This window comes from Erigeron canadensis, chromosome 6 (assembly GCF_010389155.1).
Source record: "Erigeron canadensis isolate Cc75 chromosome 6, C_canadensis_v1, whole genome shotgun sequence".
Taxonomy (NCBI): domain Eukaryota; kingdom Viridiplantae; phylum Streptophyta; class Magnoliopsida; order Asterales; family Asteraceae; genus Erigeron; species Erigeron canadensis.
The window spans coordinates 30,196,580-30,268,211 of NC_057766.1; the positions used below are offsets into that span (position 1 = coordinate 30,196,580).

The 71,632-nt window shown below is 32.6% G+C and overlaps 8 protein-coding genes and 1 pseudogene across 10 annotated transcripts; 5 read left to right on the plus strand and 4 right to left on the minus strand.

Annotated features, from left to right (window-relative positions):
- The first annotated feature begins 1,947 nt into the window (after positions 1-1,947).
- Positions 1,948-5,845, plus strand: LOC122605334 (plastidic glucose transporter 4). The gene is made up of 13 exons (XM_043778261.1): positions 1,948-2,247; positions 2,699-2,798; positions 2,890-2,957; positions 3,039-3,171; positions 3,258-3,357; positions 3,442-3,554; positions 3,645-3,738; positions 4,035-4,188; positions 4,297-4,443; positions 4,916-4,989; positions 5,077-5,165; positions 5,255-5,369; positions 5,472-5,845. Exons 1-13 carry the CDS (start codon positions 2,013-2,015, stop codon positions 5,652-5,654), a joined length of 1,605 nt encoding a protein of 534 aa, XP_043634196.1. The 5' UTR covers positions 1,948-2,012; the 3' UTR covers positions 5,655-5,845.
- An 86-nt stretch (positions 5,846-5,931) lies between these two features.
- On the minus strand, positions 5,932-7,686 carry LOC122605335. Of its 2 annotated transcripts, none has more exons than XM_043778262.1 (5): positions 7,607-7,686; positions 6,679-7,122; positions 6,530-6,593; positions 6,268-6,442; positions 5,932-6,153 (listed from the first exon to the last, which is right to left on the minus strand). In XM_043778262.1, exons 2-5 carry the CDS (start codon positions 6,808-6,810, stop codon positions 6,111-6,113), a joined length of 414 nt encoding a protein of 137 aa, XP_043634197.1. In that variant the 5' UTR covers positions 6,811-7,122; positions 7,607-7,686; the 3' UTR covers positions 5,932-6,110. The 2 variants fall into 2 exon arrangements, with proteins under 2 accessions (XP_043634197.1, XP_043634198.1); XM_043778263.1 differs by having other exon boundaries at positions 6,679-6,817; positions 7,607-7,681.
- A 42-nt stretch (positions 7,687-7,728) lies between these two features.
- LOC122605333 (chloroplastic group IIA intron splicing facilitator CRS1, chloroplastic) lies at positions 7,729-13,111 on the plus strand. Of its 2 annotated transcripts, XM_043778259.1 has the most exons (9): positions 7,729-8,601; positions 9,411-9,813; positions 10,106-10,236; positions 10,318-10,668; positions 10,745-10,901; positions 11,197-11,486; positions 11,588-11,647; positions 11,900-11,984; positions 12,493-13,111. In XM_043778259.1, the coding sequence occupies exons 1-8, from the start codon at positions 7,885-7,887 to the stop codon at positions 11,936-11,938; spliced, it is 2,148 nt and encodes a 715-aa protein (XP_043634194.1). In that variant the 5' UTR covers positions 7,729-7,884; the 3' UTR covers positions 11,939-11,984; positions 12,493-13,111. The 2 variants fall into 2 exon arrangements, with proteins under 2 accessions (XP_043634194.1, XP_043634195.1); XM_043778260.1 differs by lacking the exons at positions 11,588-11,647; positions 11,900-11,984; positions 12,493-13,111 and having other exon boundaries at positions 10,745-10,890; positions 11,197-11,249.
- Positions 13,112-19,963: 6,852 nt separating this feature from the next.
- On the minus strand, positions 19,964-20,900 carry LOC122605857. The gene has a single exon (XM_043778815.1). The coding sequence runs from the start codon at positions 20,650-20,652 to the stop codon at positions 20,200-20,202; it is 453 nt and encodes a 150-aa protein (XP_043634750.1). The 5' UTR covers positions 20,653-20,900; the 3' UTR covers positions 19,964-20,199.
- Positions 20,901-24,084: 3,184 nt separating this feature from the next.
- On the minus strand, positions 24,085-26,637 carry LOC122604676 (LEAF RUST 10 DISEASE-RESISTANCE LOCUS RECEPTOR-LIKE PROTEIN KINASE-like 1.3). Its single transcript, XM_043777547.1, has 2 exons — positions 25,860-26,637; positions 24,085-25,271 (listed from the first exon to the last, which is right to left on the minus strand). The coding sequence occupies exons 1-2, from the start codon at positions 26,635-26,637 to the stop codon at positions 24,085-24,087; spliced, it is 1,965 nt and encodes a 654-aa protein (XP_043633482.1).
- A 3,774-nt stretch (positions 26,638-30,411) lies between these two features.
- On the minus strand, positions 30,412-32,635 carry LOC122603973 (putative glutamine amidotransferase GAT1_2.1). The gene is made up of 4 exons (XM_043776846.1): positions 32,436-32,635; positions 31,282-32,009; positions 30,954-31,160; positions 30,412-30,852 (listed from the first exon to the last, which is right to left on the minus strand). The coding sequence occupies exons 1-4, from the start codon at positions 32,524-32,526 to the stop codon at positions 30,616-30,618; spliced, it is 1,263 nt and encodes a 420-aa protein (XP_043632781.1). The 5' UTR covers positions 32,527-32,635; the 3' UTR covers positions 30,412-30,615.
- A 24,898-nt stretch (positions 32,636-57,533) lies between these two features.
- LOC122604677 lies at positions 57,534-59,533 on the plus strand (annotated as a pseudogene).
- Positions 59,534-63,103: 3,570 nt separating this feature from the next.
- Positions 63,104-64,818, plus strand: LOC122604678 (lipid phosphate phosphatase 2-like). The gene is made up of 7 exons (XM_043777548.1): positions 63,104-63,316; positions 63,405-63,492; positions 63,574-63,683; positions 64,055-64,145; positions 64,233-64,421; positions 64,498-64,557; positions 64,628-64,818. Exons 1-7 carry the CDS (start codon positions 63,104-63,106, stop codon positions 64,816-64,818), a joined length of 942 nt encoding a protein of 313 aa, XP_043633483.1.
- A 1,229-nt stretch (positions 64,819-66,047) lies between these two features.
- Positions 66,048-66,748, plus strand: LOC122603819 (60S ribosomal protein L26-1-like). Its single transcript, XM_043776639.1, has one exon. The coding sequence runs from the start codon at positions 66,146-66,148 to the stop codon at positions 66,608-66,610; it is 465 nt and encodes a 154-aa protein (XP_043632574.1). The 5' UTR covers positions 66,048-66,145; the 3' UTR covers positions 66,611-66,748.
- The last annotated feature ends 4,884 nt before the right edge of the window (positions 66,749-71,632 follow it).

Sequence of the window (71,632 nt, forward strand, 5' to 3'; positions counted from 1 at the left end):
TTACGATAACATTTAAAAAATATTTGGATGCCATGTATTACACGAGCACACTTCTAATCTATGTAAAAACTCTAACATCTAGTTATTTTTGAATCTATGATTACAAAATTTTGCATGTAATGGGCTCCCTTTGGGGGTACCAGCGGTGTAAGGCGTTCGAACCCTAAACATACTGCCCGTTTGGATGTCATTGCTCAACTCGATGGAACGACCTTCCCATCCGCCGTTCAAAAAAAAAATCTATCATATTCTTTCTTATAGTATTTTTTTTCTTAGAAATTATAAATTTGGTGTGAAAATTTATAAGTTTACCATTTACCAAATTAACTAAAATAGAAAACTTCCATTAATTTGAAACTAATCGATCAAAAATGTGAAAATATCAAACATTATTCATCATATATAATTCAAAACTAATTAAATTCCCCCCCCCCCCCCATTGGGTATTTGAAATAGGCATTTCTACTTCGAGTGAGCTCTCTAGCGCGGACAAGGTTAAGACAACGTATGCTAGACCTCTCGCTGTCGAATCATGACACGAAATATTCAAGAGAAATTCACCTTTAAAAAAAAAAAATTATCTACTGTAGTGTAAGAATAACTAATTAAAGTATGTTGTTATACATAAACACTCTTATCATTGTCGTATGATTTGTTTTTTTTAGTGTACTATGTACTTAAATTTTTTAAAGCAATTAGTTAATATGTTTAATACAATTGAAAAGTTACCATGTTTATATCTTTTGACTTTTATAACTTTAGAAATTTGACTTTGAATTTTAAAGGCCAAGATTTAAAGGATTGTGAATTTTAATGGTTAGGATTAAAAGTTAGCTTTATTTTTTTCTCTATGCTATAGTAGCCATATATATATATAATTTTTAACTACAAAAACATAATATTCTATGAAATAATTAGTTTTAAAACTAAAAACTTGTTTTAGACTAAGGGATCCGCACAAACGGTGGAGCATGTGGTTTAATTCGATTCAAGGAGCATATGACCCAAAACCTAGAGACCGGACTTAAATCCCACTGAACCCCACCCGAAACAACCCCCCGATAGGGTACGAGCTGTGGGTCTTCGATTTTGCACTGCAGGGTTTCGGGTTGGATCGGGTAGAGTCGGGCATGGTTTTAACACGTGATGAACAAATGTCCTAACCCAAGAATTGAATCGAACCCGCTGAATCCAAATCGAACCGACTTGCTCGATAGGGTAACGGGTCGGGTCACAAGTTCGATTTTGTTGCACAATCAGGTGTTGATCCATGCTCATGCCTATTTTAGATCAATGCGCAGAGAAACAGCCATATGAATTGAAAGCCGCTTAAGTTATTAAAACAAGCGACTAAGAAAAAAAAGTTTCGCATTCTCCAAGCGATTGATTTTAACATCACTTTTACATCAATAGTAGACTATCCGATTATCTGTGTTTCTATGCTGAAAATGTCCATCTACATACATAAAAGGTACAGCTATAACGGCAACGAAATCCAATTTAGCAAAAGTCGGGTTTGGAAAAAGTATACAACATGAAATGTGTGTATACATGAAATGTATATAATTCTGATATATTACAAAATACAACTGGTAAAAGCACGTGTAAACTAGATAGTCATTTCAGATCACGATGAATGAAATCACAAGGATATGACTGTTGTACAACATTTACGTAAACTAAAATCTAATCCCCAAATCAAAACATTAAAAATATAAAATAAAATATCCTCTTTTTTACTAATATATTTTCATCCCAAAATATTTACACAATCGTTCGGTGCCACCAAAGCAAAACGGAAACAACAAGAACACTTCCTGGTCCCACACACAAACACATTTCAAATCCTATTCAGATCAACACTCCACGCTGTAAATCTCTTTTTTTTCTCGATATATATATAGAAATATACACATCTACTATATCTATACATTTACTTATATAATAAATTATTATTATTAAGCATTATATCCATTGTTGAATTTAGGAAAATATAAAAGTTTCAATCAAAGATGCAAGCTATAAATCTTGGTGTCAGCAGTTTCCATCTACACAACCACCGGAGCAGGGTTTTATCCGGTTCGGGTCATTTCAGTTACAAAAAACCCGCCGCGTGCGTGATTCGGGACGTTAAGGATTCTAGTCTCGGATTGCGACTCCGGTCCAGTGATATGGCCGGTTCCGGTGCCGGACGTGTGTTCCGGTCGTCTGTTAAGTCTAGATCAGTCAAAGCTCAAGCTTCATCTGGTTTGTTTATTTAATAATTTTTTGTTTTTATATTGTTTTTTAAAATTTATTCATAATATTTTATTAATCCAGTACAGTTACATAATAATGTTACTTTAATGACAAAGTTTTCAACGACAAAGTTTTAGTGTTTTAAAATGTATCCAATTTTACATATAGTGTTATAGTACTCCGTATGTATGTAGACCATATAAGTTGTCACGTTTATACAAGTTATAATAGGTGAGATACATAGAATAGTAGTAATAAATTGGAAGTTTGGGACCACAAAAAAAAAATGCGTTTTTGAAAGTTGGATACACAATAGCAACATGTTGACAAGTTGTATACATTGGTGGATGTACTTTCAGTTTTTCATGCACTTGCCTTTTGAAAATTTGAAGACTATGAATAACTTCTTGTGGTACAATCATAAGTTTTTTAACAAGGTGCATTATTCATTAAAATGTAGATGGAGACATCACTCATGTTAAATCTAAGTCATCTGGATCGGTATTGCCCTATGTTGGTGTTGCTAGTTTGGGGGCCATATTATTCGGATATCATCTAGGGTAAGAAGCTCTTCTGATTGTTATGTCTTATGAGAGTTTTAAGTGATGCAATGATGCATCTAATATCCAACTTGCTTTTTATTTGTTTCAGGGTGGTTAATGGTGCACTTGAGTATCTTGCGAAAGATCTAGGTATTGCTGAGAATGCGGTTCTTCAAGGTAAGGTTCACAAGATTTTTAGACGATAATGATATAAGGTCATAAGGATGGTATCTGATTGTTTTTATGGTATTCGTGCAGGATGGATTGTTAGTTCGCTTCTTGCAGGTGCCACTGTTGGTTCATTTACCGGGGGGTCTTTGGCTGACCAATTTGGAAGAACAAAAACTTTTCTTCTGGATGCAATTCCTCTTACAGTTGGAGCATTTCTTTGGTCTGTGGTCTTCCCGGTTTTATTATCACTAATGTTATTTCCTACGATTTCGTATTCACAGATGCTAAAATGATTTAATTTTGCAGTGCAACAGCAACAAATGTACAGACCATGATTATAGGCCGGTTGCTTGCTGGCATTGGAATTGGCATATCATCTGCAATTGTCCCCCTATACATATCTGAGGTCATCTATCACACCCTTTTTCCAGCTTCATAGTTATATATATACAACCACCTTATATCTCTCCGTTGAAAACATTTCTTTTAGATATCACCAACTGAAATTCGAGGCACACTCGGATCTATCAACCAGTTATTCATTTGCATTGGAATCCTAGCAGCTTTGGTGGCTGGACTACCCTTAGCGGCCAACCCTTTATGGTGAATGTTCCTCATTTTTCAAGGTTCTATGGTAAATGTTTGTAATGTAATTGTTTTATGTTTTTTTTAATCCCTGCATTTGTTTTCCAGGTGGAGAACTATGTTTGCTATTGGAGTTATTCCATCTGTCCTATTGGCATTAGGAATGGCATTTTCTCCAGAATCTCCTCGTTGGCTTGTTCAGGTTTTGCATAAACTGCCTTGCAGTGTGACCGCTTTTACATAAGTTATTGGGCAAATTAGAACATATATAATGTAGTATTTACTTTTTACAACATATGCAATGCACCTTTTTTAGTCATTTAATGCAATAATCTTACCATTTCTATACTTTGTAAGGCAACAATCTGTTTACTTCGGTACTAAAACCAAGTATGCTGCATTATATGATATGGGTAAAAGAAGTATGCTGCATATTCTTGCAGTTGCCCCTAAATTATTTTGTGTTAAGAAAATTGATCCAGGGGTATTTACTTGCAGCAAAAGAAAACTGCCCAAGCCGAGAAAGCAATAAAGACATTATATGGAGAGGGCAAAGTTACAGAGGTTATGGCTGACTTAAGTGTGTCTGGTCAAGGTTCTGAAGAACAAGATGCTGGTTGGTTTGATCTTTTCAGTGGTCGGTATCTGAAAGGTAACAGTAGTACATGTATACATGATATAGCACTTGATGTATTCTATTACTGTAGATATCAATCTGAAATTAATATCATGCAGTATTGACATGTATCTTGTATGGCAGTTGTGAGTGTGGGTGCAGCCCTTTTCTTGTTCCAACAGTTGGCTGGAATAAACGCTGTTGTATATTATTCGACCTCAGTCTTCCGCACTGCAGGAGTTGCATCCGATGTGGCAGCTAGCGCTCTCGTTGGGGCAGCAAATGTTTTTGGTCAGTTAATCGTATTTCTTTGAATCCAAAAAACAGAAATGACAATGATATTTGCAACTAGAGGTGGCAAAGATCAGCATCAGCCACTTGAATCCAAAAAACAGAAATGTCAGGACAGGTTGAAATGTGCAGCATGGGGTTGAGCCAACAACATTTATTTTGTCCCTCTATAAATCAGGATGTGCATTGATGTGTTAATTATGACTACAAAATAATATTATTACCATGGTAATCTAAATCTTAGAATAAAACAATTTAGGAGCTTGTTTTGCATCAAAAATAGCCATTATTTTGGTGACGGGTGTCTGTCAAGTAGTTTGACCCATTCCCTTTTAACGATTTATGGATTTGATCCGTTTGGAATAAAGCACAACCCAAATCGACCTACTGACAAGTTTATGGGTTTATATTGCCCCTCTACTTTCAATTATCACATAATATATCATAAATGATTCGCTGGATTCCATTGCAGGTACAATGATTGCGTCTTCTTTGATGGACAAAAAAGGAAGGAAAAGTCTTTTGATGACAAGCTTTTCTGGAATGGTATGCACAGTATTATCTTATAAACTCTTAAATATATACTACAGTTTGAAATTTTGTATACTATTCTTACTTGTTTTTTTTCATAAGGCTGTTTCAATGTTGCTGCTATCATTGTCCTTCACTTGGAAAGTTTTGGCACCGTATTCTGGACCACTTGCTGTTATCGGGACTGTTTTGTGAGTTAAATTAAGGATGCTTTTGCTAATTAGACTTGCTTTTTATTCAAGAGGCCTAATTTACTGATCACCTCACATGAATTCATCAGGTATGTGCTATCTTTCTCACTTGGTGCGGGCCCTGTTCCTGCTCTTTTGCTACCAGAGATTTTCGCTTCTCGAATTAGAGCAAAGGCAGTTGCCTTGTCTCTTGGAATGCATTGGGTAAGTTATCAATCATTGTTACCTTTGAATTGATTCTATTTATACCGGTAAATTATATATAGAAGCAATTTTACTCAAATGGTTACATTATGGTTTGAGCAGATATCAAACTTTGTTATCGGCTTGTATTTCTTGAGCGTTGTAACTAAATTTGGCATAAGCAAAGTGTACCTGGGATTTGCATCCATATGTCTTCTAGCTGTTATGTACATAGCTGGCAATGTTGTTGAAACAAAGGGGCGATCATTGGAGGATATTGAGCGTGAACTTAGCCCGGCTGTTTGAGGAATGCACAGTTTAGGTTGATATTAACGGGAATAATAAGGTAGCTTTTGCAGGCAAATGTTGTGCCTTACAAATGTTTTGTTTTTCTTTTATCATGGTCTGGAATCTGCCCAAATTGTAAATTTTTGCTACTATGGGTACTATCCGTGTTTTTAGATATCTGATCTTAATGTGTCTCCTGAGTTTAGCAAGTCATTTATCTAAAATAAGCGCAATTATTATTGTCACAAATGTTGTATCTAACTGGAATAACAGAAATGAAGCCAAAACATGCCTATGGTGAAGAAACAATTCTTGTAACATGCTAAACTAAAAATACTGGTAACGAAAACCACCCAGGTTACGATGTTTACATATGGAAAAATGCACACAGATTTATAATCTGCCTTTCATCTTTTCTTGTAATGTTGGTAGCAATCTTGAGCGTTAAGTGTTGAATTCTGGAGTGTGTAATCACTACATATTAGATTTCCTTTCCCATCTTTCTTTGGTATCGAGCCTACAAATTAAAATACCAAATGAACAACCACCCTTGCAGATCTACATGTAATTGAATATATAATCAGTTCTGAACTGCAAAATTAACTACAATATATTCATAATAACAACATACCCCCAATATAGCTTCTGTGGTCTTTTTGAAACTATTGGTGGTGCCACATTTTTCGTCAAAACATCATCCCGTTTCTCATCTAACGAGATAGAAGTACTCGTACCTTGATCTGTTTTACATTCGCTTGCACGCTCTTCAGCGTTCTCTTGTAATCTGATCGGCCCGGATGATCTCCCTGTAAAAGAATTCGCCTTTACAACAATGAAAAAAACATTTTTATTATATATCATAAACAAAGGGTAATTTCAGATGTTAAATGAACCTTTAGATTTCTTTTTTTTAATCTTGGATTTTTCTTTAATTTGTATACGCCTATTGTGTAGTTCCTATGAATAAAACAACAATACATCAATAATACATAGAGACATGTAGTAATATATTGTCTGAAAATAAGAAGAATATATGCTGAACCTGGAATTTGGATATCCGAGATTGAGTAACAGAAGAAGAAGAGGGACCATTTGATAATTTAGATTTTAAAGAAGCAGCTGCTATTACTGATGAAATTGCTGCTTCTCTTTTTCCGTCATCATCTTCATCCATTCTGCTTCTATAATAACTCTCATCAATTAGAAAACGCACGACCCTCGGTCCTTTTTACTAATTTATGGGAGAATTGCATATATCCTCAAATTTACACTCTAAATTACAAATTTCCCCAATTAAAAACCTAAATAATAAAAATACTCAATCTTTTCTTTTAAACACACATATTTACCCATTTATATCACCTTCATTATACAAATTTTATAAACCAACTAGGTTGGATCAGTGGTTGGAGCTCAGCCTCTGGAAACAGAAGTCATGGGTTTGATCCTCATGCCCAGTAAGGCTGAAGGTCCATTTCGGTAGAACCTGAAAACCCGTAGAAAACGGCGGGAGTTACTTACTTACTTTTTTCATTATACAAATTTTATATCATGACTATTATACCCTTTTCTATGTATAAACTTCAATTCAAGCATCTCTTAACTAAATTTCACATGAACACAGTGAGCTTCAAATTCATCAACAAAAAAATAAAAATAAATAAATAAACCCACCAAAATACCACTCGGCACATAAAAGAAATTTGACATAATTACAAAGATTCAATGCAATGCCAAGTAAAATACATCACAATCAATATTAGTATCTAATAAAAAAAATATCATCTTTTTTTGGGTCAAGAAAAATAAAAGAAAAAGATATCATCTTGATCATCTAATAGCTAAAAGCATCAAAATCATTCCTCTTAGATGACCACTTTGAAAATCATAAATAAAGCATAATGATCGAATAGATAGAATAAAATGACACTATATTATTTTTTAGAGAAGAAAAAGGAGGAAAAACTTACATTATTCAAGATATGTGGTTGCTGTGATGAAAAGGAATATGTGGGAATTAGAAATCTGATCGATTGTAGACTTAAGTAGTAGAGGGTTATAATTGTCTAATTCATAGTTAGGTTTTTCATTGGGGAAATGTCTGCCTGCCTGCCTGCAAATTTTTAATTGGGGATATTTATAAGTCAAAACACATCCTTTCAAATTTTCCACTGACCACACTACTGACTACTTGCATCTTCCAAAATTCATCATTTTATGCCTGCCTGCAAATTTTGCTTTCATTACAATGTCATCAACAATGTTTCTATCTCCCACAATGCTCACAAAATTCCCAAAAATCACCAACTCAACCCCACAAAATCAACCCAATTCAATTTCAGTCCCAACCCCTGAAAAAAACCATCCAAATTCAGCCACAAAAACAGCTCCATGGATGAAGGGTCCTCTTGTTCTTAAACCTAATCAAGTTATTGACTTTACAAAGCCAAAATCCAAGAAAAAGGCTTCTGATAACAATGACAAAAAGCCCACAAATTTACTGACCAAAAAAGTTAGTGGGGGAAGAGGGAAACAAGCGATGAAGAAAATCTTGTGTAGTATTGATAATCTTGAAGAAAAAACTGATGCCCAGAAAAAATTACAAGATTTTGAGTTTGATTTGGAGCTGGGTGTGTTGGGTGATGACGATTATGATAGTGGTGATGGAGATAAGAAATGGGTAAGGCGGAAAATGCCGTGGGAAAAGACGGAAAAGATGGTTTTTAGGAGGATGAAAAAGGAGAAAATTGTGACTGCTGCTGATATGAATCTTGATGAGGAGTTACTTGAGAGATTGAGAAATGAGGCTAGAAAGATGAGGAATTGGGTGAAGGTTAAGAAAGTTGGAGTAAGTGAAGGTGTTGTTGAACAAATTCGGTTGATTTGGAAAAGTAATGAGCTTGCTATGCTTAAGTTTGATATGCCGTTGTGTCGAAATATGGACCGAGCTCGTGAAATAGTTGAGGTCAGTGATGATTGATTGTTTACCACTGCTTTTATGAACATTTCTCTGTGTTATATATATATCTATATATATATACACATGGGGTTTTGGTGCTTTAGAAGAACTTAAGTTTATTAGCTTATGTTTTTGTCATAACACAAGGTAGGAGATACCATTTGGATTGGTTATCAGCTTACGAGTAGTGTTATAGGTTGAAACAAAAGGTTAAAACCTAAAAAGCCAGTCCACCCTGGTGTCTTCAAAAGAGCTGATTAACTCTGGAAAAACACTTAAGCTTAATCTGTTTTCGGTGGAAAGAAGATGAAAAGTGCTAGATAGCTTTGGTGAAACACAATACGCTAAGAAGCCCCACAAAGCGATGCCATATACCCCTAAGCTGTTTGAAGGTGTTTTTAAAAAAGCTTACTTAAAAGAGTTTAGCCCGAACACCACCTGAAGTGTTTATCAACTTATCTCGCTTTAGTGTTTGGCTGCACATTTACTTATAGAGTAGGGTTGTTTGGGATTAACTAGTATTTACTTATTGTGTTAAACTGTTAATCGAATAAACCCTTAAAAGTAAGTAGTTTATGTTGAAAGCAGATAAGTACTTTATTAGTGCCTAACTGCAAACACCCCTTAAGCCCTTGAAAATAAGAGGTTGGCACCTGCTTATGTGAAAGCAAATGAGCACATTTAAATATGCAATTCAAAACACAATTTTGCTTGTGTCGTTATTTTCAAAATGATATCTTTTAGTCTTTTGCGCATATGAATCAGACCAACAAATTGAAAATAACCAGTTGCCAAAATGCATCTTTTGTTGGCAGCTTAAAACGGGAGGATTTGTGGTATGGAGTAGGAAGGATATCCTTGTTATCTATAGAGGATGCAATTACAGATATATGAGCCGTTTTTCACGTAATATGTACAGCAATGGAACCATATATGAAACAGTTGATGGACATGATGATAAAGGGGAGACCATACCTGTACAAGGGTCACTTTATGAGAGGGAAGCTGATAGATTGTTGGACGGGTTGGGACCTCGGTTTGTTGATTGGTGGATGCCAAAGCCATTGCCTGTTGACGCAGACTTGCTTCCTGAAGTGGTTCGTGGTTACAAGCCACCATCACGGCTTTACCCGTTAAGGGGTAGAGCTCAGCTTACAGACAGAGAGTTAACTCACTTGAGGAAGCGTGCTTACTATTTACCTACCCATTTTGTCCTCGGTATGCACATTTGTCTATATGAAAAAGATGGTAGTTTCTTTTTGAAACTTTAAAGTGATTATGCCATAGGGAATAATTAGAATTACATGATAGATTGTAATACACCGAAGTGTAGGAGATAGTGTTTGGATGTGCTTTACTTGTTTGAAGTTGTGAAATTCATATAATCTGTTATACAGGTGTTTGGCAAGTTCTAATCAGTTTAAAAACAAGGATAAAATGCAAATCCGGACATTTCAATACACTAGACTTGTATTTATTTCTAATACATCAGTTTTTTTCATTTGAACAGGTAGAAACCGAAATCTCCAAGGCTTGGCTGCAGCCATCTTAAAGCTATGGGAGAAGTGTCATATTGCAAAGATCGCAGTGAAGTGGGGAATTCCCAACACAAGCAATGAGCAAATGGCTTCTGAACTTAAGGTAAGATGTTTGATATTATCGCTTGACCAAAAATGTAATGGTACTATTCATTTAAAAATGATAATGTGTTTACATGTGCAGCTTCTCACTGGTGGGGTGTTATTACTACGTAATAAGTTCTATATAATACTTTATAGAGGCAAAGATTTCCTTCCTCCCAATGTTGCAGACCTTGTTGCTGACAGAGAAATGGAGTTGTATAATTTCCAACTTCAAGAAGAAACTGCACGTGCTTATATAGTTGAAACCTTTGACTATATTGACCAACCATTATCGGATCTTAGCACTGTTGGTACTTTAAAAGAATTTCAGATAATTCAGACAGAACATGAGGGATCCAAGGCTGGAATTAGTGAAGCTGAAGTTCAAGTAGAAGCTGAGAAGTTGAAGTTAGAAAAAGAAATACGCATTCAAGAGCACAAGTATTTCATTGTATGGATGTTGTGAAATTTTTTTGTTTCAATATGTATTAAAAGTTGAAGATGCCCTAAAAAAGTTTAACTTGCAGCTTAAAACGAAGATGAGAAGGGCGTTAAAAGAGTTAGAAAAGCTAAACTCTTCATGGGATCCCATTGAGCTGAATGAGGATAGAGAGATCATAACAACTGAAGAGAGGGAGTGTTTGAGAAAGATGGGATTGAAGATGGATAGCACGTTAGTACTTGGTAAACAGAAACTCTCATACCCACAAAAAGGCAAATTACATAAAAAAAGTGATGAACTCGAAGGATTTCTGTTTTGGGTTATACTTATATTTGCAGTCCTAAAAACAAATTAATATATATAAAGGTTTATTTGTAATAACTTTATAAGTTAAGCTGCTCTCAAACACCACATCATATTATCTTCAATCAAAATTTGTAAGTCTTGAGGTTTTTTTTTTAGAACGATGTAAGTCTTGAGGTTCTCTTTAGGTCTTTTTGGAATGGGTTAAATAACGTTATTAATGTTGGATTTTAGGACGGCGTGGTGTGTTTGATGGTGTAATAGAAGGTCTGCATCAACACTGGAAGCATCGGGAAATAGTGAAAGTGATCACCATGCAACGAGTGTTTTCTAGGATCTTGTACACTGCACAATGTCTTGAAGCTGAAAGTGGTGGGGTACTTGTTTCCATAGATAAGCTGAAACTCGGGTATGCTATAATTATTTATCGGGGTAAGAATTATAAGCGCCCTTTAATGTTATCACGAAACCTCCTTAGTAAAAGGGAAGCACTACAAAAATCTTTGGGGATGCAAAGACTTGGGGTAAGGAAACCTCTTGCTTTCATGATGTTATCATGTTGTTATTTTCCTGATAAGATATTTGGTAAATATTGGTGTCTTTTGTGCTGTTTTTCTGCTACCAGTCATTGAGGTTCTTTGCAAATATGAGACAGCAGGCGATATATGAACTCAAGTGCAAGTTGGTGAGTCATATACCTCTAGTTTATACAGCTGCAAAATGTATATAAGTATTGGTACTTTGACAAATTTGTTTATGTTAGTTTTCATGTGCATCTGGTTGTGTATGCATATAATAAGCTTGATCTTTCACGTTGGTATGTCAGAAGTGGTTCTTGCTGTGGAACATAAAATTAAAATTGACTTTCAGTTCATCAGAATGATTAAAGTATTTACCATTAAATTCTTGTTTGAAGAGTGGTTACGTTTCTATACAGGACACTCTGAAGTATGGCGGGATGATTGAAAAAAGGTGACAACTTGAAGAAGAAAGAAAGGCATTGAATCAACTAAAATTATGTGGTATGAATGGTTTATGATTGTTTATTTTCTTTATTATTATTTTTTTTTAAATTGTTCCAGTTTAGAAAGACTCAGACTGTTATATGCAGGTGACTTATTCACCCTTTTACTTCTGTTCATGTCAATTTGGGTTATATTTATAAAGGGTCCGCTGATAAAAATGGAAAAAGGTTAGCTAAAAAGAAAACGGGTCACATTTTTAAGAGTCTTAAAAAGGTGTATTTGTAATGCATGCAACCTACTAAATCACCTTACTGATAATAGATTATTGTTGTAATAACATATATTTTGTAATCAGTATTAACCCACAAAGTATTTATAAAATGTCTGACAACCATACAGAAAGTCACCTATTTGGACTTTTGACCTACTATCTAAACCAGCCCTACCCACCTATTTTGCACCCTATTAAATAATACTTCTCAATTCTCATCATTATAGGATTTTTTTTTTGAACAGCAATCAATTAAATATTTAAATTAAAAGCTTCCTATAAATATCAATGTAGGAATTTTTAGTTGCTGCTAGGTCAAGTGCAGCTACTTCTGTCCATGCTCGAGTGTTGGGCTGGCTACTCTTTGACCTCCGTGTTAAATTGGTTAACAAGGAGTTGGATGCTATGTTCCATTGCCCGTAGCTCCAGTCGGCCTAATTGTATAGGCATACAAATTTATGGAGATAGAAAGCGCAACTCACAACTGTACCAACGGATCCAATCTGATTAAAGTTTTCAGGTGTCATTCCATTCTTCCTGAGAAAGTGAACGATGAAGCTTCATGTTATGCTATCTTACTGATGGATCATTTCATTCATAATGTCAATAGTTGAATCAAAATTTACATGACTAAAAATACCAAGTGGATTAATATCTATCAATATTCTTATTATATGCTTCGGTGCTTATAGTTTACGTAATATAGCTAAATAAGTACAATCAAGAAACTCGAGAAGAAAAAGTGTTCTTCGTGTTGATAGGTTTAGGACTGATCATATAGGAGCTGATCATCTTTGGCTTGTACTTCTCTTTGAGGCATTTGTATACTTTCTTATGTATAATCACTCCTTGCTCAAATCGTCAAAGTGATATATTCATTGCGAATATGATCGATGCTGTCATCTTAATACTACTAGAAGAGTTGTTTGTATATTAGAAGGAAATACACTAGCTAATCCATTATACATATACTTAATCTCTCATTACGTTAATTACTAAAATCTGGGTGTGATGGACAGTTGTATGCAAACGTCTTCCAAATAAGGTTTGTTTTTCCATCTTCCTCAAATGGCTGGTGTGATGCTGATATAGATACATGTAGCCATGTAGGTATGTGTATATATCCTGTGCTTGTACTAAATTGAAATTTGATTGGAGTGCCTGCTTCAATATTTTGCCACAGATTTTTTTTTTCTTTTCAGATGATGTGTTATCCTTTTTTTAATGTGTAAAAAGTTTGACATCTTATAGTTGGTCTATGAATACTATACCGTGGTGTTTGGTGTGTAGCTTACAGAAGCGTCTTATAAGTACTTTGTCAAACACATCTATATAAACGAAGTCTCAACTAACAGCCACTTTTACCAAATATACACTATATGTATTGTAGTTAAATCTACCATTACTGAATGGCTACATTATTAGTTGCTACTACAAGTGCAAATGAGTAAGTTAAATAACGAGCTAAAAACTTTTCTTTTAGGGATGGAAATTTATTAAAATGGCTTCAAAGATACCAATTATAGGACAGACACTCTTGAGCAAGACTTTCAAGGAGACTTTGGTATCTATCATTATACACCTCAAAGAGAATTTTCTTTTCCAGAACAGAATGTACAGAAGAAAAGAAAGAAACCAATTTATTAGGTCTCTCAAAGAGAATGTATAGAAGGGGTTCTTTTAATAGTACGTTTCTCTAAAAACCATTTTAATAATACTCTGTCTCTATAGTTGAATGGCTCACATTATATGCAACATTTGGAATATTGTACAGATAACTTTGGAATCAGATTCGATGTCATTCATTTGGATGCCCTTATCAGAACATAGTTTGAACCCATCTCTGAGAGCTTTAGTCTCAGCCATCATGTTAGTACCATTGTGATAGAATGAAGAGAAGGAAAAAAAATTTTTGACCTTAACTCTTTCTCAGGATACCAGCACCTGCACTCTCTCCCATAATGTCCCTTTTTCAACTTTAATAGAGGGTTAATGTTATAAAGATTTTTTTTTTTTTTACGGAATATTGTTTTCGATCGTAACTATAATGTTATTCTATCCTTTAGATATTTATAACTTCATCTGACCTGTCAAAACTTAACTTTCTTCTATTTTAACATGTTATCATGGATTTGTGTATTTGTGATTGGTACTAAAATAACTATATATATATATATATATATATAATAAAATAATAGTTATTCTGCCTTTTTAAAGTCATCCACCTCAAATTAAAATTATCTTTAAACATGTCACATAGGATTTATCCTACGTGGCACCTCCATATTTTTTTCACACTAATAGATTTTCATTAAATAATATAATATAATTATACATATATTTTAAATATGACATATAAAAAAGCATATATATATATATATATAATTTATATTTATATAAATCAAACATATATAAAAAATCATGACTAACATTGCATGACATTTTTTAACTTTTTTATTTTAACTATAAACACTTCATAATTCATGACTCATAATCCATGATATTTTATTACCTTTTCTTTCCTTTTTTTTTCATTTTCTATTTACTATATACACTTCATAATCAAACTATATATATTACGTTCAACATGTACACCTCAAATTACATAACCCTTTATAATAATCTATCTATACATATATTATGTTTCACAGTTTTCTTCATTGTTAATTTATCATAATTATGAAGTATTTTTCAATTTGGTTTTTAATTTATAAAGTTATTCTTAATAATCTATCTATACATATATTATTTTTCACAGTTTTCTTCGTTGTTAATTTATCATAATCATGAAGTATTTTTCAATTGGTTTTTAATTTATAAAGTTATTCTTCTGTCGTATACCAATCTATATATATATATTAAAACAGTAAAAATCCTAGCCTTTTAAACCCTTCTTTCAACTTAAAGCTAGCTTTAAACATTGCCACATAGGATTGTATCCTACGTGGCATCTCCATACTTTTTTTACAATATTTATCTTATAACCTCTATTTATTCTCAAACCAATGTAATTTATTTTATTAAATATAACATAGAATATTAAATCAAAACTATATACACAAAATTAAAAAAAAATCAAAACCCATATTAAGATATAAGAAGACGTCCAATACATCTATTAATTTGGCAATGATATTTGACATAAATAATATTATTTATTAAAATATATACTACTTTGAAGACTATATCAAATTTTAAAATTTATTTAAAAATATTATTAGGTTATACACGACCAAATAATTTTGTTGTTTCTCCTTCGTTCTCTTGGCCGAAACCTTAACCAAAATTGGTTATTTTAGCCACAAAAAAATGTCTATTTTATAATGATAATAGTAGTTATTTTGAGTTTTACGAATGAATTTCTTGATTGTTGGAGATAAAATATTTTATTTCCTAATTGTGTTTAGGATTATTTTTTCCCGTCACTACATAAGGTATTTTCTCCATCTTTTCAGCATAACTGAAAGCAAAAACTATAATGATTTTCTCTTATTTATCTTATTATTTTTTTACTTATTCGTATTGTATTTATGTGTATTTTATATGACTAAATTTTTGTCATGTTTAGTTTTTTTACTTTGTATATATTATTTCGTTTGATGAATATATAAATATCATGCTACATTATCGATTTACGTTTGATTTGTTAATGATATCAAAATATCTTATGTTAAATGTTGGTGTGTAATCACTATAGTAGGTTTAGTGACTATGATATCGACATGTCAGAAAATACAAAAGATGACCAGAGTAATCCGGGAATTAACCATTAGCTATAACATAATCAATTTCAACATAATAAGCCTATAGAATAGCTATTTATTAATGCATAAAATAACCTTTTTAACTAGCCGCGCATCGCGCAGGGTAAAATATCTAGTATATATATATATATATGTAGGGTAACACTCCGGTGAGAACACTTTTAAAATAAGAACGGTGAGAACACCTTAAAAACATCATTTTTATGCATTAAAAGTCCATAAAACTAACATAGTGCATAACTAATTATCATTATTTAAGTGATTAACAACACATTCATCCGTCAAAATCGAAATAATCATGTTTTTTGTTTTGTTCATCCATCTTGGATGCATATTCATCAAAATGATGAATCCAACAAAAAACGTGATTTTTTCGATTTTGATGAATCAATGTGTTGTTAAACACTTAAATAATGATAATTAGTTATGCACTATGTCAATTTTATGGACTTTTAATACATCAAAATGATAATTTTAAGGTTTTCTCAACGTTTTTATTTTAAAAATGTTCTTATTTGATTGTCCCCCTATATATGTGTATATATATATATATATTTGTAACCTACGTTACGGATTACAAAAGGTTAAAAATATGATTTAAGGGAAGTGATATTGCTACTATAAATTTTAGTCATCGACAACAAATCATGCATTATATAACTGTACACTGCATAATACATTTTGTATTTTGTTGTAGATGGCTAAATTTTGTTATATAAATATCATTCCCATATTTTAATACGTGTACTTTAATTGATAAAATAAAGCTATAATAACTTGAATGAATATGTAAATAGATAATTATGAAAAAGAAAACCCAAAAAGTTCATTGTTTCCTTTATTACATCAATAAACATTTTCCCTCCAACTCATAAATTAAAGATGCTTTAGATATTACAAAAAAATCGTCCCAGAATAGTGTCAATTTTGTTTTGTCCCAAAACTATTAACTTTACCATTTTATCTTTGACAGTTGACATACTTGTTTTTAGGAGTTTGTGTAAAATACAAAGGTAATATTTTTTATACTATTGTATACCGCCATGATTATATAAAACTTAGAACTTTATATTCTTGAACCACACAATTATTTAACTATTTTTCTATAAAAATATTGATAACCCCAAAATCCTTCTACTTTATTCACTAATGACTACTATACGAATGCTTACACGATGCGGTGACAATAGTGGTAGAGTCAATATGATGGTGGCGATAACGGTTAGTGGTGGTGACAACGATGTGAGTAGTGTATGTTATTGATGTAAAAAAAATGATAGTTATGTTAAGAATTAAGATATAAATATTATAATATAATTTTATTAAGTGTATATTGGGTATTAAATATACTCATAGATTGTATTAGTTATATTCGTAAAGACATTTTAGTTATTTTAAAGATAGAAAGTTGAAAAAGAAAGAATGATTTTGCTTTACAAAGGAATTAATATACAAAATCAAAATTTAACTATTAACTCTTAAAATAATTACACTACCCCTTATACAACTATAACATACACTACTTGGTCGGATCAAACATTAGCCCATATTCCCTTAACAGTTTCAAAAGAAAAAAAAACATTAGGCCATAAAATGATCTTGGAAAAGAAACAAAAACACAAAGGGGTGCATACTGCATAGAAGAATGAGGAAAGGAAAATGGCAGACGACTATGAGTTGGAAATCTACCCTCTCTCTCCTTTCAAGTCTTCCTATGAAGATCTCCCCAGACATACATTCTCTGCCAAAAAGCAATTCCTTCTCACTTTTTCTTTCTTCCCTCTTTCTACTAATTTTTATTCTCTCAAAGAATGCAAACATTTATTTATATTCACTCGTCTTTGTAAGTGACAATTATCATTGCAAAAAAGTTCATGAGATCAATTACTTATTAGACCTGTTTTAATTATAAATCAAACCTTTATTACTCTTGATCATATTTGAAGGCTAAGAGTATTCACAATGGTCCCGTTCACGCTCGTTCCTGGCTCGTTCTCGCTTGAGGGACGAGCGCACACGATTAGGTGTGGCTCGTCCCTATACTCGTTCTCGCGCGTTCGTCCCCCAGAAACGAGTCGACGTCTTTTGTTTTTTTATTTTTTATAAGTAACGATTTGTTTTTAAATTTCAAAAAATTTTACACAAATGGTCCCTAAAACGGCTGATTTGATATTTATACAAATTTTACACTTTTGGTCCCTATTTATCATATATATATATATAACACACACTCTTCTACACAAACCATTATCATACAAACAATTTATCTATTAAAAAACACACACTCTTCTACACAAACATGGCAAATAACATACCAAACATAACCGTTCACACTGCAAAAATGGGGATGCAGGAGCACATGCTTCAGAATGATGCAAACAGATCTGCAGTTAACAATGTCATTGACAACTTGACTGCCAACAAAGCGACACTCGTAGCCGAAATTGAACAACTTGAAGCTGCAGAACATGCTCGCAACGCCGTTGAAGTTGAGTACATTATTTATCTTCGACAACACATCGACTGGCACAAACAAGCTATTTTCCAGCTTACCGCAGCTACTAACACGTTAAACCACACCATAGACCATGCATTATACTAGCAAGGCGCTATCGGTGGTGGTCGTCCTGATGATTATCTGACCGACCCTGGGGAAGAGTACACATCTCCGCAACCAGGCGACCGTGTCGGGTCTCCTGAACGCTATCGGTACATTCATCGCAATGACAACGACAGTACTGTGGACTCGGACTACTCCGAGGCTTAGTCTTATGTATTGTGTTAGTATTAAGTGTGTTTATTAGTAACGTGTTAGTGCTAAGTGTGTTTATGTTTTTATTGATCACATGTTCGTATTATGTAATAATGTTTTTATTTTACTGTATTGTATGTTATTTATTAATGAAATGTTTAAGTGTATTTTTTTATTAAATTATTGAACTTGTATAAGTTAGAGGGTTAAACGTGTCTAATTAAATAGATGGTAGAATATTGGGTTGAAAATATAAAGTTAAATAAATAATGAGTCCTAGACTAGTTATGACATTGTGGGTGTTTTGGGGGATTTGTCCTTGGTTGGTCCTTGGATGATGCGAAGCTGATAGGGACTAGTCCTTGAAGAATGAATGACACCCACTGGGAATGCTCTAAGGTATAACTTTTGGGTGGATGAAGTTACTTATTGTTTTTATTCCGTTGCAAGCATCATTTATAAAGTTATTGATTAAATTTGAAATAATTTATGACAATGACCAAAAACTATCTTTTAGCAAAAAGGAAATCTGGTTCATTTGGAAATTAAATCTAATAATAAATTAATAATATTATTGAACAATAGTCTTTTTAAACAAGTTCACGAACAACTTATTTAAACGCTAAAACTGGCTGAATGCATGATAACTCACAATTACAAATATTGTCAAAAGATGCGAACTAAAATGTAGAGACGCTTTACCTAGATAAAGTGTGACAATAAGCGTGTTTTCCGTGGATTAATGCCTCAAAACTGGCATAGAATTATTAATGAAGTCTTCAAAATTCAAATAATGCTCAAAAGAGACTTCATTTGATGGCAACAACACCTATCCCTTGAAATTGGTCAAAAATTAAGCATATGCGTTTATTGGTTGATTAATCCACCTACATACGTACTTCACCTCATCCAAAGGCAAAATCATTCGGAGCTTAATTCTTAACAATTACGCATATCGCGCTAACATTTTTTTTGTCATCATTAACACAATATGAACCTATTGTTCCACTTTAACAATCGCATTGTAATCAGAAGATCCTTTCTCCCTTACATTTAGCGCCACATTAGAAACATGACAATAATTTGCATATCGGAACAACCCACGATGGTATTAGACACCAAGATTGAACAAAAACAACCCTGAATACTTGGTTAATCGAACCTGCAAAGAAACAATTCAGGAATAACAAGTAGATCATATTATTGATTATTTATCATAATCAATAATATGTCCAAAATGAAATCTATCTTCATCACAAATTCAACATTATATTATAATGCAGAACATTAATAATTCTTACCAATTTTTTCTCATAAAACCAGCACTATCTACCAGTACTCTACTAGTTTAACACACCATTCAATTATTGTAATTGTAGATATATATATTTCTGGAAATCACTAATCACTAAACTATATATTTATAGATACATCTCTACATTCTTTCCAAAAATAACAATAGACTAAAATTTAATAAATATCACATCATTCAGGTATTGTAACCAACACAGGTCTCCAAGCTCTTCTAAGTAACCGCTGCCGCAACAAACACCTAATTCCTCTTCCACCACCACCACCACCGCCACCGCCGCACCGTCCAATCAGATTCATCTCATCACAGCCGTCACCGTCGTGATCTTCCTGCGGTGGCGACGGAGACGATACAAACAAATCCTTTAACTTCCGGCGAGCTCCGTTATCCTTCTCATCATCATCATCATCTTCCGATGAATCAACATCGTTTCCTCTACGATCTACAAACTCCTCCGTTGCCGCCTCTAACCGCCGGCTTCCGCCGCCGCCGCCGCGAGTGAGTAGCATTCGGAGTGTTTTACGGCGACGGAGGTGAATGACAGGACTGGTGGAAGGACTACGTGTTGGACTTCCGGCGACGGCGCATTGCGTTGCTAACATTTTGAATTTCTGTAGCGTCGCCATGGATTTCCGATCAATCAGGTAAAATCGAATTTAATTATTATTTTATAAATTTTATTTTAAGGTGAATGAAGTCCTAATGATGAAAGGAAAAAAAATTAGATCTGAGATGCTTATCGTGTGACATAGATATAGATACAGCCATGGATGGATATATATTGTGTATAATTTAAGTGTAAGTATAGATTCTTTGTAGTAGTTTTATATAGAGTATGTATAATATGCTTTTAAGAATTTGGTAAAGACAATAGTAAGACAGAAGGAGAGAAAAGAAATGAAGGAAAGCAATGTTTAAATATAATTATTAAAAGCGATGAGATGGGATGGGATGTGATACTGACCGGGAATGACTGTGACACGTGGATGACTACTTGTAGTTTCCATCTGGTATTTTCAGACGGGTGTGATTACCACATACAAATAAATTATTATTTAAGTTAATATTATATGGTAAAATGTGAGGATGGTCACTAAGATTTTTGGTCTCTATTCGCACCCGGTAAAAAAAAAGAGATCGCTCCTTACTGACTCGTTTAGAATGATTCTGGTCTAGGCAATGCCACTTTGGTGGGATCCTTGTGGACATAGAGTTAATTAGATATGGATCGAGTGATGATTGTTTCTGCGACCTGAGTCAAGGAATCTTTTAGATATGATATAAAATGGATCTTGTTCTATCCTTGATCAGAGATATCTCTATTAAAAAGACAAATAGGAATTTGAAAAGGGGAAGAAAGATGATGTTATGAGTTTCAGGCTTCACTATGCTCGGTGTTATTATGAATTTGATATATAGCATATTGTACAATTTTATACGAGTACTAAAAAAAAACCAGAGTAGATTTATCAAATTCTACTTCCCATCTTTATATATCTCCGTTTTATTCAAAAGTAATATCAAAAGTTGTTTAAAAAAAGTACTAACATATAATCTATAATATATAATGACTAGTGTTCAGACCCATCCAATAGACGAGTAGTTTTAAAATATGTTAATCAAAGCTAAAAATTGGAATTCAAATATCTTAAACAGATATACCGAAATCAACTTGGAAATTTGCTAGCTGAATAGCCACTCCATCGGTCAAAATACTCCTAAAATTTTCTGTGCATTCACTATTGACCGAACGATGTATGATAGTGTCCTGCAAATAGCAAAAAAACATAGAAAAAACTGGTAAGTTCTGTTAGTGTGTTTCTATGTATTTAATCCAATTTTAAAAATAAACCCCAAACAAATTAACCATAAGAATCGAATAATCATCTTTGCATACAGATCTAGGAAAATTATTCAGGATAAAAAAGGAACCCAACCAAGGACATTCCAAACGTCGATCAAATGATTTTATCGGCTAATGCAAGAAAGATAGGGAAACAAATTGTTGATAAAAAAAAGGAGTCGAGCCAAAAACCTTGAAAAGCCATCTCCTGTTGTGTTAAATCATAAACATAACGTGGATCAAAAGGTTTTATCTAAATGTATTATTTAAAATTGATATCATGTTTTTCATAAGATCCGAAGTATATCTGTCATAGACAAACTAAAATGATGAATTGTTCCACCATGCTAAATAGTTATACTAAAACATTTAACATCATCTCAATATGTAGCATTTTCCCCTGAAAGAATAACAACGACTAAAAAATTACACCATTAATGATCTAGTTTCAAAACAAATTCAAAATAATCATAGTCGATATATTTAATTAATTATAATCTTACTCATAGCAAAATTCGACTTTTTATCTAAAAGCTTATAGAAAGATATAATCGTAAATATTAAGTATACACCATTAATGAGCTACTTTCAAAACGATATCAAAATAATCAAAATCAATATATTATATTATAGATTACCAATTAAACTAAAAATTGCAAATTAATTATTTTAAATTGGGTGAAATTGTAAATTGGTGATGGAAAACCAAAAAGTATAAATGAATTGTTTTTAAGTGTAAATTGGTGATGAAAAACCAAAAAGTATAATTAATTATTTTTAAATTGGGTTAAAGTGTAATTTGGTGACGGAAAACCAAAAAGTGTAAATTAATTATTTTTAAGTGTAAATTGGTGATGAAAAACCAAAAAGTATAATTAATTATTTTTAAATTGGGTTAAAGTGTAAATCGGTGATGGAAAATCAAAAAGTGTAAGTTAATTATTTTTAAATTGGGTTAAAGTGTAAATTAGTGATGGGAAACAAAAAAGAGTAAATTGGTGATGAAAAACCAAAAAGTGTAAATTAATTTAGATTAATATTAAAAAAATAGAGGATTAACAAGGATGGAGGATTAGGCTAAAGGAGAGGGATTAGGGGTGCCAAGTGTACTCCCAACCCCTTCTTTTAGTTATATTACTAGTCCTAATACTCGTACGATGTATGATAGCTATTTCGATTGTATTATAAAAAAATGCAAATTTGTCTCAAACATGATTTATAAGTATGAAATAAATTGTGGTTAAAGTAAACTGATGATCGAAGTTAAGTTATAAACAACAATGATAAATATAATATGTGTTTAGTTAAAGTTTTGGATTTACCTTAAAATTTCAAAATCAAATCAAAATCGGAAATTGTAAGCATAGAAGATGACGGTAAATAGCCTTGTGATTTCGGATCGTAAACTCAATTTTCTAAAATATTCATATTATTAACTTATTTAGAAAGAAAAAAAGACAACTTTATTAATGAGAAAATGATCAATTAAATAAGGTTATAATGTGTTTTGTATCTATAAGTTAAGAGTTAAAGTTTAAATCTAAGTCTAATAAGAAGTTGAATTTATATACAATTACAAAAGCTAATTTAATAAAATAGGTAATTAAATTAAAAGGACACGTGTCGATCAAATATTACGACATGTGTCGTTTTAAGAACGTATAAATCTTGTTTTAGTTTATTGTTAGATAGATAAGATGCATACAAATAGGGAAATGATAATGGTACCATTTCTTTTAATTAATTTACCAATATCATGTATTAAAAGCTTGTACAGTATGCTTTAAAAACTGTATAGTATGTTAAATTAATCAAAAGAGATGGTACGGATATCACTTTTCATACAAATAATACAATTGGTTTCTGCCGCATTGCGAGGACAGTTTTATTAGATAGTAAAATCGACCAAATTGCTTCAATAAACTATATTCTAAGAAGGATCTACGTTTGTTTAAAGATGAAAGAAATGAGGAAGATGATAAATAGTAAAATAGCATTATAGACACAGAGTTCCTTCCCTTATAAAACAGAACGATTTACAGAAAATAATTTTAGGTATCGAATCAAATAATACAGTTAGTTGCATGTATACGACTAATAGTCTAATATACGAGTAATATCGTAGTACTACTTAATAAACATTGCTCAGAAAATAAAAATATAGGAAACTGGTGTTGGATGGAACTAATAGACCATCCGATAGCATGCGTAGATATCACAATTTACTCATAACTCCTGAATCAGACGAAGGCGGATGACTACCATCATTATCCACCACAATGTCAACCACCTCCGGTTTCTGAACATTCAACTCCTGATTTTGTATCCCTCTTAAATTCTCCACCACTTCTTTCATTGTTGGCCTCATATCCTTCTCACATTGCAAACACCTGAAACCCAACTCGGCCACCAATGTCACCATCCGCCTGACCAAACCATTGCTCTCGAACCCAATTCGTTTGTCAACGAATTCCTCCAACCTACGGTTTTGAATCCTATTTATAGCCATGTTAGCCAAGTTTATATCATGCCTGTGTCTAGTTGTGTCAACAGCTTGTAAAGAAGATACTAGTTCCATCAACACGACCCCAAAGCTATAAACATCGCTCTTATCAGTTAACCGGTAGCATTGGTAGTATTCAGGGTCCACGTAGCCCGGTGTCCCTTGTGGTGCAGTGGAGACATGAGTGGCATTGATTGGAAACAATCTTGACAGACCAAAATCAGCAACTTTGACACGGAAGCTCTTGTCTAGAAGAATGTTGCATGTTTTCACGTCACGGTGAATGATGTCAGATTCATGGAGATAGGCTAATGCTTCTGCTGTTTCTATGGCTATATTGAGTCGTAAGGTCCAGCTAAGGGAACTAGTATTGGCTAGTTTTCCATGAAGATGATCGGCTACTGTGCCATTGGATACATACTCGTAGACTAAAAGGAGTTCTCTGCTTCGTCTTGAAGTGCATCCAAAAAATTTCACAAGGTTTTCGTGATTTAACATTGTTAAGATCTCGATCTCATTCATGAACTGCTCCACACACTTGAAACTGTTCTGGTATAACCTTTTGACTGCTACTTCTTGACCCTCCATGAGTTTCCCATAATAAACAGTTCCAAAGCCACCATCTCCGAGTTCTTTTGATTCATCAAAACCATCTGTAGCTGCTTCTAATTCATTGTAGGTGAAAACTCTGGTGCCGAAGTAGGTACTGGTACCTAATTCCGTTGTTGTGGAAGCATAAGAAGTGATGGTGGCTGGAACAAGAGTTGAAGTTGTGGTTGCGCTGTCTTTGCTTTGAGTTTTATCTGCTTCCACAACATGTCGTTTCTTCTGTTTTCTGCAAACAAAGAGTCCCGAGCCAATGCCAATGGCAGCAAGAATTCCGCCAGCTATTGGAAGGCCTGGAATTTGACAAAAGAGTCAAATTTGTACATGAAATCCGGTTTTAGTTAACTAGTTACAGTAGAAGTGGATAAAAAGATGGGTTAGACCAATTGATCATAGATCAACTGGTACTGTCACCATGTGATCACATGGACCCACAAGATGAAGACCACAAGGTCACATGTTTAATTGGCCAAAGGCAAGTGGAGAGATATATCTTGTGCTCCATGTGTGAGGATGGTGCTTCACCAGGTATGAGTTTTATGCGGTGTGCAATCTGGGTACCAAGATGGTACATGGGACCAGGGGTTTCCCTCCCATTTACCCTTATAAAAAGATGGGTTAGACAGTTCGGGTCAAAGTGGCTTTTACTACATGTGACATTTTGGGACATGTGGATACAATTCGGATCAGACCAAGTTGATCCGAAATAATCTATTTTGGGTAATAGCTAGTGTGTATGAAATAAAGTTATAATAAGGAAGTATTTGAATCAAATGATTAACATAAAAAGCACTTTCGGAAACAATGAACCAATAAACGAACTCGTTCACAAGTAAATGGCTTAGATTTGCCACCTCAAAGTTACACAATGCATATCATACCTATAGTCAGGGACCTTTGTTTGGTTGAGGAACTGGTTTCACTTGTTTTAGCCATTGCACATGTATCTGCATCCAAAGATGAACCAGGGCAGGCACACGAGGTTCGATTTGTATCATAATTGTAATAACACCGGCCATTAGACTGGGTGCATTGGATGCAACCCGTGGTGTCCAGCTTCCACCTGACCTCAAATCCTTCCCGAAGAACCTGATCCAAACCAGTTGAATTCAGCAACCCTGTGGACCCGATTTCCATAAGAGGGACAGGGACGATCACACTCTGATTACAGATTCCCGGGCCTTGTTCTCCAGGCAAAACCAGAACTTTATCAATCCCATTCTCATGACAAGAAAATGGGTGCCCATGAGGAGTAAGAGAATCTGGGCATCCATAGAGGAAAGTAATATTCATATAAGTTGGAGAGTAATCAAAAAGGTTGTGATTGATAGTGGTGTTAACAAAATCATGTGGACAGATCGACTCCTTCACATCTTCTCTAATGATCTTTAATATCTGGGACGGTTCATCGATGCTTAAAATATGATAAGTCATGTTGTTTATCTGGATGCTAGGTGAATTCTTACCATTGCAGTTTAGTTCAAAACCAGGGTACCCACAGTAACTGGGATCTTTGGGTTTCGAGAAAGGGTATTGGAATCCGGAGATGCTCCCACATGAGAACGAACCAGCACAGTTCTCATAAGATTCATGCAGGCCGCTTGAAGCCCGTGCAACCATAATCAGTGCTAGCAAGGTTATCGTGATTGTAGATTTCATCTTAATGTAGTACCAGATCATTATTTTCGAGCCTTGCTTGTTAAATTCATGAGGTATATTGCTACTTTTTCCAAAGTATACCTAATTACCTAACCACAACTGCAAGTTTCATCTGAGTTGAAATTTGATCAATATAGGTGAATTTTGGTAGGACTTGTTTGATTATAGTTAATATATAGTCCAACTTCTAGTATATTCATCACTATAGTTTACCAAATGTATTTAACTATTATTTAAACATAAGATTTTATTGATGTACAAAAATAGATTACTAGATAATAGATAGATATAAAGGCAAGTCTTGTTGACCAAACTAACAATAGTAAGTCAAAGCTAGCCCAGCTGCCAGCCCATTAACCATACTCATTTCTGAAAGTCAATCTTCACCAATGAGAAAAGTAAAGGTGGTAATGACAAGTTGACAACATGGATGGATGTGATTATGAGCAAGTGATTTGTTATTCGTCACTCGAGAAATCCTGGAACTGTACTAAAAGTTGCAACTAGTGAAAAGGCAATCTTTTGTCTTATTTCAATTTATTGAGATTTCATGTGATGCTTTAACAGAAATAGTAGAGATTACCATTTCCATATGCTTTATAGAATAGATTAATGGCTCTAACATTTTGTCTTATTTTGAAGCTTCTTCTCCAAAATTAAGGTGGCCTATTGGTTAACATAATGGACCTCTTTACGAGAGGTCTCTGGTTTGGATCTTGTTAGGTACAATCTTGGAGGTGACCAAGAATATGTTCAAAAACGGTAACAGGATACCTCATTCATACATCTCCGTCAAAAAAGACTTGCCTTCCTTAGGTTACCAGAAATAGGAAAACCTTATGCGTTTACCCGTTTTCTCTCTAATATTTCTGATGTATGCCCCCTCATGTTACAGAACATATTCCGATTTCTAAGTTCAGATAGAGCAATTAATTGACTTAAAAGAGAGCAACCATATAACAAACCATCTGTTGTGACAAGAAAACTTGATTTACAAATAATCGGAATAATAGATGAATATGTGAATAAATGACTGCCATTGTTATTGTTCTGCTGGTTAAATGCATAAAAAATTTATGAAACTAAAAGGCATTACTACACATTCTGTTAGCCTTAAACATATATAATATGTTTTAGTTTTCTCTTCAATCTATTGCTTAGGAAAATGAAAAAATCTAGCATAAAGTCAAATATATGTTCCAAAGTAGAAACCTTTTTCTGCCAACACTTGTAAAGATTAAGAAAACAAAAAAGAAATTATACCTTCATGGCACATATCACATAGCAGAAACTTGCTGCTAAAAGCTTATGCCACTCATTTCTTTGGTCCCATGGCTTCTTTTTGCAATGTAGTCCATGACCTCTAGTTCCAACTCATTCACCGCTCTTACAAGAGATTTCCTTACCCATTCAAATGCAACGGTTTGTTCCTTTTTCTTTCTTTTTTTTTTCTTCTTTTTTTTTGTGGTCATTTCTTCCATTAGCTTCACAGCCTTTTTGAACTGTCCAAGCTTGCAATACCCAATAATTAATTAACTTGCAGTGGTTCTAAATCACCTCGACCAGACGACCAATATTTTGTCAGCTTCTTTCATTTCACCTCCCTTTGTGTACCCGCTCATAATCACACTACAATAGATAACGCATCACGCTTGAGTCCCAGTCTCCCATCATTCTCATTGTCTCTGTAGCTTCTTCTATGTCTCGACACCTTGAAATGGCATTGATAATTCACGTTGAACATTGATGAGTAGTATTAATCATTTTTCACAACTAAGCTTTTGCCCTTTTAACTCTGCACAATCGTGAACCACAGAAGAAAACTGTTTGATTGCGTATTTTTGCTTTTCTCCTCCAGAATAATCTCCTATATCTACAAGGTCAGTGAACATATTCAACATCATTCTTCTTCCTATCAGATAAACAACCAATCAAAAACTTAACAGACGACCGAGGTTCGCATCTTTCTGTCACCTGCCCCAAGAAACAAACAGAATGAGTTTCTTTCACCATCCCACCTTTGCATAAAAGATATATAACATGAGAGTTGCAATAAATTGATTTCTTAGACCAACTTAGCATGTTCCTCCCCGGCCTCCTTTCCATCATGCATCAATCTCTCTTGTGCATCTATTCCCATGTTCCGTGTGGCAAAAATGCAGAATTAGGCAAAACCATGTGAATATAATAAATTGATGCATGATTGAAATGAGGCCAAGGATATAAGAACACACATTATATTACTTCACAAAAGTTCACAATCAAGCCCATATAGTAGTTCCATGTCTTCTAATTATTCCCTGTCTAATCTAAAATGTGAAAGGAAAAGAAAATGATCGAATCAATTCTGGTCTAAGTGATCATGAAGTTTTAACTACGTAACAAGAGCTATTTCACTGTCATGGGAATCAAAGAGTTTCGAATGAAATCAAGGTATAAATGGATCTTATTAAACTTACTTGATACTTATAAATGACCTTGTAATGGGTGAAACAATAGAGCGAGTACGTCTAATACCAGCTGCAGTAGCTATGTCTCTCTGTTCTTGGACTACATAAAACTTATGGACTGTTAATGTGTTTCAATAGGTGTTCTGTTACAGAATGAATTAATATTTTCAACCTTTTCCTTGCTATATTCAAATAACTTGCAATATAGGTATCAAGATATTATAATGATCAAAGGTTGTTCATTATCCCCTATTTTACAAATGCATCATAAGATCGAGAGCGTAATCTCATTACTTAAACAAAGGCGTTGGACGAATATCCCACTTCAGTTTCTACACATAGTAGGCAATTAACAAGCATATGTGCATACATATACGCAGTCAAACGACAACATTTTGTTACTTCATATGAAATCAACAAATTGCATATATACGTATTCATAACAATAGGAAGTCTCGATCAAATGCGCGCTTTTATGGTCCCTCATCGATAATGTCCAATATTGGTTTCTAGCTTTTACGGTTATTGCATGTGACAGGAGGTTTAAAAGGGAAAGAAGTTGCGCGACTTGTTATATGTGAGACCTTATGAAAAAATTACTGCAACAAATTAATAAAAGTGTTACGAGTAATAACTAATACGAGTAATCAATATTCTACATCTAATTTATGCTAAAATGAACCATTTTCAATGACTAAGGGTTAAAAACTTTAAATTTAAAAAGATATAGGAAAAAATTGTAAACTTTATATAAAAAAGGGTTTATAAATTATATACAATGTACTATTATATACTTCCTCCTACCCACTAAACTTGTCCACTTTAAATTTTCAAAGTCAAAGTTTACGAACTTTGATCGTAAATATTTTTGTTTGTGTTATATTATATAATATTTGATGAAAGTTGTATAAATTTATTGTGTTTTAGAGTGTGTGTTACATTGATATAACTTTCATCAATATTATATAGATCAAATAAAAATATTTATGGTCAAAATTAGTAAAGTTTGACTAGTGAACAATTGATCAAAATTAGTAAAGTTTGACTAGGGGACAAATTTAGGAAGTAAATAAAAAGTTAAACTCAAGTCAATGGACTTGAAACGAAATAAGAATTCCCAGCCTTTAAAATAAGTCCGTCAATATAGATATAAAGTTATAAACTACTTGTAAGTTACAAATCTTGTTGACCAAAATATATAAACCTTCACAAGTCAAAACATGCGAATAAAAGTATAAAACCCCAAGAAGATTCAATTCCAATGCCCATTTCAACAGTCAGTTTCAACAAAAAGGAAAGACAGAAAAAGAGTAGGTAGAAGATAGTGACAAACATGGATGCATCATGCATATGATCATGAAAAAGCAAATTGCAATTCACAGTTCAAAACATCTTTAAACACTAATCACATATGGATCATATTTGTTCTCCTTAATTTCATTATTTCTTGTGATTCAATAAAAAGAAATAGAAAACATCATAATCAAACATATATAGCCTTTTAATTAGCAGATAAGTCAAAGAAGATCTAATTAGCATTTTGAATCTTGTTCTCCAACATTTCAGAACATATCTGGCCCATCATGTGATAGAACAAATTTAGATCAGATAATTGTTCAATTGTCATTTTGCCCATCAAAAATCTTGCCACTTTCTCTCTTTCTTCATTTTTCTTCAATCTCCCCATGTATGAAGATGCATTCCTAACTGTTGCTCCCATTTGCTTCAACCTATTCTCTTGTTGCAAACTCAATGCTATATTTGACTGAATACATTAAACCAATTCAAAATTTAACCACATATTACTAATCAACTAAATTGTTAACTAACAAACTAAAACTATTGTTAATCCTTAATCATGCATACCTCAAGAAAATCCGCTCCTGGTCTAAGATCAGACTCTTTCAGTTGACTAGTATTATCGCCTCCTTCATATAGGTTTCGCGCAAGAGAAAAGCTACGAACGATAACATTTCTCTTTTTCTCCAACTCTTTATCAAGTTCTAAGGATTGCGGTACCTTAGTTGTACTATTAAGCTTCTTTTGATATGCCACTACCGCCTTTACAAATTCCTATATATAGACCATGTTAACAAAATAGTTCAAAAAACACGTACTCATTTCGTGACAAAGTTCATAAAGAACGAAATAAACAAAATCATGGTAGTGTTAATTGATGATATATTAGTACTACCTTATAAGCAGCAGTGCATCCAGGATAATCGAATTCATCAGAATTCGCTTTCCTCATTCGTTCAGGATGAAATTGCAAACCCATAATAAACTTACCCTCTTCTGGATTATAAGCATCCGGGTCATAAAAACCTTCAATCAAACCATCCGGTGCAAACGCCATGGGCTCAAAGCGTTGTGCTAGCCTTTTGACACCTTGATGGTGATAACTATTAACCCGAATCTCCATATCATCTTCCAAAGAATCCTTAAACCAATGATGCAATGGGGTTTCTTTCACAATTTCAACCACATGCCTATGCCCATCATAGTTATCATAATCCATATGTACTACTTTTTTCTCTTGCACACAACTTTTAGTTAGTTCCTTACCAATATCTTGATAAAGAGTACCTCCACATGCAACATTCAAGATTTGTGATCCTCTACATATACCTAAATAAGGTATGTTTCTTTCTAAACAAAGTTTAGCTAACGAAAGCTCTATCGTGTCCTTTTCTTTGTCAATCGCGGTATCACTAGCGTGTAACCGCCTTATCTCCTCTAGTTCTTCTTTAGATAAGTTGCTTTCTTCGTCTTCGTACAATGATGGATCAATGTCTTCTCCTTCACACAAAAGGACTCCATGGATCGGCTCGAAACTATGTAACAATGTATGGACACCGCTTACCCTAGGTACAATCACTGGGACAGCTCCATATCCCACTATTAGATCAAGATGATATTCACCTGGATATATATTGAACAAATGTTCATTACCATTTACTCCATTACTTAGCATCTTTTTCAAAAAAAAAAAAAAAAGTATTATATCTAGGTGTCTAAGAACATTGCATCTTCAAAACAGATTATTTTTTTTAAATCTGCAATTGAATTTCATTTGGAAAAACATCTACGTAATAATTATCACTTTTGTAACACTTTTATTCTAATTATAACAGAACGTAATAATTAAATAATCTCTTTGAAAGCACAAACTCAGACACTCTAGTAGAAATTATCATATATGAAATTATAATGTAGCTAATATATATACTCGTACAAAAAAATGATATATAAATATCACAAACACATGAATGAATGAATATATATATATATATATATAGATATATTATGTATATAGATATAGATATGGATAGATAGAAATATATATACCAACAAAATCAACAAACTTGTTCTTGCGAAGGCTACGACGAGATACGATAATAACACGAGGTAAGATGACAGCGAGATCGGAGGTTGACATTGGGTACGTACGTACGTAGGTTGTGTGAGATTTAATTAATTTTGAAAACTTGGACGGGACGCCGCGTATAGTTTGCTACAATTGTGGAGTTTGTTTTCGTTTTCCTATATTTTATATCGATGATGACATTCAAGGTGTGTGAATGTGGTTTATATATAGAGAGTGGAATATGAAGAAGCCACGTGGAAAGCCCATATGAGGATTGTTGGGTAGACACGTGAGTCATGAGATGTGGCCGGGCGAGTCAAAACTGAGGGCATTCTGATGTGTCAAGGTTTGTACAATAGGATATGCACATTACGTTTTCGATTACGATATTACTTGATTAATAATTATTAATTATTAATATATAATATATTCTTATGTTAATTTAATAGTAACAATAACAGCTAAATATAGTACGTACTCGTGGAGGTTTTATCCATTTGAAAGCTAGCGGTTGCTCTACTTAAATTTAGGGATTAACTGGGAAAGAGTATCGATCATGCACTGTTAAGTTCGTTCCTTATTTAATTTAAGGTTTTGCTAAATAAATTCTTAAGGGCTTTCGTTAAGATGCAATAATTAGTTGTACATTTAATATAAAAATCAGAGTCGATATTTTTGTTTATACACGTTAAATGAAGCTCTAAGAAATTCATTTAAGAATTTCATTTAATTTATTGTGTATGTATATCTCATTCATCGATTCACCTTTATCATTATGTCATGTCGGTTTACGTTACATTTTTATCCTTTTATTTTACCGACCCCGCACCATGCAAAGCAAACCCGAGTACTTACTATATTAATCCAATCAAGCGGCCCATGTCTCAAACATGGGTATCGATACAGGAACCCCATAAGAAAGGGAAGTACTTCAAAAAAAAAAATTTTTTTTAGAGCTTAATTTTAAAGCATACTATAAGAACGAAGTAATATTTTAGCTTATTTTTTTTAGAGCAAGATCAACTTACGCTATTAAAGTTAAGGATGAATGTAGATGATATTGTTAACAATGTAAATGAATAATTGGAGTTTTTGGCCATGTGTATTAGTGTATATGATAATATGATATGTTAATTAAGTTACGTTTTCAATATTAGTGGTTAATTAATATTTCAAATTTATGATAACATCACGCAATAAAAAAAATTATCAAACACATTTTAATAATAACGTTTAAAGCTGTACATTAACTACATAATATTCTATCATGTGGATATTTCCATTTATGGATAATATAAACTAAACAATATATATCAACCAAAAAAACCAAACAATATATATAGGTTTGGGATTGGGGTGTCAATACAATATTACAATTTGCGGCATATTCTTTTAACTATTCGTTCAAGTTTTTTGTTCGGTTGGATATTCATTTAACGAGATACATTTGCTTTTGTTTTAGTATATATGTTGTTTGATCTTTGTGCAAGCTATATTCCAATTCTACATATTTAAATTAAAATTTGTGAAAAAAGTAATAGAAGAAGCCCTATCCCGATAATAGAATTGGATATTTATCGACTCACTCGTATAGCTTAGCCATATTTTTCAAAGCAATAAATTAAAGTTTCTAATAAATATTAAAATATAATGATGTTGTGTATTCCTAAGTTTTACGCCTTTTACCTTTGATTTCGACTCATTGAAGTGATAAGTTTGTACGTGAATTTTTGTTTTTGACATGCATGTCTGTGTATTTTTTTTGAACCCTACGAAATTAAATGAAGTGGAATTAGCAAAGACTAGATGTGTTTCTTGATATCGCTGCTACTCGAACGATCATTCTTTTTTCTTTTTTTTTTTTTTTATGTGCATTGTGGAGGAGTGTTCATTTATTTACGTATTGCAACAAAAAAATTTTTGCATTTAAAATGTGTTTCATCTTATGGAGGTCATAAACGTGTTGAAATTGGATTAATAGTTAAGCTAGATAAGTCGAATTAGAGTCGTTGCCATCGCTCTTTGTTGACTCTTTTAATCCTAATCTTCTATTCTTTCTTTGTTGTGCTTAAACTTAAAATGTTTCTTATCACACCCTATTCTTCAACTGGATGCTAAAAAAAATCCTAGATTCGTTCATAACATTGCTTTACATAGATAGTCCTCAAGCATGTAAGCCTTCGTCAAATCCATAAGATTGTAATGTCCAATAGAGTACCCAGTTTACTGTTTTTCGGCTTGAGGCGGTCGGATGGGACCCCGTTGGGGGGGGGGGGGGGGGGGGATTATCTAATTAAAGTGTCGGTCTCTTAACGAATGTATCAAACCGCAAGGGGGCTTACAGAATACTTTAGAAACATGCATGTTTATGGCCTCTGTAGTTCATGAAAAGCCAATGTCTATGTTCAATGCATATATGTCGGCATATGCATCATGTACACATATTTTTCAAACACAACAGCTAGTACATTAGCATCAAATACATACATTATTGCTTGTTTGTAAATATGTTTTTATATGAAAAATAACCACTTCGATCATACAAGTTATGAAAGTCAAAATCTGAAATTAATAGTGATTTCTACTCATAACATTAGAGATGGGAATATTGTAGTGTAACTTTAATTTGAAATCTGTTATACATATATATTCATATAATATTATGGAATTTTGATTATACTTCAAAGACATTTCAAAAAAGTGAAAAACTTAACCTCATATTCTTTTTTTTTAGTGAACACTATTATTTCCTCACTAATAAATTTAGTGATCATTAAAAAAAAAAAAAGTTTCACTGAATTTGGTCTTAAACAAAATTAGTGACCAAAACAAACTTTTTGAAATAGTAATAAATGGTTACGGTTAACTTATATCGGTTAATAATTTATTTCTAGGTTTTAAAACTAGAACCTATCTAACCGATTTCGATTAATAATAACTAGTTAACCGATACCGGTTAACCTATTCGGGTTTTTTTAATCGCCCATTATAATATTGCGAACGTGGTGAACAATGGGGAAAAACAATCATTTCCGACAAGTCTGAGCGACGAACCCATATTCCAAATAAACATCATTTTCTAAACACAAAACATAATTTATCATCCAAATCTCAAAAACAATCAAAAATTGATATTGTGTCTGATGAAAGAAGCATTAATCTATATATAGTATAGATATATTGAAAGCTTACAAAATTATCTGATAATGCGATATTTCAAGTTATATACCAATGTATGTATATAATATGATATATAATATTGTAACATCTCAAACTTTTCAAGTTTGACTGTTTGACTAGCTAACGTTAGGTTTCGTTAAGTTATGTGCCCTAAACGGGATTATGTGATTAAATGCTTATGTGTTTAATATGATTAAAGTATGTTTAAAGAAAGTAATTAAAGTAAAATTATGAAAATCGAGTGCTTGGTAAGTCATAAAGTATTCCCGATAGAAACAAAAGCCTTAGATGTGAAGTTTTAAAGTTGAGGGACCTAATTGTCATGTTTTGGAAAGTGGGTACAACAAATATGGGTCATATAATTGACCTATTATTCCCCATAATCAGATTTTATTCTCCATAATACTCCCTCTCAAAACCCTAATCACTCTTATCTCAATTCTTGCGATTTCGAGAAGATTCGATAGTGTTTTTCAATAGATTTCAATCCTATAATCTTTCCTACGGGTAATACATCATTCTTTGATCATATGGTAAGTCTTTTTGATGATTCTCATCCATTCATTCTGGCCATAAGGGTTGGGATTAAATAATCATGATGTTTTAATCGATCAATAACGTTTTTTTTCGGTAATTAAGCGATCATAGATTTGATAAGTTGAATTCCGGATCAATTGGTGGTATCAAGTCATCAATTGAACCTTAAGTGTATAAGTCGTGGGATTAACCTTGGGTGTGTTTGGATTCGTTTAGAAGTGAAAAACATTCAAAATTGAACAAAACCGCAGATGCTCATAGCGTGACCAAGATGGTCATGTCGCATCTGAATTACATAAGTAGCAAAAGTTGGGTTTTGGCTAGAGGTCATGTCGCATCCCGAGTCCAGAATGCAAACTACTCAGTTTTTGAAAAAGTCATAACTTTTAAATCGTAAATCCATTTTTGACGAGTAAGCTATCTACGAAATTATGAGAGAGTCTATTTTCCAATGGTATTGTCCTTTAAAGATGACTTAAAAATAAAAGTGATCGTATGAATGAAATGATGGGCGAAGGTCAAGTTTTAAGCATGTAGGCTTGGTTTTGATCATAAGTAAGTAGGTGCTTAGTTTATTAATAATCGTTTAATGGTTATAGGTAGCCGGGAATACTTGTCAAGCACGGTAAACCTATTTGTGATTGTTGTGCATACCATTGAGGTAAGATAACATCTTTTGTCACCTGATGGTACAACAAAATACGATTTTCATAAGTAAACTTCCCAAATGGACATGTATATATGTTTATACGTTTTGGGTGATTATGGGAGGCTACTATGGGATATGATACTTACCCTTTAATACGTATAACATGCTGGTGCAGGTTGCAAATGTATGAGATAAGTATATACACATGAAATGATGAGATGATTATGTTAGGTGACTATGAAATGATGAAATGTTATGTTATATGATTGCATGTGTGGCTTGATCACCCAGTCACTAGTCCTTTGATCAGGATTGTCATGTTCATGTGCACGTTAAGGGCCCTAAAGTAAAAGATGATATGTGATTAGCTTAGGTGAAGTGTAACCTAAACTAATATAAAGATTAAAAGTCTCGAGCAATATGTAAAGTCATGTGTTAAGCTTAACCTATGCTAGCTCCTCGGAGTTGGTGTGTACGTGGTCACGTGGTTTGGGAATCATGATACCTCCCGTGACATAGTTATGTTTGATTATTCTGGGTGGAGTAACTAACCACCATTGCATAAAGGCATAAACGGTTTATTCAATTGGAAATGATTTTGTCAATTCCTTAATGACGCTGATGGACCACCTTATGGTTTACGCATCATGTCGGGTGTGAGGACTCCATGTATGTTCTACGACTATCTACACACAAACCCCACATCCTTATGTAAGTGGTATAAGTCACTTAGCCTACGTCTAGGTAAAGAAATAAAAAAAGAAAGATAAAGAAAGTAAAGTTAGGTACATTTAGGAATACAATGATCCTAATGTGTATGATATGATTGTTATGCATGTATGTGATATTAACAAATAACGATGATTTTGTTAATACTTATTAATTGGTAAATTTTTTCAAATTCATGTTATCTTACTTATTAGCTAACACTTGTTCTTTGAAAATGTTGTGCCTTCCGGATAATCAAGTTTGAGCTAAGCGAAGATTAGCTTGGTGAGTTTGGGTAGTATGAATAAAGAAGAATAGCAAAGACTTTTGAATGCTTAGAGACTTGTAATAATGTGACATTTATGTTTTGGCTATCTCATTTACGCTTAAAGACTTGTAATAATGTGACATTTATGTTGGTGCCAAGACTTGGATTTTACTTTTATTATTTTGATGATGCTTATTAGTAACACCATTTATAAAGGTACCATCCATTATGGATGGGGCAGATTTTAAAGTGATCTTTTCCGCTACATTTTGAACGCCGTTTGTCAAAGTTTTTGAAAATACAGGTTTTTAAATAACAGGTGTTACAAATATGTATATAATATGTGATTAACCGGTTAACCGGTTATTATTTGGAATAATTAACTGGTTATAGGTTAAGCGGTTAATAATCGGTTTTGGTTTTGAAAAGAGTAATTGGTTAGTAACCGACGGTTTCTGGTAACCTATAATCGGTTTTTACTATTCCGGTTACTAACCGGTTTTGGTTATCGGTTACAAATCGGCTCGGTTCGGTTAATCGGTTTTTTCTTGCACCTCTACTCCGAACCACTCAAAATTTAGGCCTTGTTTAGTTTCTACTTAATAAGCTTAATAATTAAGAACTTAATCATTTAGTCAAATTTCATGTTTTTTTGACTTAATAAACAAAAATAACCATCAATTACCTATATTTTACATAATACATACAGACATTATTTATGTATTCAGCCACTTAATACACTCAGAACTTAATGACTAAAAAAAGAAACGGACCCTTAGTATCTAAACGCAATATTGACCAAATTTAGATTGTTAATAACGAAAATTTGGTCATTATGAAAAATAAGTGACCGAATGTTTTTCATTAATCTACATTTTTCTTATAGTATATTCTTTTGGGGATTTAAGCCATTCCACCTTTGTTTTATGGATTAGTGCGCCGGAATGCAACAAACTATGCCCAAAAGGTTATAGTGTGCACGAACTAACGTTTTTTTCTATTGTATGCATAAACTTAGTAAAAATGTTCAAATTATGCAATGTGTATACGTGTCAGCTCACACGAGTTGCCACGTGTAATTTTTTTTTTTGAACAGGCCACGTGTAAGATTTTTATTGGTCGGTCACAAAAAGTTGCATGATATAAACTTTTTTATTAAGTTTATGCATACAATAAAAAAAACGTTAGTTCATGCACACTATAACCTTTTGGGCATAGTTTGTTGCATTTTGGCACACTAAACCCTTTGTTTTATTCTATCACTCGATATGTCACCAGTCTATATTTCAACCATACATATATTCGACCATACATATATATTGACCCTACATACATAGTTAGGATTCGTGCGGAAATTAATTTTGAGAAGTTTGGTGGTGGTTTCGTGGTCTAATTCGAAGAAACGAGTGAGATATCGACATTTTAAGTTTTCCGGCGAACTTTGTAGACGAAAGTCAGCCGAAGAAGATGACGATGATGAAAACAGAAAAGTAAATTTCAATTTTCGTCCCTAAACTTGTCATTTTTTGCAGTTTCAGTCCCTCACGTGTGTTACATGTGTCTGACTTAACGGCTGAAACTTAACGACGTTTGGCGAGGGACGATGATTGAAAAAATCTGCCAACTTTAAAGTCAAAATTGTAATTTTTTCACTTAAGGGACGAAAAGTGAAAAACGTAGCAACTTCAGGGATAATAAGTGTAATTTACTCTATTTTATATTATAAAGTAAATAAGATTTTAATTTTTAATTGCAATAATTTAAATATGATAATGCATGATGTACCATACATCAATTTTTTTTTTCTATACTCCATAAATCTTTTTATTCATCTAATTCATTTAAAAATTTTTATCTCAAAAACTGTATATTGATAAATTATAAAAATTATATGGGTGTTCTTAAAATTTCATACTCTTTCATTAGAAAAATGTCATTCGATATACTTTTGACGATTTTTAAAAGACATTTGGTTATCACACTCTATGACCCCCCACCATCTCACTGCCGCAACGTACGGGTACTTTCACTCTTGGACCTATAAAATTTAGTTATATCGATATCATATTTATCATTTTTGTTAATTCATTAGTTTTTTCTATTTATATGTAATCGCAAACTACAATGTTTTCCATGTTAACAATGTATAATAAGTACTTTTATAATCAGATTCCTTATAAATTTTACAGACTAAATTTTCATTAATAATTATCGATACAACTTTAAGGTTATTTATAACTTTTTGTAATCATGTTACATGTAACAACTATAGTTGTTGGAACTCATAATAACAGAATGAATATAACTACTTGATTGGGCAAACCTAACACGTTTTGTCACGTCCAATCACTAGTTCACTACGGTTGCTCTGGACGTACATCTTGTGGTTGCAAATCGATCGATCGGAGAAGGTCAACTAGAAAAGTTGGATGGTTCAATTTCGACGATGATTGTATAGCTTTTTATGACTGTATATATATAGGTGTTATATTGGATCACAAGTTGGTAGTCTAAACATACATTCCTTGATTATTTCGACATGCTCTAATAAATATGTAAAATTTTTATCTTCTGTATGAATTGAAGAGGCTCTTTTTATAACATTTTTTAAGGAATAATTTTATTATAATAAACAAATAGGAAGTCGCTAAAAATTAGCCGATCGGACCATTTTTCAATCTATATAGTTGAATTCATTTGGTGACACAACTAGAGCGATAAATAATAAATTAGACTCGGTATCTAATCAAAATATAAGTTCAATAGCGTACGTTGATTGACCAATAGAATATAGTGTATTTATTTGTTTATTCAACCCAAAGTTACACTTGTGTATAATGCAATCAAGTAGTTACAAATAATCAAATCTTTTTACATTTAGGGATGGAAACACCACAAGTTTTCATGACCTTCTTGGCAAAAGGGGACTTGACATACTTTGCAAAATGTGGGTCTTTGGCGTAACCACATAAGCAACGCTTCTGCTCCTTGAGATTGCTACAACACAATGGTGTTGGTGGAACTCCTTTCATGATTGGAGCCATACAAGGCGCAAGAGCCGTGGGCATACATGTCGTCTTTGCCATCGTGTGTGTCGTGCCAACAATTAGTACGACCACCAACAAGGGAAGCACAAATATGGCTATGAACTTCTTCATCTTTAAATGTATATGATGTTGTGGGAAATGTGATGAATTCGTATTATTTATACACGTTTGAAGTATTTACGTGTAGGAATGAGACTTTAAAAAAAACTCATTCACAACGTATGAGCAATTTTTGTCTGCGACATATAGGATGCCATAAGGCAAGAATTGTATCCCTCACATGAATATGATTTTTCTTGTTTAATTTGCACATGATAAAAAGTTTCGCTTAATTAGGATTAATTAATTTAAGTTTCGCTTAATTAGGATTAATTAAGTTTCGCCTTTGAATTTCGGCCCAGTTTCTAATATTCCAAAACATTTGGGCCTGAATCGTCCAGTCCAGCCGCCATGACTCTATGATAAACATTAACCTTTTTTTTTTGTTCTTTTTTCCATTGAAGAATAAAATTTAGGGTAAACTGCAATTGATCTGTAGGTATCGTATTTGTAACAAATCATCCCTCCCACTTAAAAATAGCAAAAATCATATTTGTGGTGGCTATTTTTTTTCTTCAAAAATAGCAAAAGAAAAACGTTTCTTAATCATTCAGTCAAATTTTATGTTTCTTTTTTACTTAATAAACAAAAATAACCATCAATTACCTTTTTTTACTTAATACATGCAGACATTTTTTATGCATTAAGCCATTTAATACACTCAACACTTAATGAATAAAAAAAAAAAAAAGCCCTAAACTTAAAGTTTACAAGTAGTCTAATATAACTAATAACATTATAATACACAATAATTTGTTTGCATTTTGAGACGAAGTGAAACCAAACATCAAATTTACACAAATATAACATCAATATTCAATAAACATAAGAATGTTTATCGGAGAGCGTAACATATATTTCAATATTTCAAGGGTTCATAAGGTTTAGACTAAAGTAAAAGTACAATATCACATCCAATGATATTATGTCCTATAACAAGGACGTATAGCCACACCACAAGCCTCCGCAACCCTACGAGGTCCAAGTGAGCCTAGGTACTGGCCGATGTTTGAGTTTTGGGTGAGATCGCACAAGCATGGTTCTTGATCCCTTATCCTTCCACAACACAAACCCGATGGTCGGGTGAAAAACAAGGCTGGTCCTATACAAGGACTCAATAACATTAAGTTACAAATCGCTGCATTAGTTTGGTGTACGGCTGCAACCATTAGAAGTGCCACTATGGTGGCCGAAGCCAAATTATTTTTCACCATGAACGAAAATGGAACTAGAATAGATAGTTGTGGTTGATTTTTTTTTTATGAAAAAATTAAGTTCGCTTTTTTATAACTTCAGAAAGAACAATGAACTGAAACTTTTGACTTCATTTTTTGTGCTTTCGGTTGTAAATTGTTAAGCTTTTACTTTAGCAATTTTCTGCATTAAAAACGTTGGTCTCGCATTCCAAACAAATTATTTGAAATGGTTTATTAACTGGGGAGGTTTTTTCTGAAAATTTCAAGTTATATTTTTGATTTAGATTTAGATTTAGATGTAGCAACTTTGACCAAGTTTAACTAATGTTTTGCCAATAGCAATTTTAAAGATCTTCAATATTTATATTGCATTATAAATCATTTCAAAAAAGTTACTATTAAATAAAAAATCAACTTTATAAATCTACCAATGAACTAAAACAGGATTGAGATGTTCTTAAAACGACACGTAACGGAATTCTTGATCGACACATGTCATTTTAATTAATTTATTTATTTTATTAAACTAGCTTTTTTTAGTTGTATATAGATTGATCGTTTTCCCATTAATAAATTTTCTATTTTTTCTTTCTCAATTATTCAACTCCTATTACTAATAATAATAAGCTATTAACATGAAGATTTCAAAAAATTGAGTTTACGATCCGCACTGCCGGCTCAATAGCTTTAGTGGGCCAAGCAATAGCTTTAGGCCTCCATTTTTTTAGGGTCCCCAAATTTTTTAATTTTCGGGCTTTCAGTTTTTAGATCAAACAATGTAAAGTCTTTTACCACAAGAGTAAATTAATAATTGCTGTAAATATATAAAGAAAACATATAAAATAAAAACTCACAACCCCATAGAATTGGAAAAGCACACACCACGACCCTAAGTCAAAATGAAAATCTCAATCTGTGGTTGACAATTTCAAGCCCAACTTAGCGCAGTTAGTCCAACTTTATAGTTTTTGTGGTTCACAATTCCGAAGACTAAGAATCTGTATAATTCGAAGTTCAAAGTGCGGCTGATTTAGGTGGTTCACCATTCTTACGAATCAGTATTTCTTTTTTATTTTTGCACTCTAAAGTTTTCTACAGATTTTGTGATTTGTTTCATTCAAAAATGGAAAAGACTTCGAGTCCGAATAGAAGAGAAGAGTTTTTTGTATAGACTTGAAAAAAGCCCCCAAATATGGTTCTATTTAAGGCCACCAAAAAGGTTAAGTCGGCTCTGACGATCCAAACTCACAAGAATATTTGTTATCATCCACCATGCTTACAAGTTTCGATTTTGATATGATTATAAAAGTTTAAGGTAAATCCGAAACTTTAACTAAACATATTTATGGTTATTTTTTATTATAATTTAGCTTCGATAATCGATTTACTTCAACCACAATTTATTTCATACTCACGAAACATGTATGAGGCATATTTGAATTTCTTTATGATACAATTTATATAACTACCGTACATCGTACGAGTATTACGACTAATAATACTATATATAAATTATAGCAACATGTTGAAAGTTAAGAAAATTAATATTCGTGAATTAACCAAATTATCCTTTATAAATTAAATCACCACCAATTTTAATATTATATTACATCATGAGTAACTTATATAACACTACTACAAATTTGAGGCAATAGAGACCGGTTAGGAAGATAGAGACCTATTATTTTATAAAGAGGTGGTCTCTAAGCCTAAACAACCGGTCTCTATAGGTACCGGGTATAGAGACCTGTTAAGTAAAGAATAGAGAACTGTGAATGAAAAATACACCGATCTCTATTCTTCAAAAACTTTAGAGACCATCTCTTTTCTACCTATCAGGTCTCTATAATATTTCTATTCTATATAGCATTTTCATTCTAAGACATTTTCATTCTGATGAAGTGATAATTAAATACTTCAAACATTATTTCCTTCAACTTTTCTCTACAATTAACTCTCACCCACCAGTCCACCACCACCTCCCTAACCTCCTGCCGGATTTTTTTTCCGGTAGAGCGGAGGGTCTCTTTGGTTTTCATTCCCTCTTTTTCATCTCTACAAACCGTGGATCTTGGATTCTCATATAAGATCTTGTACTAGTTGTTGAAGTTTTGGGCAAGATCTAAGATCTAAGATCTATGATTTGGTACTAATTTTTCCAATCCATCCACAGCCGTAGGGCATCCAGTCAGCGTATGAGCGAAAGAGAGGTATTGATCTTATTATCAAGTTATTATCATAACTTTAACTGTATATAATGGCATGATTCGTCCTATAATTTTGGTCAACTTGATGGAAGTTTTTTCAACTATTCTTGTTGAAGGTTACTTCGGATTTCAACTTTGCACCACGCTTGGCAGGCTTATGTATGTTGTAGTATTATTATTTGTGTAGGTGCAACAACGATAAATATATGCAAACATTTTTTCCTGTTGTAAATATATGCAGGTTACTTCGGATTTCAATCAAATAATATTTTTGTTTACATATGTAGTATATTTTGCTAAGTGTTCATAGATTGTATAATTTAGATTTAATAAAGATTTGGTTCAGATTTGAAATTGTTTGGTTCTTTTTGAATAAATATGAATTATTTTTTATTTTTATAAATTGATGAATGTTCTTGTATTGTTTGGATTGAATGAAGATTGGTTGTAAATTCAAACTTTTTAGATCTATGAATTGGTAATTTTTAGATCTGTGAATTGGTTTATATGAAATTGATTAATATATTAATTATTTTTTTTAAATAAAAAAATAGAATAGAGACCGGTTTGTATATATATAACAGGTCTCTATACTAAGTATAGAGACCGGTTGACAACCGGTCTCTATTTGCAAAACCACTAGTTATAGAGACCGGTTGTATAACAGGTCTCTATACCCGTTATAACCGGTCTCTATGTGTGTTTTTTGTACTAGTGTAATAAAATATTTATACTAATCATTTTAAATCAAACACATTTACATCAATTACCAATATGATTTGACTCTACCATCACCATCACCATTCGTTGCTACCCTTACACCGCTACCATTACTATGTTATTACTATTTAACTATCAGCACCAAATTAAATCTTTTTGCCAATATATATTTAAATATTTAAAACACATTCGGCTGTTGTATACATAGATGATATAGCTAGCACATACTCAAAGACTTTCGGGATCAACTAGACCAAGTACTGGTATATTAATTGGGAGCTTAATTTTGGTTGATGGTGAAATTAATAGGTCCAGGACCAACTCTACATCTCAATTGGTTAGCGCACTTGTGTTTCAACTTTATCCTTTATCCTTGAAAAGTGTCGTCTCTAGGATTTATGGATCTTAACCGAGAGTAAAGAAAAAAGGCAATGAGGATAGATGTAACAATTATAATTATATAAACTAAGATTTAAAAACGATGATAAATGTTATAGCAAATTGGTTAATCAACTCTTGATAATCTATATCTAATATTTCATTCTCAATCGCTATCATCGTCAATCCCTAAGGGGTTGTTTGGTTCACAGAATGTTTTTGAAGAAATTAGAATATAATGGAATTGGAATCTAAAAGTTTTAAAATATGACATGTGTTTGGTTGGAGGAATTTAATGAAATTCACTCAAATGAATTCAAATAAAAACTATAGCAAATGACGAAATGACCCTTTACTATATTTTTATAAGAACTTTTTTTTTTATACATATACATATACATCTTTAATAAATTAGTAGTAACAATAATAATAGTATAACAATAATAATATGAATAAAATAATAATAATGATAGTATTTTATAACAGGGGGAAGGGAATATGAGACTGTTAGGCATCTAAGTTGGGTGAAAAACCCCTCACATACCTTTTTTTAAACCATACAAATCATGGGGGGCCAAGCATTTATTCAAAATATTAAAATATTGGTATGTGAGGGGTTTTTCACCCAAGTTGGGTGCATAACAGCCCCATACTCACTTTTCTCTTTATAATAATATATAGATATAGATGTATAGATATATAATCAAATGACCGTCTCACCTAACAAATTTTATAAAAGTGTTTCTTCATCTTCACAAAAGCCAACATTTCATTTTTCACTTTTTTCAGTCTTCACCTGCAACTTTATTTTATTATTCAACTGCAACTTTCTTTTTTTATTCGACATATACCATGACTTCATCAGTTGGATTATCTGACAAAGTAACAAGATCTCGTTTTCCCCATAAAACAAACTAGAATTATTTTAAAAACAACCCATATGGAGTTTGGATCGAGGCGACAGTGAGATCTCGTGACACCGGCAACGAAATATCATAAGCAAGAGAGGACGTGGTGGATGGTGATGGAGGTTAAGATATTGCAATACTTCAATCAGATTCTAGAATTGAAGAATTTTTTACTAGTTTCTTGGTGTCTACTTTTGAAAGGGTTTTTGAAAGGGTGTAATGGTAAAAATATATGAATTCCATGAAATGTTTAACATTCCATCAGATTTGTGAAGGAATTGTGAATTCTATCATTTGAGGAATTTGATGGAAAATTTAAGATTCCAATTCCATATGTTCACCAACCAAACAATGGAAGGGAATGGAATTTAAATTCTAATTCTTATTCATTCCAACAAATTCCATGAACCAAACACTTCCTAAATTTTTCTTGACCCATTGTAGCAATCAAATCTAAATTCAAAACACCAAATTCTATTTATAAATTATGTAAATTAACATGGTCCATATTCCTACTTTATATTATACCTATTTGTGTGTGTTAGTGCATGTGTATCAACAATTTAAAATTACAAAAATAAAAATAAGTCATTTCATAATAATGACTAGCTTGTTAAGTTTTGTGAAATGCATCATTTTTATCAGACTCCACACAGTAGGTGTATGTTTAGGTTTTCTTTTTAAGAGGTGTAAATGTTTAGGTTTTCTTTTTAACAGGTGTAATATTATTTTTTTATCCATAAAAGATATGTAAGTAAGTTTTTTTTTTTTTTTGTTAAAGACTATTGTTTAACTTTTAAATAATTATTAAAACTTGTAATGAGCTTAGTTAATAACATAATTTTTTTATATATATACAAAAAAAACGTATAAAATCGCCCCCCTAAAAAATCAGACGTCGGCCAGTCGTCCATCCCGTCCTATGCCTAAGCCCCCGTCCTCGGATTACCAACGAGAAAGAAAAGTAAATTAGGTAAATGTCAACATTTTAAGACATTTTGGATGCTTGAGTTGAAGACCCCGGCCCATACGTGTTTGTTAGGTTGCCATTTTGACTAAAATGGTAATATGGTATACGCTATGAATGTTAATATGGGAAAAGCTTTATTGAGGATCACCCACTGTCTAATTTAATATTGCATATCACTTTATTTATTTTTTATAATGGTGAATTTCGTTGAAAACTTCGTGTCGTGATTCGACAACGAGAGATCTAGCATACGTTGTCTTAACCGGATTCGCGCTAGAGAGCTCCCTCAGCTCGAAGTAGAAATGCCTATTTCAAATACCCGATGGTGGAAAACTCCGTACTAATCCGCCCGAATGCACGACGATTAATAGGAGTAAACCTTGCCCTTTCAGATTTGAACCTGGGTAAACTCAAGGCTTGAACACATTGGTTATCTTTTTTCAATTAATTAAACATCACTAAAGCTGTTTTAAAATATTGTTTAATTAGCATAATATTATGGAACCTTTGTTAATACATGGTTAAAGAAAGGTGACATACTGATCAACTCCCATTTTGAGTCGACTTTTATTGTGTTTAACTATTTTTTAAAAAAAATATAGTAATAATCTATATCGATAAAAAGTATTTGATAATTAATATTTGCTGTAAAGTTAAGCTATAATAAAAGAAAACTAACTTTTTTCAAAACGTTCAATTTTTGTCCAGGATAGTATACAAACTCATGCAGCTAAGGAATCCAGGGAAAATATATCACAGATGTATCATTCTAAAAAACCCAAAACAATACATTTGGTTTAAACCTGAAAGGTGTTTTTATTAAGTTGTATGGTACTAGTATCGTTTCCGGGAAAATAAACAAGACTGCCGCCAATTATGTGGTGCCCATTGTGAGCACTTTAAACTAAAGCTAATTTAGTCATCTCTTTTGCGGGTAAAAGCATAGTAAATCAACAAGAAGGCTCCTTTCTGGTAGCCTGCGATGAAAAAGATGATTTTTCTTGTAGTGTTGATGTATCATTTGAAAGTTATGGTACCCTCCTTTTAATTTTATTTATCTATTATATTATTATTGTTTAGTGCCACTTTTTAGTTTTTACTCTTGTTCCATGTATTAGTAGCTTCTTTGTATGTTAGTAGTCGACAAAACAAAACAAAATTGAATAAAAGTACATAATAAAAGTAGTCTCATTTTAATCACACTACAAGCTATATAACATTTTTAGTAATCGATCAATAGAAACAGCCAAACACTCACCATCCGTAGATGAGCTTAATTAATATTGTCGTTACAACTTATTTTAGTACATACGAATTGAAGGTAGCTTAGCTAGCTGGTAGCTAGATTATGCTATTTTTAGCACGGTGGAAGGCTAACCCCACACTGGCTAGCAACCCTCTGTGCGGTAGCAGGGCTAACAAACTGACGAAGACTAGCATTTCGGAGGTACCCACAAAGGCAAGGTCTTTGCTCCCTCACCTTATTGCAACACGCGCCGGATGGTGTGTTTGAAGAAGAAATAGCACCCGCACATGGCATGAGTTCCATGTAGTTGCAAGTCACGGCCCTAGCTCCAGGGATTACGATCATGGCTACACTAAGTGCAATGACAAAGCATACCATGTTGGGTGCCTTCATTTTGGTCTATTATTGACTAAAGAGTGTTTAATTTGTAGATATTTTGAATGTATTCCAATTAAGCAATGGGTTGGTGCACAATTTATAGACCATTTAACCACGGTTTAGGGGGTACGTCGTTGGAAAGACTAATGGTTGACTTACCTATCGTTGTCACTTATTTCCTAGATTTATTCAACCATGGAATAATAATGCAACATATTTATGTGGAAAATTGAATTTCATGATAAATGTTGTCGAAAGTTGTTGTACGAACATAAAAGGTTAATTGCGTTAATTTTTGTTAATGCGTAAAATCATTCCAGTATACTCCCCCCATCCCATTAATAATGTCCAGTTTATAATTTTTAAAGTCTTTTTTCTACAACTTTGACCAAATATATTTTAATTTGTATTGCATAATACTTGATGAAAGTTATATGAATATGTTGAGGTCTAGATGTGTTTTCATTGGGTATAACTTTTGCCAAGTATTATATAATCCAATAAAAAATATTTAAGGTTAAACTTATAAAAAAATAGACTTTGAATATTCAAAACTGGACACATTTAATGGGACGGAGGGAGTATTATATTAGCACCGTATCCGTGCAATATGTCGACAATGGATGGTGATGATGGTAACGGTGTCAAATGATATAAGTAATTGATGTAAAACAATAGTAGATATATTTGATTAAAATAAGTGATTGATGATAAAATTTAATATTAAAGGTTAATGGTGATTAAATTCATTAAAAGTAATTTGATTAATTTGTCTGTTCCATATATTATTTTCAATATAATGACTATAATTTTTATATTTTATATTTATATATCTATATATATATATTAAAAGAGTAGTTAAACAAGACTTTTAAGACACCCTTCAAATTTAAAGTTATGCTAAAAATATACCACGTAGTATTTATCTTATGTGGCATCTCCATATTTTTTCCCACAATTTATATTTATATTTAATATTTAATATCTAATTTATATATTAAATTAACAAATTAATAATTTCATTAAGCCAAAAAAACAAAGAATGGTTTAAACATTTTTCAAAGATACGTGCTATATTTTTTTAGTAATTATGGGCACTTGCTTTCTAAATGTAAGTAGTATTATATATGAAACTATATCTTTATACCGTAGTAAAAAAGTTATTTTATTCATAATTAGATTATATCTTTTAGGCAAAGATAACAGATATATTTTAATAAATATATATGGAGTATTAAATTTCTTAATAGGAATTCGAATCTTTTAATTAAATAAATGATATCATTTCGACCTATAAATTATGTCTCACTCCTCTTGAAATTTTAGCAATTCTCTTTGCATTGTTAATCTATCCTACTCAATGGTTTTTCATTGATCAAGGTAATGAATAAATTATTCACTAATTGAATTTGGTTGACTAATATATATGAACATTGTTAACCAACTCATACCACGACGTCATTGAAGATTTGTGTATTAAAAGACCTACAATTCTTGTCAAAAAGTTTAAGAATGGAAGCTAATCATTGATTCAAAATAAAAAAACTCTAGCATGGGAGTTTCACAGATAGAAATGTTGTACATTGGATCTAAAAATTCCATCAGTTTATTGTTAAATTTTGTACATACTTGATGAATTGATGAAGTTGTTACAATTACTAGACGTGTAAGATACTTTAGCGTTTTTATTTAACGTAAATGAATTTCTTTTTCTATCATATTAAGTAGCCAAGACACATTTGTAGTCGCTAACTAAGCTATCATCTTTTCGACATAAACTAAACTTACATAATTATCACTATTTACACAACGCCAATTTCATTAATGGTTAGGTCCCCAAATCAAGTTTTTCTTTTAGACTTTTATGACATCTTTCGTAGTTCCTTTGTACATGACATTAAACATGATATATGTATGCACGTTGTGATTAATCATGTCACTATATTAATAAGAAATATACCTCAACTTGAATGTGTTTATTACTATTTTACATATTAGTTAACTTTAATATCATCTCCTTAATTATATGTTTTACAAGTATCCACAATAAAACAATATTCATAATTAATTTAAACAACCGCACATCGTGCGGGTAAAATACCTATTATAGTAATATAAAAGTGTAGAATATAAATATTTAATATTTTATTTTAAAAGAAGATTATTTCTATTTATCTTCCTCAAAAAATTGGATATAAAATACTTTGTGACTGAGTTTTATATTTTAATTAGGCCAGAATATTTTGAAGCCCCTTATAATGATGTTTAAATTCTCTCGTTTCATAGAAGTGCATGTTGAGATTAAGATAAGAACTTCTTTTTCTTTTGGTCTCTACTTAATTAAACAAAAAAACAAAAAACAAAAAAATAAAAATAAAATTTTTGTCCATATTATAGGTGTGGTGAAACTGAAAAATCAATCGAGCTTATTTTTTTTAATTGCCTGGAACGACTAACAAGTCAAAAAGTAATAAAGACGATAATTAGTGCGCCAGATATGTCAGATCTGCCAGAAACTTGTAGTGGTGACATCGTTGTTGAAAATGGGGTGGTCTAAATACAAAATATTTTATAGTCGGGGTATAGGAGCCGTTGTTTATGTATGGAGAATTCTATTCTAAATCTCACTTGTATATTGTAAGATTATAAAAATTTTAGTGGGTGTGAATTTATATAAAATCGTGGAATAATAATTTATAGGACTTTGAATTCTAATTAAACTCGTGACACTTACTTCCAATTCGGAAAATAGTCGTCATTCGTAAATGTAGCCTGAATGAATACGGCATTACCTAGTCATCATAGTGGAATCAAGTTGAGACGGTGAATGTGACTAATCTAGGACAAATGCATGCAACTGTGCAACACATGAGAAATTTCCTTTTATTGTTAATATTTTTCTTAACATCAAACTTTCATGTATGAACTATAACTGTTTAAAGTTACTGTATACAAACCTAATAAAATTATCTAACTGAAGGAGCTTGGAGTCTGCCAGTCTGGGACTATTCTCGTACATTCTTGGTCCCCACATCAATTGATATTCAAAAATTTGATATTAATCTTAATCTCATATGAGCTGTTCAAAAAAAAAAAAAAAGTAAAAAAAATCTCAATCTCATATGAACTGATATTCGTACGGTAAGTATTTGGATGTTACCGATATAATAAAATTATTCTGACATTACCCGGGCCTAGTTAATTTCGGAAAATCTCACCAAATGAGGAATACCCTTTCAGCCTTTCTTAATGGCCTTCTGTCATGATGGGCTAGTAAAGGAGAAATTAAATGGGCTTTGGGTGGGCCAGTATGCATACATAAACTAAACCTGTAAGGCTGTTATGGATGTTATATCTATAGATGTCTTTAAAAGAAAATAAGCTCGTGTTTGGTTCACAGAATCTGATGGAATTGGAATTGAATTCCATTCCTTAGTGCGTTTGGTTGCACAAAGAAGAGGGAATCTCATTCCATAGGAATGTAAACATTCCATCATTTGATGGAATCTCCATTCATTGGGGATGGAGGAAGGAATGAAATTCCTTCATCACTTGAATTTTCAAAAAATCAAAAACATTCCGTCAAATTCCATTCCTTCAAATTCCAATTCCTTTGAAAGATTTCATTCCTTCCCAAAACATTCTATGAACCAAATGCGCCTAACTTTCCATCCTTGATCACAATATTCTTCAAGTCCAATAAAACGAGCAAGCTCGTCAGTTGACACAGTGCTAATATGGAAAACAAGTATGACTATGAAGCAAGCACGGTCGATATTACTAACCGACAAAAGCGACTAAGATGCTCATTTTGAACTTCTCTGTAAACGAGTGGAGTACGTTGTACGCATTTATGGTCTTTATGGTGTTTTAAGAAAATAGGTCTTGTAGAATTTTTCCTTTTAGAGTTGTGGTGTTTTATTAAGGGATCGTTTGGTGCACTCAATGTATGAGAATTTGGTGAAATGAATTTTCTTCCTTAGGTTAACATAGGAAATCCAAATTCCACTCTACCAAGTACCAAGTTTCCCTTACATTCCGGGAATCACTTTAAAATTTAGGTTTTTGCTTCTTTTTTATGTCTATAATGATCACTAGCTCCATGCTAGTTGTTTTCAGTAAAAAAAAAACTTATGTGTCCTAATTTTGTTCATTTGTAGAGAGCCTTTCTGTAACAACTTTAGTAAAACATTTGAAGCCAATTACATAATGAACATTAATTACCCTGTTTTAACTGGCATCAACTAATTTTAAACCATGAGTAGTAGTTAATTAGACGTATTAAAACTTCAAACTTAAACTTCTCTATACTGTCCTTCAAATTAACTAGAACTTGGCCCATTTATCTTATAATGAGGATAAAGAGAATTAGCTAGCTAGTCAAAAATCAAGAAACAAAAAGATTAACCTTTATAAACTCATTAATCATATCTTCTTGTGACGAAAGCTCCCATACGTCACATATGTACACACCTTCAAAATTCATGACCGGGTCAGGTATAGACCCGTATATGAATCCATCTTCTTCAAACACGAACACTAGATTATGCCTAGCATTCAAATCAGGCCCGAACACAAAATCCCAACCAAAATGATCTTCATAGCTCTCGGAGCCAATAAACGTCATATTTTTCCAACATAAGTACTCTTGTTTGAATTCAAACACCCCCACTTCACCTCCATTGTCAAAAAAAGCATTATCATGTTCAAATTCAAAACCCATAAACCAATTATCGTAATGTTGATCTATATCATCAATCTTTGACCAAAACGAAAAATGGCCATGATTTTGTTTATTGTTTCCATGCAAACCTTTGGTAGGAGGAGGAGTGGAAAGAGATATGATCTTCCTAGAACGAGATTTTGAAATCTTCTTGAGGTGAGAATTGAGAGTGTGTAAAAGTTTAGCTTCGGGTTTGATCTTCTTGGACTTTTGATGATTCTGATGACGACGATGGTGGTGGTGATGATGATCGTGAACGATATGATTTGGTGGTTTATTGTCTTCGTTTAAATTATAGGTAACCCTTTTCTTTCCCATCATATGTAATTATGACAAGATGAATGAAGTGAATTAAAGTGGATGCATGTGAATTTATTGATTAGAAGATTTTAATTAATGGAAAACGAAAGTAAGAAGAAGGAACAAATTGATCATGTATTATGGAGTTGTCCGAAATTTGCAATCTTCCGGATGATATGCATGCATTCCATAAGATGAACAACGCGTACGGAAACTACTTCATGGTCAAACCCTCTAACCTTATACTACTTGCTATTTTTGGACAAATTTAGCTTAAATATGTTTCTTGGAATATGGTACGTACCAATTTAAAGAAAGCATAAAGTCATATCATTAAACTAGATTACGGTTCATGCATGCGAAAAGTTTCTCCTATGTAAAATATATATGTAGTAAGATATTATGCTCATTGAATGTCGATCAATAATCACAAATACATAAGACCGGCCAAATTTCATTGACACACGACCAAGATGGAAAACTTGAAGTACATCAATACATGCGTTATGGATAATAATACATAGAAAACTAAATGAATCACGAAATTAATAAGCAACTTAAACTGAAATCAACCAAGCGTTCAACAGGAATCCGAATTTTGTTTTCCCTACTACCTTAAGAAATAAGCCCAAGTAAATATTTATTATTATTTTTCCATTAGGCCCGAATCCAAATGTTGTTCCAGAGCAATTTAGCTCTTGTTGACCTTCTCCTGCAAATAAGTAAAGTATTAACACTTAAGTTCAGTACAATACTCGGTCACTGAAGTTCAGTACAATACTCGGTTTGTATGTACTGATTTGTTCAAAACACCATTGCTTTTCATACTAAAACATTATTAGTATGTTTTTTTATGTATTTAGTTGTATTGTGTTTTTAAAATTAATGAAAGTTTAGGGCTTATATGAAGTTTTGTATTCATGTCTAATATAATAAACTAGTATCCTTAAAAAAAAAAAAAAAGTCAAAGTCAAACTATTGCGAACTGCGAGTTGCGATTTCGCGTTTTTTTGTTGCGATTTCCATTTTTTGTTGTGATTTTGGTATTTTTTGTTGCGATTTTGGCATTTTTTGTTGCAATTTCGCGTTTTTTGTTGCGATTTCACGTTTTTTGTTGGAATTTCGCGTTTTTTGTTGCGATTTTCATTTTTATTTCGGTTTTGTTGGCTATTTTTGTGATAATCTGAAAAACCTTGACTTTTTTGATATGATCGTAACGAAAATTGTCTATTGTCGCGACTTTCTCTTGTTTTTATTGTTATTGTTATTATTATTATCTATTTATTATGGCATAATTATTTGAATTACGGGCGATGAAATTAAGTTTAATTAAAGATTGGCTATAAAGTTTGTTATTAGTAGTTAGCCCATAACTATTGATGTAATTCGTAATTTAGTAATTGTTCTTGAATTATATATAATTTTTTTAGTGCTTACCTGTACTAAATAAAAGAAAAAAAAGCAGATTGTTTTAGCAAAATGTATCCTCGTAAATAAATTTTTTTTTCCCCATTTTTTCCAGCTTATATTGTGTTTTATTGCAATCTTTTGTTATTGTTTTTTGTTATTTGCTCTATATTGTGTTGTATTTAATTTGGCGCAGAATTGTTGTTGTATTTATTGCATAATTGTGGTTGTTTTGTTGTACGTTGATTTTATGCCGAATTTGGTGCAAAGTTATGGTTGTTTTAAACTGTTAGTGTGCACAGTTGTTGTTGTTTTCATGTGGGTTTTTAGCTGAAAATTATAGATGTGTTTTGTTGCAGCTGAAAATTATGGCTATATCAAACGGTTATCTACGCTTTTGGCTCTGTTTTGGTGATTGTTGTTTTAAAGTTTGAAGTTAAATTTTTGAGCCCCGCTTTAAAAATTCATGGATCCGCCACCGGTAAGAAGTTAGGCATAATGTCATACTAACACACTAAATATATATAGCTTAATTTTATTAATTTTTAATTCATTCATAATTTTTTCCTAACAAATCACATTATTTTCTCAACTATTAACAATCTATGTGAACTATCACAAAAAGTTACTAGAGGTTATCTAAAAAAGTTATTTAAAGTTACTAGATGTTATCTTAAAAAGTTATTTAATTATTTCCGTCGCATGACACATGCATCATGCTTGTTCTATAAAAATCCTAATTATGATTAAAAACATCGACGCATCATGCAAAGTCCAAAAGACACCACACGGGCGCATATTCTCGCACTCGCCGTCTCGACTTCCACAAGAAATGCTTAAGCGGACACCTAGCCTTCAGCCTTCACAAACGACATAGTAGGACAAACTTTAGTGCCAAAGTTTGTAAAATAATCCGCACATGGATTCCCTTTTTTGCTAGAATACAAATATCAAAACTAAATTTATAACACTCGAATGACCTTTTCAATGTATGATGAAAGGGGGAAAAACTTGACAAAAGTGAGTTTTTGTTAGCTTATGAAGATTAAAATGGTCCTTATATGTGATGGTCTTTGTTTTTGTTTCTTTTGTTCCCAAACTGTAAATTATTGTTGATTTAACAAAAGATTGATTGATTGTGGTTTTAATTTGGAGTATAAACGAGTCAAGTATACACAAGTAATTTGACATTTGGGCCATTACGCCTATCAGATATTTGGGCCCAAACTTGAATAAAATTTTATTTGTTAAATCTTACAAAATTTAGAAAAAACTTATAATGACAGTTTTTAAATAAATCAGCATTGGTATCAGCCGTTGGTTTCAAACCCGAGACCCTCTTATTATTATAAATTCTCTGCCATCTATTATATTCTAGGTCAACATATAAAATAGCTCGACTCAACGCGAACTTAGTTCACCCACCTATACCAACAAAACACATGCTCCAACTAAAAAAGACTTTTGGGGATATGAAGGTATTGGGTTATGTTTTTACATAAAGCGTGATTTATTGGGTCAGAAGAGTTGCTTGAAGATATTCTTTATAAAATAAATAACTGCTAACAAAATGGTACTCAGAGTCACGGATTGGAATGTTTTCCCATAAATTTACACCTTTTGGGGATATATAATATTATTTTGATTATGAAAGTCTTGTAAAATTCACTTTAACGAATCTCATTAAGCTTGACTAATCTACGCTAATAAGGCAATCAAGACTTATAAAACTTAACCGAATATTAATTCTTAGATTATTTTGACTCGACTAATCTTACACATTCTCTCCCCTCAAAGTCAGTCTAAATGAGCTCGACTAAATAGTTGGTTAGAAGTTGAACACGTTTAGATGTACCTTAAAATTCTAGTTGCAAGTTAAATGAATAATGTGAAGAGTAGTTTAAAGTTTAAACAATGAAAATATCATTCTTTGACTTGTGGTGAAGATACACACAAATCAAATACATTACTAGGCCAACTTTCCAAGAGGAGCATCAAAATTTGAGGCTATGATTATACCAATGCGTAGCAAATGGGCACCATCAAAATCTCAATCATTTTCTTCGACATTTTCTACCCCCTATTTTCCATTTATTTACCACTTTTACCATTATATCATCTCTCCAACAAAAAACATACCCCCAAAACTCCATATATCCACTTTATCCAAAATCTTCCATCTTATCACACTTTGTTTCTACATTTTTCAGTGACAGATTGTACCTTTTGTTATCCACTTGTTGCACTCTTTTCTGGTAAGCCTTGCAAGCCTGCCTCCATGGTCCCTTTAGTTTTAACTATAACAAATTCTTTGTAGATAATATATATATGTTTATGAATCATTATATATATTTTGCAGGATGTGTGACATGTTCTAATAAAAGATTATACAACCTCTACTTAAAACAGCCATGATGAATTATCAAGTAACTCCAATTCTACATCTTTTTTAAACATTTTTGTGTCTATATTATTTGATAAAAACATGTAGGTATATTTTATTACATTACATTATAAGTTTATTTGAGACCTTATACTATGTGTAGAAAAGTAAAGAAAAACAAATAAAATCTATAACTAAACTATATATAATGATTTATTATATAACTTTGATTCAAATTGTTATAGCCATCACAAAGTAAAAACCAATCACCAATGCAAAAATCCGAGATGGATAGCGTAGAGTCTGAGCTTTCGGGTGCAAAGAAAGCAGTAAGGGATTTAGCTTTAAAGATAGAAGAATCGAACTCAAGGTCTAGAGGATCACAAAGGAGACCAAAATGGTGTGAACAAGAAGAAGTAGAAACGTCGATAAAGATAGAAGAGGCTCGATATGCACAAGTGATGAAAGAACTTGAACATATGAAACAAGAATTGGCCAAACTTAAGGTTGATATGGCACGAGTGTTAAAAGAAAAACGACACGCTGAGAGATCAGCTAAAGCGTCGAGTTCAAAAAGGTCTACACTTTCGGCTTCTATTGAGTTGATGAAAAAAGAGATACAAGAACTTGGAGAAGAACAAGCCCTTGTTGAATTTGCTCGAATTGAAGCTGTTAAAGAATGTGAATCCATTGAAGCTAGAAGAGTTGAAGATTATAATCACTTCCAAACTCGACTTTTGGAAGCTAAAAACAAGGTAGCAGAGAATGGGCTTCAAATGACAGTTTTTGAAATGGATACAGAGCAAGAAGGGTTATCTCCTTTAAATACGATAAACGATGAATTAGAGGCTACAAAAACAGAACTTGCAACTATTAAAGGAGAAGGGTTTAGCTTCATGACATCTATGGATGTGATTCGAGACGAGCTCAAACATGTTAGAGACGAAACGGCTAGATTATATAAAGCAGAACAAAAACGAGACTTGGCTGTTCAAAGCCTAAACTCGAAAATCTTGAGGGCTAAAGCAAAACTAGAATCTCTTATATCAGGAGAAAAAAAATCTAACATAGTTGAAGCAAATTTGGTCACTACTTTACAACAACTAAGAGCAGAAATCGAGACTTCAAAGAAAGATAAAGAAGTTATTGATGAAGAAACCAGAAACATGAATGATGAAATTTTGAAAACAGAATCTGAAATTGAAGTAGCTGAGGAAAAATTAGAAACTGCAATGAAGGATTTGAAAGCAGTTAAATTTTCGGAATCTATAGCTTTGGGGAGTCTAAAAGATTTGATTAATGCGACGGTAGAAGCTAGAGATATGGCATCGATGAATGACTCGTTGATAATGATTACTGGGTTTGAATACGAGTACTTAGCTGGGAAGGCGAGTGGGGCAGCAGAGGTTGCTGATAAGAAAATTGCGGCTGCTCAGGCTTGGGTTGAAGCTTTGAAGGCAAATGAAAAGGAGATATTGATGAAAGTTGAGATGACACAAAGAGAAATTAGTGAGTTAAGTGTAGAAGAGCAAGAAGAAGAAGAAGAAATAGATGGGCCAGATTTACGGGCTAAAGTTGTGGCTACGCCTAGAAAGTCGATGTACAGGGTTGGGACTGTGGCATCGGTTAAACGTGCTAAGCTGCAAAGGTTAAGGTCTCCTGCAGCCCGGTATTCGGGCAAGTCAGGTTCATTGAAGAGGGAAAAAGTGATGCCTAAACTGACCAAATTTTTTAGTCACAAGAATGTTGAGATGGATGAGTGAATTGTTTGTTGACATTGTGTAAGTTTTAAATAAAGATTGTTCTGTATAGATGTAGGCATTGAACTTTTTTTTTTTTTAACATCACGTTTGTATATGTAATTGAGTGGAAACATACATTTTAATACTTGTGTTTTAACATAATACCTGCTATTACAAGTTACAACCGTGGTGTATCAGCTAACAGCTAGGCAACTAGTAGCTACCATGAATCCTAAGTTATAAAAACCTAGTTTTGGTTTTGGGATGGAAATTCAAAAATAAAAGTAGACGGGCCTGTTGTGATTTGTGAATATATATGTCACATCCGTTTTTGTTCAGATTAGTGTAAATGGGAAACTGGGTCAAGCGTTCGATCCTAATTCCACTGCACAAACACATTTTTGTTCAGACTACTGTAAAATGACTTAGGTTCTAGGGAAACGTTATTTATACCTTTAAATTGGGAAAAAAATTGTCTACAATTCGCCTTCATATCGTGTATTTTTTACGATTGGGTCTGACGTTTAAAGACTCTCTTTGGTAATCCCTACTCTAATCAAAAGAATAATACCTACCAGATAGGCAAAATCTATAATCACCTCCGGTCTTTTGTCACCAAAAGGAAAAGATTTATTTTTTCTAAACATGGTACTAGATATTAAGCTAAAATAAGAAGTTAAATTTAGTTAAGTATTTCTAGTTAGATGCATATGATAGTTTTACTTTTACTATAAAATTCAATGATGAATATTTGACATAAAAGATACAAATTTTTATGTACTTTAACTACAACCTAATAGTTATAATTTTACTATAAAATTCACTGATGACTAGTCTAAATGCATCTCACCCAAGGTCTTGAATTCAATCCTTAAAGATGACAAGTCTTGAGGTTTTTTCCTCCGAATACTTGTAACGGCTAATGGTCCATCTCGTTGTTTAGAGTACGTACAAGGCTTCACTGTTATACAGTGAAGTTTTCTTGATGTCACATACCGACTGAATGTTCAGAAAAAAAAGTACAACCTTTCTAAATGTATTTAGCAATTTCCTTATATTTGATTGGTGCACTTTTTCTCCAAATACTAAATTACTCAATGGTCACTAAAAGTGACATGGTGAGGTATATGGTTGTGTTAAAAAAAATCAAATTTTGCTAGTAGTGTTATGGTTAATATGCATAAAGGTGAGGTTATAAAATTATTATATTTTTAATGGTTAACATGTATAAAGGTTCGATAATTAAAACTTTTTTTTTTCTTTTAAATCAGGGTTAACAGAATTTTATAAAGAAAACACACCAAAAGCTAAAGGTTGGGCTTTATATACATGTGGTCGTATGCCCGTAACCTGTATCGGATTTTAAAGTTAATAGGTCGGTGATGTTTGGCCTGTGGAAATATCGGAGTACTCTAGACATCGGCTGGCCCAGGTTGAGATATTATAGAGGTAACAATCATGTGATTCATGTCAATTTGTCAATGACTCAATGAGACTAAGCGACTAAGTAAGCTTGACTTATCAAAAGATTTAACTGAATCAAGTTTAAATGAGTTTTAACCGAGTTCGAGCTTGATTTCAAGGTTGTTTGAATGTTTAATATATGATATTGAACTTGTGCTTTGAACACCACACTCGAGTAGGCTCGTCACTTGTTAGCCTAAACGATCCCCGCCTAAATTTTATATAATTATGTAAGTATGTAACTCCATTTAAATATTTCTATACACAATTATGATTAAACTTGTTCAAAAAAACACTATATAAAAAGAGAAAATGATCTGTACTACAGACTTTACCTAAGCTTAGGTATTATCACATTAAAAAAAGTTACATATTCAACCTTTGAATTTGATAAACATACATAACCCTCCTGAATTTTACATAAACCCCCCTGAATTTTACAGAATCCTCCTGCTTTACCTAAAATAGATATTGCATGCTTTACCTAATATTTCCCATATAAAAATAATCTTAACAATAATAAATCTTCTATCTAGTAAATGAATCGAGCCCAAATTGAAAACTAACCTTTAAAATACGCATGAGTCAAGCTCAAGTTGAGTTTAAACCTTTAAAAATACTCACGAGCTGAGCTCGACATCTTTAATCACATCAAGTATATTATTATAGTTTGTATATCAATAACGAAACACTATTTCATTGTAGTTCCAAAAATAAAAATATTACTTTGGCCACGAAACTCTTACAACAACATGACTTTTAAATTACAGCGTCATTATTACAATTACATCTATGTCTTCTTTTATTTTTTTATTCTTAGCTTTTTATTTATTATTTAATTTTTATTTTTAAATCACTTTGGAGGGGCTCCTATGACGGCTTTGCATGTCATCAAAACCGCCAAGGAACGTGTCATCATCCCAACATTCTCTCATTCTTTTCTCTAACTCCCATTTTTTCTATCAACCGTTGCAAACACATATATACAATATCATCTTTACCATTTCCAAAATCCTTTTAACAAAACACTAACAATAAGGTAATCACTTCTATTCTATCTTCCACTTATTATTTCTAATTCTAAGCGTTTTATGCGTAGTGCTCTTCTTTCTTTATCTAATGATAATGATATACTTCATGTAGTTTAGTTTTCACATTTATGTCTGCTAAATTATGAAAAAGTAGCATAGTATGGGAATTCACGTACTCTATGCTTGTGACTTGCTTATGGGATGAAGTTTTCATGTCCACGGTAATGGGGTGGGCGAGATTTTGACTTATATCTGTGACAATTTTCAAACTTTTTTCATTGCCGCCCCAATAAGTTTATCTAAACAGTTGCAAACCATGACACTTATATTAGGACATATGATCGAGTGCAGTATATGACCACCAAGCTAGGCACCTTAGACTGTCCTCATCAGTTTAGGATATCCATCTAACAAACATCCTAATCACCGTGTCACGTCAGATTTTCATCCATCCTTTCCACAAACACCTTTTACCCACAATAATAATATAACCATCCTTCTTACAAACAACCAAATAACTTCCCAACTAATTTTTGCCAAACCAATTCATCATCCATCCAATTTTTGTCATCTACCTCCATCCTTCACCATCCTTCTCTACAAACACTAAAGGATGGATACCCTCCACCTCATCACTCACAACAATACCCTTCCTACAAACATCCTCCATGTCATCACAAATCACCTATGGATACCCTTATTGTGGATGGTCTTATAATTGTTACATATCCGTTGTTGACTTTCAAAAAAAAATTATTAAAAAATGGAAACAAAATTACTACTACATATATTACTCCGGTTGATTTTAGTAATTGTAAATTGTGTCTTATTATATATCCCAAGGATACAAGGATTATAAGCGAATAGTACTTAGAACCATTCTAAAGTTATGTGGTATGGACTATGACAGCTTTGGTTTGCGTAGGGTTTTATTAGTTGACACAATATGACACTAGTATAGTATGCGTGATCATTTTAAATACTCCGTACTTTCTTGTGTAACTTTAACACTTGAACTATCTAAATAATACTCCAATTTAAATAGCTGATTCTTTAGTGGTGTAGAGGAAGCATCAAAACAAGCTACACTTCTGCAAACAAGAGAATGATGAATTCACCGCGGACAACACATACTGTAAAGTCTCATGGACTAGTATTGGTCAGGACTCATATGCACGATTGGTTGATTCTTTCGCTACTACTAGCAATTATCATCATTTTAAGCCTTGTCCATCCTTTTAATCGTTACGTTGGAAAAGAGATGACGACTGATCTTAAGTACCCGTTTAGAGATAGCACCATCCCATTTTGGACCGTCCCGGTTAGTTGAACCTTTTCAACTCTGTGCAAACATTTTCAAACTAACAAAAGGCGATTATATCTCTCCTAATTCATGATTGTTCTATTAGTTATATGCAGTTTTGTTGCCAATGGCGGTTTTTCTGGCCTTCTATATCCGTAGAAGAGACGTTTATGACTTTCATCATGCCATATTAGGTGATTGCATATTGCAGTCTGTCATCCTACTCAATTGAATAAATTAGTACAGTATAACTTAAGCTTCATTGCTTATCACAGGGCTTTTGTTCTCAACTTTTATAACCGGGGTTATTACAGAAGCTATAAAAGATGCAGTTGGTCGACCTCGTCCAGATTTTTTCTGGCGCTGTTTTCCAGATGGAATTGATGTACGTTGCTTCACACTTTTATGAATTAACCGTAGAGGTCACAGGATGATAGGTTTGGGTAACGGGTTGAAACAAGTCATTTCTTAGTAGTGTTCAAAATTGAACGGGTCAGGTTGACCCACAAAACTTCTAACCAATTTGTTTATAAAATTATGATAAAAGACTTTTGTAAAGTTTCTTATCACATAATTATCAAAATCGACAAATATACGACTTTGGGCAGTTTTAGTGGTTTGACATGTAACTTGGCCCAGATCAACTCGTTATTCATAAATGGCGCGAAATTGCATCTCTACTCAATTGATCCATTTTTACTTTCTTTCTGATCCTGGAACCAATAAATTTGTATGCTTTTGTCTATCGTTTCTCAGCTTTATGATAAATGGGGAGATGTTATATGTCATGGTGATATTGATGTCATAAGACAAGGCCACAAGAGTTTCCCCAGTGGGCATTCTTCCTGTAAGCAAAAAGAGTTGTCTTTTTTTCTTGGAGTAATTATGTTTTAAAGTATTTAAGAATCACAATCTGTTTGTCATTTCATTGCAGGGTCTTTTGCCGGTCTTGGATTTTTGTCTCTTTACTTATCTGGAAAAATACAAGCATTTGATCGAGAAGGCCATGCTGCAAAGCTCTGCATAGTTTTTCTCCCTTTGCTTGCTGCATCGCTTGTTGCCATTACTAGATTGGATGACTATCGACACCACTGGCAAGATGTCGTTGGTGGTGGACTTTTAGGTGCCTTTAGTTTCATACGAGTTTTTTATAATTATCATTTTTGTTGATCGTTAATAACAAGTTCTACGTCTTCCAGGTATCACAATGGCCATATTTTGCTACTTGCAGTTTTTTGCACCCCCATATCACACTGAAGGTACAAATTTTTTAAGACAAGTTTTGGCCTTTGCTTGACATAACACAACTATTAACTTGTGCTTCCAAAGGTTGGGGGCCTTATGCATATTTTCGGGCTACAGAGTCATGTGCTAACAACCGAGGTTCTGAACTTCCACCAACTCAAAACTCGACAGGCCAAGTTGAAATTCAGCAACAGGAGAGGAATTACAATCCAGCAATGGGGAACTCTTTAGATTCAGATATGTCACTAGAAGATCTTGAATCTGGTAGGCAGTAGTCAAGATGTCTTGATAATGCTAGAAGGCTAGGTTGATTTCTTTCCGATGTTTAGCTTATGGCGTATATAACTTTTTGGTTATAAAATTGTAAATTAGTAATTTGTATCTGCCTTGTTATCCTACTGTATGGAACAAATGCAGCTAGTAGGTGTAAATGTTGAACATTTGCATAATTGTATCTGTATGTTATTGCCAATTCCATATGTTAACCTAAGTCATTACGGTTGATCAAGATGCAACATGTGTATGTGATAATGTGAAGTTCTCAATTTTGATGTATTTTACATATCAATTTTTATGCTTATTTGTAGATGTTTTCATTTCAAGTAAGGTTAACTTGACAACTATTCACATATGAACATTTTCACATATGAACATATATAAATTCAGTTATGACTTAATTGTTCATATTTGAGCAAATTTGTCCCCATATGAACAACAAGTTATAACTTAAAAGTTTTCATAGTTTTTCCAGTTCAAATGTTTTTCACATAAATCTTTTTCTTTCATACTATTAGCAGACTTGGTCAAAATATGAAGGAAAAAAAAGGGTAATTGGTCAAAATATGTACTTTTATTAATACACATTTTTTTCTTATTTAGTTCAAGGCTTATTACCTTGAAACTAATAACTATCGTACTTCTTAAATAAAACCATTCACTGTCATCTTTTGCGGTTTTCAAGTGTTAATACCTTGATAATATATGGTGGAGGTTAAGATGTAGGCAAACTTTAAATCTATCTAGGTAGAGAGGCTGCTTCTAAGCTCTACCTAAATGGTAAAAAAAACCCTCTGACCTTTGTATAGGATAATAACCATCATACTTCTTAAATGTTTCGTCTAACTAATAACCATCGTACTTCTTAAATGTTTTTACTAGACCATTTTATTATTAAGTTGGCTTTTTTTGTAAGAAAACAAATTAAAGATTGGAAAAGTATAATGGCATGTTAGAGACACCAGAAAATGATAATCTAAACAGAACAAATCAGAAATCGCATAGTAGTTTTAGACCAAATAACGCTTGCAATAAATAGAAATTCCAACAATAAAATTAAAAACATACGAGTAAAATATTACGGTTCCCGTGTTCCAGATAAAACTACTCCGTATTTCGGGTGTAATATACACTTATCCAAAAATACAAGGGGCTTAATTATCAAACACCCAAAAACCAAAGGGCATCAAAGTCCAATAAACACCAAACCCTAAACCACACCATCTTCTCTATATCACTCACCCCACATCCACAATTCCAAAATCTTAACACCCCCAGAAACCCTAACCGGCCGCCATCTCAAAATCTCAAAAAAACCGATCAAAAATGAAGTACAACCCACGAGTGTCAAGCTCCCGTCGCAAATGTCGAAAAGCCCATTTCACAGCACCATCAAGCGTGCGCCGCGTGCTGATGTCAGCACCACTATCAACCGAGCTCCGATCCAAATACAACGTCAGGTCAATCCCAGTTCGAAAAGACGACGAGGTCCAAGTTCTCCGTGGGACCTACAAGGGTCGTGAAGGAAAAGTGGTCCAAGTCTACAGAAGGAAATGGGTGATTCATATTGAAAGGATAACTCGTGAGAAAGTCAACGGTCAAACTGTAAACGTTGGTATAAATCCTTCAAAAGTTGTTGTGACAAAATTGAAACTTGATAAGGATAGGAAGGATTTGCTTGAGAGGAAAGCTAATGGGCGTGTTAATGGTGATAAGAGTAAAGGAAAGTTTAGTGTTGATGACGTGGCTGGAACAACTGGTGGTGCTGCTTCTCTTCAAGAGATTGATTAGGTTTATGCTTTTATTTTTAATGTTGGATTATGGTTATGTTATTTTTTTTTAAATGGATTATGTTTTGTGTTTTTTTGAATCTGGATTTTGGTTGTCTTATGTTATCGAGTTTATCGGATTTTATTTCGGTTGATGCTATGAATGTGTAGTTTTGATGATAATATTTGGATTAGATTATGTGATTATTTGTATTGCTATGCTAGTAAAATGATTAGTTTAGGAAAAGGGAGTAAGAAATAGTGATTTTTTGTGTTGTTTTAATGGCTTAGTTTAAGAATGCGAGGGTGAATCGACTTGAATTGGAGTAGGTCATTTATGATGTAACAAGGGTTACAATTGAATGTCGGTGGGCTAGCGTTGAGGTACGAATGTACGAGTGTATTTGCATTGAAGAGTTTTTTAAATGTTAGTGTTGCTTTATAGGTAGTATCTTAGGTTGAGATCTTTGATGTAGGGTTTAGGGTAAGAACTTGAAATTTTTAGATTAGCGAAAAGAGACTTGTATGTATATTTGTTTTGTGTTTATTTGTAATAGACGTGCGATTTGTATTTGGTATTATAGACATTTTGACATATTTAAATGTGTGTCTTTTTGGGTGCTAGGAGTATCTGATAGGTTTGAAAATGTCAATTAGTTACCAATGACCCTGTTATACGAAGCTACAGGTTTGCAGCTTTTACATCTGTATTAGTCTATGCAACTGATTCTTGTTTACTAGAACTCTAATGTATGTGTCTAAGCTTTTTGATCAGTAACTTATAAGATCCGAAAGTTGTTTATGATGCTCTTCATATCCATGTTTTTTTATGAACTTATAAATGTTATCAAAATAACTGGTTTACATTGAAGGATTTAGATGCTAAGAGGCATATAATTAGTGTTTCTGTTCTGCATTGTGCAGTGGTTTGGATGTAGCATCTGTGTTTTCCTGTAGCCTGTAGGTACTATCTTAGGCTGAAAGTTTGTTCAAGGGATTTGATGGTAGAACTTAAAAGGTTTTACTTGAAGTTTTGTAAATAATCTGTAGATGTATAATTGTAAGATGCTGAATTGAGTGTTTTGCTGGGCTCATTATACAGACCAGCATATATGGCTGTTGGACTTCCCATTCCTCAGCTTGAGTAAGATTCTATCTGAATTGACTTGATGGATAGCACCCCCTCTAACAGTCTCTTATCAGTAGTTTTTTTAGAACTTCTTAAGATGGTTAAGGTAATTTTTTTCCAGGCCACAATAATAGATATGCATGTTGCCATTGCAGTCGGCTTTTGAGTTATACTGCCAATGACCATTTTATAAATGGTGTCAACTATTTTTTTTTGTGATGCTTGGAGCTTCCAATTGACCTTCAACCTTAATTACTTAGTTGAATGCAGTTGCAGATTTACAGCTCCCATCTGTGTTTTCTTTAGGTGAGTTGGCACTTGTCATCACTCTTGTGACCTTAAGATAGTTCTTAGGAATGGAGCAATTTCATGAATATCATCATATCTTGAATGTTGAAAAAATTATGAATTGTCCAGTCTTTGGTTCCAAAAATTTTTGCCCTGGATCAGGGCTACTGATATAAGATGTTTCACACTGCTATCTTTTTAGATGGATGAATATATTATATATATATATATATGCATGTGACTATAGACTTGTTTAATGAGCTTACATCTCTGTGACCCTGCTTTCTGTGCTCTATTGTATTACATTATCTATAATTGTATATGGTCTTGATAAACAGTCATACAATTTCGGATTGGGTTTTTGGATATTTGAACAAAGTCTTTCTACATACATGTAATGCAATTTCATAAATTTCAAATCTTTTTATCCATGGGTCTTGATAATCTATGATTATGTACCCCAAGTATTTTGGCTCTGTCCCTTTGCAAGCAATGTTAAGGGAGATGCTTGCAAATTAAGTGAGCAACCAAATAAATTAATCTCAATAGAGGGATAATAAGTAGATGATAACAATCATGAGTAGATAACAAGTATGAAAAACTATCATAGATCAATCCAAAGTGACTAATTAGTTGTCCAAGGGTGTAAGTAATATTTGACCTTTGTTTATCAATTAAGTACTTTCCTTTTACGTATATTTATTTATAACTTATAGATTAATTAGTTGTCTTTTGAAGATGTTTGTGTTTTCAATAACATTGTTTAGATGATCTTTATGTTTTTTGCATTGGTATGCTTTGCACAACCTCAGAACCTCTTATCATTCTGTGTTTTTTCCGACTAAAAGACCAAAACAATGCCAATCTATTCTGAGCTAGTTGTGTATAAAAATATGTCCGAAGTCTTTATTTATCTGTAAGCTATATGTTTTCAATACAAATGGGCGATATTATTTATAATAATATTTGCTACAGATTAACTTTCACTGGCTAATAATACATGGTATTGGACTATTGGTATTTTTTATGTTGCTTCCAAAGTTGTTCATGTCACTTTATTTTTAGTGGAAAAATAAGTTGTATATGTAACATAATCTTTTGCTAATCGGATGTGTTAGTATTTGTATATATAATAATTTATAATTTCTCCACCATACAAGGGGGAGGAAATGGTTACCATTCTTCCCCTCATTTTGCCACGTTATTTTACTCTATTCTTTCCTCATCTTCCCCAAATCACTGGGGACACTTTCTCCTATCTTCCCCCATATCTACCTCATCATTTCTTTTACACTTATTTTTAATACTATTTAATTTCTTTTTCATTTATTTTTAATACTATTTGATTTGAAGGAGGTTGAGAATATTGTTGATTAAGAATAGGTTGAGAAAAGTGTAGATTTGGAAGGGGTTGATTTTGAATAGGTTGATTTGGGAGATGTTGAGGGTAATTAAACAAACGATTTCGATTGTTCTTAGGAAAGGGGTTTTTTCTAGTTTTATTTGGATCCATTTTTTATAAAAGTGGTGAAGAAATAAGAAGAAAAACAGAAATGGTAGAATGTTTTGTGTTTTGTGTTAAAAAAGATTGTATATATAGTGAAAAAGGTAAAGGTTATTAAAAAAAATAAAAAAATTTTTTTTTTTTAATACAACGGTCTTGAGACCCGTTAGTGGGGGGTCCCACGAGTTTGACCAACCAATCAGCCACCTTCTCTTTCCTCCCTCTCTCCTCTTTCTTCTTCTTCCCCGCAGCGGCTTCCTTCCCCCAATTTCCTTCTCTCTCTTGCAGTTAAACACCGGCGGCGGTATGCCCGTCCGGGCCCGCGACCCCGCTTCCACTCCCTCCCCTCTAAGATTTATCACAATCTTTTGGTCATCTTAGATACGTCCAATCGATACATACTCTCACATTTTAAACGTAGCTGTTGAAACCCTGTTTAACTAAATCCTAAAACAATAAATAGTCAAACCTGATTTTTGCCTAGTTGATAAACATGATGTATATATTAAAAATCTATGTAAATGTACGAGTACTTTATGCGTGAAATGTATAAGATTTTAAAACATCTACTAATTTTAACCAAATTTCGTTTTAACCCCCTAAATTTAAACCAAATTTCGTTTTAACCCCCTAAAATTTCTATTTTTTAACTTTTACCTCACATCAAAGTTTTCGCTTTTATTTTCGTGACACTAAACTTTTATATTCTCATGTTTTCATCAAACAACTTTCATACAGTTACGGTTTTACTCTTAAACATTTGGTCTTTGATTATTTTCATTTGTTTTTTTATACATATAGCGTTTTCATTATACAATAATTTTTATTATCGTTACGTCTAACGTTCATGTTACATTTAAGACATTAGCATAGTTATTGTTCATCTTTTTATACATCTTAATATTCTTTACATTATTTTTATTGTATTGCTATATGTTTAGTTGTTTTTTTAATGAAAATTTTCATCTCTTTTAACTTGTATCCCACATCAAAGTTTTCGTTTTCATTTTTATTGACACTAAACTTTTGTGTTCTTAGGTTTTCATCATACAATATGTACACAGTTATGGTTTTACTTGTAAAGATTTAGTTTTTGATTATTTTCTTCCGTTTTTATACATATATATATAACGTTTTTAAGATATAATAATTTTCATTATGCTTAAGTCTTATATTCATGAAACATTTAAAGTATTAATATAGTTATTATTTGTGTTCTTATACGACTTATTATTCCTTTACAATATTTTTAATATTATTGCTAGATGGTTAGTTATAATTTTTAAAGTTTGGGTTCGAATATTTGACATAAATTTGCCAAAACTTTATTGTATACTCTCCGCTTCCTTAGAGCCCTCACTTTCTCACTCAACTTACTCAAACGCTCGCCAAAAATGTATCCTGTAGCAACGCACGGGGTCAACCACTAGTTGAATTCTGTTTATTAGCTAGGATAACTTAAATATTGTATCTCCTAATAATGCATGAGGTTTTACGTGAACAATTATGTCATAATCATTATATAAATTAGTGTTAAAAAGAAAGTTTGCTCTGGAGGCAATGATGGTTCAATCACAATCAACTATATGTGTAATTGAACCTCCCAACTAGCTACTAGCCATACATGCATCAAATGTTGGAACAAATAGAAGAAATTAACCTATTAAACCAAGACCATGGTCTTTATCAATCTATTTTTCAACTAAAGTAATTAATACATATCTGTTTAAAGCGAAAAAGAGGTCTAAAAGCATTCACCAAATTTCGTATATGATTATCCAACTTTCGTTTTCAATATCTAACAAGATGTAGATATATTACGGAATCTTTTTGTATATCTCCATATACAATTATTTGCTTACTAGTTTTCAAAGTGAATATCAAGATATAAAACTTTAATTTCTTTATTCTGATTTTCCATGTATTTCTCTCAATATAAGCAACAAATAAACAGATGTACATCTTACGATTTGGTCAACCCTCTTTCTTAAACGAGGAATCTCTTCTCCCCAATGAAAAACATCAAAATGTTGTTTTCTGTTTTTTTTATGTTTTTTTGAAAAACATTTTTAAGGAAACGAAGATGTTTTCTACAACTTAATAAGACCGTAGCTTCTCTAAAT

Bases quoted from the DNA above. Each gene is read 5' to 3' on its own strand.
- LOC122605334 (XM_043778261.1), top strand. From the start codon at position 2,013: ATGCAAGCTATAAATCTTGGTGTCAGCAGTTTCCATCTACACAACCAC. The intron at 2,799-2,889 runs GTAAGAAGCTCT...TATTTGTTTCAG, and splicing joins TTATTCGGATATCATCTAGG to GGTGGTTAATGGTGCACTTG. The intron at 2,958-3,038 runs GTAAGGTTCACA...GTATTCGTGCAG, and splicing joins TGAGAATGCGGTTCTTCAAG to GATGGATTGTTAGTTCGCTT.
- LOC122605335 (XM_043778262.1), bottom strand. From the start codon at position 6,810: ATGGATGAAGATGATGACGGAAAAAGAGAAGCAGCAATTTCATCAGTA. The intron at 6,594-6,678 runs GTTCAGCATATA...TTTTATTCATAG, and splicing joins CTCGGATATCCAAATTCCAG to GAACTACACAATAGGCGTAT. The intron at 6,443-6,529 runs GTTCATTTAACA...ATTCTTTTACAG, and splicing joins TAAAAAAAAGAAATCTAAAG to GGAGATCATCCGGGCCGATC.
- LOC122605333 (XM_043778259.1), top strand. From the start codon at position 7,885: ATGTCATCAACAATGTTTCTATCTCCCACAATGCTCACAAAATTCCCA. The intron at 10,669-10,744 runs GTATGGATGTTG...TTTAACTTGCAG, and splicing joins AAGAGCACAAGTATTTCATT to CTTAAAACGAAGATGAGAAG. The intron at 11,487-11,587 runs GTAAGGAAACCT...TTCTGCTACCAG, and splicing joins TGGGGATGCAAAGACTTGGG to TCATTGAGGTTCTTTGCAAA.
- LOC122605857 (XM_043778815.1), bottom strand. From the start codon at position 20,652: ATGGCGACGCTACAGAAATTCAAAATGTTAGCAACGCAATGCGCCGTC.
- LOC122604676 (XM_043777547.1), bottom strand. From the start codon at position 26,637: ATGAAATCTACAATCACGATAACCTTGCTAGCACTGATTATGGTTGCA. The intron at 25,272-25,859 runs GTATGATATGCA...GTCAAATTCCAG, and splicing joins ACAAAGGTCCCTGACTATAG to GCCTTCCAATAGCTGGCGGA.
- LOC122603973 (XM_043776846.1), bottom strand. From the start codon at position 32,526: ATGTCAACCTCCGATCTCGCTGTCATCTTACCTCGTGTTATTATCGTA. The intron at 31,161-31,281 runs GTAGTACTAATA...GTCTATATATAG, and splicing joins GATGCACTGCTGCTTATAAG to GAATTTGTAAAGGCGGTAGT. The intron at 30,853-30,953 runs GTATGCATGATT...TAATGTATTCAG, and splicing joins CAGGAGCGGATTTTCTTGAG to TCAAATATAGCATTGAGTTT.
- LOC122604678 (XM_043777548.1), top strand. From the start codon at position 63,104: ATGAATTCACCGCGGACAACACATACTGTAAAGTCTCATGGACTAGTA. The intron at 63,684-64,054 runs GTACGTTGCTTC...ATCGTTTCTCAG, and splicing joins GTTTTCCAGATGGAATTGAT to CTTTATGATAAATGGGGAGA. The intron at 64,146-64,232 runs GTAAGCAAAAAG...ATTTCATTGCAG, and splicing joins CCCCAGTGGGCATTCTTCCT to GGTCTTTTGCCGGTCTTGGA.
- LOC122603819 (XM_043776639.1), top strand. From the start codon at position 66,146: ATGAAGTACAACCCACGAGTGTCAAGCTCCCGTCGCAAATGTCGAAAA.